General features: G+C 38.7%; 2 protein-coding genes across 2 annotated transcripts; one reads left to right on the top strand and one right to left on the bottom strand.

The window, feature by feature from the left end:
• Positions 1 to 13,168: 13,168 nt before the first annotated feature.
• Positions 13,169 to 20,712, bottom strand: LOC139741932 (NAD-capped RNA hydrolase NUDT12-like). The gene is made up of 4 exons (XM_071652502.1): positions 20,498 to 20,712; positions 18,968 to 19,659; positions 18,019 to 18,180; positions 13,169 to 13,570 (listed from the first exon to the last, which is right to left on the bottom strand). Exons 1-4 carry the CDS (start codon positions 20,710 to 20,712, stop codon positions 13,248 to 13,250), a joined length of 1,392 nt encoding a protein of 463 aa, XP_071508603.1. The 3' UTR covers positions 13,169 to 13,247.
• Positions 20,713 to 22,202: 1,490 nt separating this feature from the next.
• Positions 22,203 to 50,003, top strand: LOC139741930 (elongation factor-like GTPase 1). The gene is made up of 19 exons (XM_071652501.1): positions 22,203 to 22,226; positions 25,183 to 25,347; positions 26,216 to 26,374; positions 29,625 to 29,755; positions 30,150 to 30,344; positions 31,832 to 32,025; positions 32,839 to 32,962; positions 33,783 to 33,862; positions 34,457 to 34,593; positions 35,383 to 35,505; positions 35,884 to 35,983; positions 36,503 to 36,643; positions 43,279 to 43,426; positions 44,207 to 44,345; positions 44,983 to 45,114; positions 45,967 to 46,114; positions 46,927 to 48,170; positions 48,997 to 49,181; positions 49,705 to 50,003. The coding sequence occupies exons 2-19, from the start codon at positions 25,257 to 25,259 to the stop codon at positions 49,891 to 49,893; spliced, it is 3,660 nt and encodes a 1,219-aa protein (XP_071508602.1). The 5' UTR covers positions 22,203 to 22,226; positions 25,183 to 25,256; the 3' UTR covers positions 49,894 to 50,003.
• Positions 50,004 to 72,089: the final 22,086 nt, after the last annotated feature.

Below are 72,089 nucleotides of genomic sequence, written 5' to 3'. Positions count from 1 at the left end.
GAGTCAGTGAGTTGACGACTGGCCCCTACAGGCCTCATTATTCATATTCTTTTCTTTGAAGCGAAGATGTTATTAAGCCGTCAGTGCATAATTATGGTCACACTGTTCCCGTGTTACCACACGTGCCTTCCGTGAAACTTATTATCTTCAGGACACATCGGATATTCACTATTGTCATTGGTCTATACATTTCATTTGGATTCGAGATTTAACTTTTTAATGATTACTTATCTGTTTCTTCTTTTTTTTTTTTGTCTTTTCAAGATAGTCTTCCTTTTTTTTCTGATCAATCCGAGAAAAATTTGGCGTCCGTGAGGATACACACAAACACACACACGTATATATATATATATATATATATATATATATATATATATATATATATTGTAGTTGCTCCGCGTATTGGCAGTACTAGAAATAGCAATAATAGTGTCACAACAGTGGAATGCATTAAATGCCAATCTTGATTTTAATGGATAATCCGAATTTTCGAGGATCCTTCTTCTTCATCAGGGATGACAGTGCGAATTTTCACAGAGATATCACTGTGAAAATATCACTGAAAATTCGCACTGTCATCCCTGATGAAGAGGAAGGATCCTCGAAAATTCGGAATATTCATTAAATTCAAGATTGGCATTTAATGCATTCCACTGTGGTGACATTATTATTGCTATATATATATATATATATATATATATATATATATATATATATACATATATATATATATATATATATATATACATATATATATATATATACATACATATATCTCAGAAAAAACGAAAACAGTCATTATTACAGGTTGAGATATGCCACAAGCAGGCAACCATTTCCGATATATGCGATATAGCCTTGTTCATGTATCTCCGTTTCCTTCCAGACTGTTATTGAAATATATTATTCACGATTTATGTAAGCTGGCAAGGACAATACTTTGGAAAGACTTCTTCTCTTCCGCCTCACCCCTCCTCCTTTTTCTTGTTCTAGTCATTGTCATTAATATCACTAGTATGATTATCATCGTCATCATCATTCTTATCGTCATTACTTGTATGTTTTTATTACTTTCTATTGAATTATCATTTTAAACTTGTTGTGGGTTAACCAGTAAATCATCAATTCAAATTCGTAAAAAATGGAAAGGGAAATTAAAAGACAAGGTGTTACAGACCTCCCTGGTACGCAATATTCATCATGATTTATTTTGTTCCATCACAAAGATTATCATTTTAAACGTGCTGTGGGTTCAGAAATCTTCAATTCATGTTCGACAGGAACAGAAAAGGAAATTAAAATGACAAGGGATTGCAGACTTTCTTCAAAATTCATCATATTTGTTTCATCACAAAATCTTTGCTAGGCAATTTCACGATTATCATGGGACTTACCCAGCATTGCAATAACGAATGAGGACGGAACAAATTTCAGTCTTCGGGGGAAATTGGATGGTGGAATGAGTAAACGATTTTGAAATTAGTGAATCACTTCATGATTACTGAATGCAAACAGTCACTATATAGTTACAATTTGTTTGCAATCACTGCTGGTGCCTTGGGGTTGGTGCTACTGACACTATCATCGATATTATCACTACCATCGTTATAGTTACCATCCACCTTACTGGTATACAAAACTCGTGGGAATGGAAAAGGGCCAGCGTCGTGCCGCCCGTACGACGTTTTATATACCAGTGGCGGATCCACATATTTTGTTGACTATTTCATTCTTTAAAAATATTTCCTGCATCAATTGGTATGCCTAGGATGTGAATTTGTTTTCAAACGATTAATGGTCGTACTGAAAGTGTCAATTGCTTATTTTTAATATGCACATTCAAGTGAATGTTTATGATTGGTACAATAGCTATGTGTTGAACGAAATGAAAAAAAAAGACTATTGAAAAAAAATACATGTACCCGTTTTCACATCAGAACAACCTATTTTGATGTATTTGCCATATGAACTTTGCAAAGAAACACAATTTCAAACTGGTACATGTATGAAGTTTGCAAATAAGCCAAGTCTGCTGTAGGTATACTCTACAAACATTATTATTGGCTTGTCAGTTCAAAAAGGTATACATAGGCGAATATCTATAGAACAATAAAGGGCACCTGTTCTAAGTATTTCAGGTAGTAGGAGTGTATTTCAATGAGGTATGAACTGGAAGTCATTGTTGGGCTTGCAGTTGTCCCAAACAAACTTAGGAAAATCTGGAAGCACCATATTACTATCTGCCCACGGCATGTGACTTCTTTGGCAAAATGTAAATCAAAAGCAACAGATTTACCGAGCGTTCAAGGTCGACAAGACGCACAGCGATTGCGGTAAACTCTCGCCAAACACGCAGGCTCGTACGTCGTGCGTGAGTCCAGTCGACAAGCACCTGTGATTGCGGAGAAATCGGCGCCCACAAAATGCCTTGTTGACCTTTTCCGAAGAAACAGCAGCGAGCGGGTATTTTCGATCGTGCAGGGCGTCTCAAATGTCAAAACAGCGCGGTATCCCCGGGGGCAATTACTTCGTGTCTGTCTTCATTTGGCAACTTGTCTTCTCCGGTCTCCGTCGAAGGAAGGCAATAATAACAAAATTTCCTCCATTTCATTTGCAACCGGACACCGAAACCCCGTGATAAAAGCAGGTCTTCTTCAGTATTGATGGTACACCGTTATAAGCGAGCTGACAAGCATATCATATCATCCCATAATCAAGTGCATAATTATGTGCATAAGGAACATCTCACAAAAGTCGTCGAAGGAAGGCAATAATAACAAAATTTCCTCCATTTCATTTGCAACCGGACACCGAAACCCCGTGATAAAAGGGCAATTCCGCGGTTAGTAACGTTACATTTAAAGAAATTTAGATATTTATTTTAACTACTAAATCACCATTTATTCATTTCAAGTCAAAATCATTTTAAAACATGTTCATCCTTCCTAGGTCTATGATATCCCTTACAAAAAATAACCATGAAATTTAAGGTATTACCATGGTAAAACCTCAATTACCATAGTAAAACCATGGTATCGATGGTATTACTACGAGTACCACAGAAAAACCATGGTGATGCATGGTGATACCACAGAAAAACCATGGTAAAACCTCAATTGCCATAGTAAAACCATGGTATCGATGGTATTACTATGAGTACCACAGAAAAACCATGGTGATGCATGGTGATACCACAGAAAAACCATGGTAAACTATCATTACCATGACACAACCATGGTACTGATACGTATACCATAGAATAACCGTGAAGTCTATGGTATTTCCATGGTCTTACCATAGGCGCCACAAAATAACCATAGTAATAGTATGTTATAATTTTTATACCATAGCACTACCATGGTATTACTACCAGTACCATGAAAAAATCATGCCATCTACTGTATTTGCCTGGTATAACTATACAGGTACAATAAAATAACTATGGTGATGCCGGGTTATGGCCATCATACCATGGCGTCACCATAGTATTACCACTTGTACCATAAAATAACCATGGTATATAGGGCATTTCCTCAGTATCTCTGCACTAATTAACCATGGATACACCATGTAATAACCATCATACCATAGCACGGTTATGGCACTACTAGGCCTACTTGTACCATAGAATAACCATGGAGATACCATATAATAACCATCATACCATGTACTACAACCACAGGGTCTTTAATTGTACCGCAGCATATATAGTCTTTATGTTATCTTCTGTATTTCTAAAGGTACACAAAAATACCCATGGTGATACCGTGGTTCAACAACAAAATATCAATTATGATATTCTTATAGCTGAAAGGGATTGTACAGTAGGTACTGGTTGAGATGAGGATTCAGATTTATAACTTTTTTTTTTCATTCAGATGATAAACCTCTTATGAAATATGAAAGAGCATGTACAGCTGTAATTTCAAGAAGGATTCAACGTTTTGAAGAAAATTCGTCTTGAAATGGCTGAGATTACCAATCCCTTCCCCCCCCCCCAAAAAAAAAAATCAAAATGAAATTGACAGGCCCCATCTTTCACTAGGAGCTCTTTGTTTTAATTTGTTTTTAGATATCTCAGTCATTTCTCAGCCTGTTTTCATTAAATAAACGTTTGAGTCCTCTTCTGCTCTTTACCATTTCAAAGAGTGGTTTCTAAATATCTCGCAAAACGTTACAAGCTGAATCCTCATCTCGTCCAGTATTGTATACTCCCTTTAAATGTCAAATAATGACAAAAAAGGTACATTCTCTACTGGTATCACAAGAAAAAAATGGTCCCATTATAGCTATCCGTTTGACCCAACTTGTTCAAATAGTTGCAAACTGGAAGTAGGCCGATACTCGTTCACATTACCATGGTGTGAATTACCATACAGTTAAAGATGAAAATTAATACCAACTCACACCATTCCAGCTGACACTAAATTGAATGAGCTGGCACACTCTGAAAAACACCAATCAATTCCAGCTGAATATATGGCCTGGCTCTAAATCATTGATTATGAAGTTTTATTTGTACCAACTGGAAAACCTGCCGCTCAACTGGCAGATTCACTAGTTGACTCCACTTAGACAAGTTGACTCCAAACTAACATTTCATTCCAACTGACAGACTGAAACAAATGAAATAAACTGCGCAATTGTCTACCAATTAGAATTTAATGACATAACCTACAGATTCACCACTGGATTCCAATTGCAAGAAACGGAATAAAGTGTCATACTGAAATATCAACTACCCGATTCCTGTATAGATACAGCTGGACATAAACGGGCCCTTAATAATTGTATTGATATTGACTATAAGACACAACTGGCAGATTTACCAGTTGATTCCACTTGAAAGCGATGGAATGGACTGGTACACTGAGAAAACATAGCTGACTCCAGTTTGAACAAATGGATCAAACTGTGATGAGTGAGTTAATAATAACACACGTAATAGTAGTAGCATAGTAGTACTGGTGATAATAATAATGATGATGATGATGATAATAATAATAATAATAATAATAATAATAATAACAATAAGGTCTTATCCAGGAGAGCCTCTCCACTGTTGCCACTGCTCTATACCACAGGGCCCTGCCGTACCACTAACAGTTGAACTGTTCTAATGAAAATGACAGATTAAAAAAATTAGATCTATTGTGTGAACTGGAATATTAAAGCCTATTGGTTGATTCCAGTAGGAAGAGATAGACCAAAGTATGCCCTTTGACAAAGTGGGATCAACTGGACACAACAAGCAGATTTTTCAGTAGATGATCCACTTGAAAGAAATTGTGTGAAATGGCATACAACAACCAGTTGATTCCAGTAGAAACAATGAGTGCACATTCGAGTTCAACACCCACAAATCATACAGCCAACAAATCAAACAACCCATAAATTTGACGCCTAGCGAACAAGGCCCATATGACTGCGACACTAGGTAAATAAGGCCCACGACACTTTTACAATAACGTAAGCCCCATGATGCAATGTCGATCTTGTGGGCCTTATGACTTGTGGGATGACCCCGAAAAATTGGACCAATTTGGTGCAGGTTGATTCGACTGGACACAACTGGCAGATTTACCAGTAAAAACTGGCATACTAAAACATCAACTCCATGATTCCAGCAGATTCAGCTTTTTTGAACAAGGCTCTTGTATACCTGTTGCAAATGACTTGACACAACTGATAGATTTATTCAACTTGAAAGCAATGCAGATTTAACCTACATGCACTTTGATAAAGTTCAGGCCGTAACAGTTAGTAGAACCAAGCCGGGATAAATGGACCAAACTGGCATGACTGGGGAAGTTCATACCAGTTCATCAAATCTGGCAGTTTTACCAGTTGATTCCACTTTTTAAACGATTATAAACGTACCAATACATTACAGTCAAAACTATTGGACCATTATGAGTATACTTGCAACAAATGGGAAAAATCAAAATATATATCAACTGATTCTAAAGGTAAACCCCTTAAACTCTAAGGGACGTGGCAGGAGAGGGAAGGGCGGAATCCACCCTCGAAGTTTCGAGTCTGCGATGGAAGAGACCCTGTCATGAGACATTTTGACTTTTTTTCAAGTTCAACTTCAAATTCATTGTTGTTTTTTCCACAGCAAAATAATATATTTGGTGAACATAAATCTCGCTTTCTTCAATGAAAGTATAATGCATGTAAATTGTACAGAGAAAGCAATAATTGAAAACCTAAAGTAGGGGTACAATGCAATGGTTGCTGAGGTAACAAAAGTGAAATAAATGAAATATGCATTGTATGAAAAAAGGAGGGACCCACTAAAAAGACAAAGCTTGTGAAGTGCGGTCCCTTCTCCGATTGAAAAAAAAATCGATGCAAAGATTGATTGAAAACAGCAACAATGAAACTCTTGAAAAATCTGACTATTCTTTAGCGGAGCAGATCCAGGAATTCCGTAAATGGGGGGGGGGGGGGGGAGGGATCTGTCATGGTGCCACTTCCGGAATTAAAGGGGGCAGACACGCCTATTTTCATTTTGTTTTCTTGTTATTTATTTATTTTTATCTTATCAAAAATTAAAGGACAAGTTCACCTTCATAAACATAAGGATTGAGAGAATGTAGCAATATTAGTAGAACACATCATTGAAAGTTTGAGGAAAATCAGACAATCCGTTCAAAAGTTATGAATTTTTGAAGTTTTTGTGCAGTACCCGCTGGATGAGAAGACTACTGCAGTGTATGAATAACTTAGATGTCACATGCGTACAACAATATAAGGAAAATATAAAGAGAATTTCACAAAATTCCATCTTTTGAAAAAAGTACACATTCCCCTGACTCGTTACCGATAAATGTTATGGGTAATATTATTCCCCCTGCCTTTAGAAAGAGGCAAGTCAATTGCTCTTTTATTATGCGAAAAAAGTGAAAATATGTTGAATTTGCTTTTATATTTTCTTTATACTGTTGTACGCATATGACTCACAAGCTGTAGTAGTCTCCTCATCCAGCGGTTCCAACACAAAAATTAAAAAAATTCATAACTTTTGCATCGATTGTCCAATTTTCCTCAAACTTTCACCGATGTGTTCTACTAATATTGTTGCATTTTCTCAATCCTTATGTTTATGAAGGTGAACTTGTCCTTTAAAGAAGGGGCCCCCGTGGAGCTATCACTGCTGTAACATTAATCACTGCGATTGATTGATCTTATGCTAATTATGGTATAAAAGTGGTCAATGAGAATCTCCAATAAGAAAACAAAGGAAAAAATTAAAAAACAAAGAAATACATTTGAAACTCCAAAAACAATATACATTAAAAAAATGGCTTTTGGAAGTCCTTTAATGTGTGATGCATACAGTCTTTAAACATGTAAAAACAGACTTACAAATAATTAAGAAATAGACTCTTAATGCTTTTAATTGGGCTAAAATAAGATGTTGGGCCTAATTTGCACAAATAATTAATTGATGAATTAAAATTAGAAATTGACAATCAAAAAAAGTTCTTAAGACATATAAGACATAATTTTGTAGATTACAATGTGGTTGTAACACGTGCCAAATTTCGCTATAACGATCGTAATACTAATGGTCAAGATCTTGTGGGGGGGGAGGGGGGGGGTGAGGCAAAATTCCCTCCCAAAATGCAAATTTTAGCATTTATAGCCAAATAAGCCCGGCCCGTTAAAAATAAGCAAACTAATTAATTCTTTATATATAACAGTTCATTTGTTTTGGAACTAATTCACATTGTGTTTTATCTCATACAAATTCCAAGTACGACCCAAAATATTATACCGGTACGTTCATGTAATAAATGTACATCCTGTATTTAGTATATGTGTGAATGTTTGTATGTGTGTATGTGTGTGCTTGTGTGTGTGTGTGGGTGTGGGTGAGTGCAAACACCCGGTTAGTACTAATATATCCACGAACACAACTGACTTCTTCCCATGCAGTTTAAACCTCATCTACCCAACTGGAAAATGTAACACAAGTTGATTCAAGTTGCACGATCCTTGTTTTGACTTGGTTTCTGTATCGCTCATGAATATTCATGAGAGAGCATTTAACATGCAAAAGGAGAGAAAATTGATAAAAGACATAAAAACCCAAAGTATATAGTCTGGGTTTCAACTTTGAAGTATGTTGGGAAATTTCTCTTTTGTTACCAACTATTTTAACTTGTGTTATAACAATGCATATTCATATTTTGATAGGACTAATATTATGTATGACATGTAGTTAGTAACCATGCCTTAAATCTTTTCAGATATCAGCCCATATATAAAGAACTGATACACTAGCAATGTATCTAGGAATAGGAAGTATACTCTAGGTATACAGATAGGTAGACCTGTGTAGAGTAGGTTGTAGGTCTTGTACAATAATGTAGAAACAGGTGTATGCGATGCGAGGCCATGTTAAGTAGGTAACATACTAGTACTGCATGCTGGAAATACACAATCACTAATGTTATTTTTCTTTTCAAATTGTAATATCATGGTAATTTTACCATGGTAATACCATGGTAATACCATGGTAAAACCATGGTCAAATCACCACAGTACATGGTAATTTCACCTCAGAAATACCATGGTATTGTACCATGGTACCGGTACCATGGTATTTGGTAAGCACAGTAATACCATGGTAATATACCATGGTACATGGTAAGAGCAGTAATACCATGGTATTTTGCCATGGTAATACCATGGTAATGTACCATGGTTTTACTAGGGCAAAATTACCAGGTTTCCATGGTTCATTACCATACCATGGTATTACCATGGTAAAACCATGGTACTTTTTTGTAAGGGATAGAAAAGAATGAGTACAATCCAATGAATATTAGAATTGCTATGGCAACTAAAAGGGCTGGTTAGTAACGTTACGAAAAAAGGACATGACAAAAAAATCAATGTCTTGAAACAAAAAGTGCGCAAAATTTCAAGTTACTTAAAACAAAGTGTTGCATTAATTTCAATTATTGCGTCATGACAAATGTTCACACAAATATTTTTAGCAGTTCGACCGATGATTTATTAGCTAGACCCCAAATGCATGGTTAGTAACGTTACGGTTAGTAACGTTACATTTGTCCGGAGTAATTCCGCAGGTCATTTCACCCTTTTGTAATCAACAAAATGTCACATGACTTCTGGAGTATTTAAATGTATTCATCTTTTACCTTTTAGCAAAAATTTGAGGAAAAAATTTCAAAGCAACCCCCTGTAATTTGCATTTAAGTGAATTTCAGTATCCCCAGTCCCACATGTACATTTTAAATGATGGTTTTAGATCTCGCAAAATCAATGAATATGAAATATAAAATCTACTGAATTTGAAAGACCTTAGTGATTGGTGAACATCCATGGCATTAGTTGATACCTAAATTAAAGAGTAAGATAAAGAGGCACATTTCTTTTATCCATGTCATGTCCACCTAACTGCGGAATTGCCCAAAAGCAGGTCTTCTTCAGTATTGATGGTACACCGTTATAAGCGAGCTGACAAGCATATATCATTCCATAATCAAGTGCATAATTATGTGCATAAGGAACATCTCACACAAGTCATTTTTTAGTCTCGATATGTATAAGGTGAGCTACTGTACAAAGAGCTAATGTTAGATATTAAACACACTGGTTGGACTCAATAGGAAAACATTTTAGTTGATTTCAAAATATCAGGGCAGTGTCAGTAGTACGTGTTGTGCAATCTGTTGACAAAAAAAAAAAAACAATTAAAAATGGAAGCAGTTAAATAACATGTTATAATTTCACTAACGTTAGTATTATCAGACCCCCCCCCCCAAAAAAAAAAGTGATTTTGGGCACAATCAATACTGAGACTGAATGAGGTGGTGTCACAATAATACATGTTCCTAACGACTTGTGCTTACCTTTTGATAATCTTAAACCCCTCGTCCTTGACTAATGACAAATCTGTGAGGAATACAGCTCTAGGATAAATGCAAAAATTGGTGTGATGGATACCATAACTTTTTTCAATTTTCAAATGAAATCAAAGAAAATTCATGTGAAGGTAAATTGAAGATGTGATGGAATGACATCATCACCTAATCTCCTTATCTCATTTATGTGAATCCAACAGAGTATTAGTCGCTGAGCAGAAATAAAGTTAATTAACCCAGAAGTACCAATCACTTTCAGCAATATTTCTAATGAATTTTCACAATTCATCTGTTTATTTTGCAATATCAATTTAGTCGACATCATTCAAAAATATTCACAATTCATTAATGTACAAATATGTTTGAAATAAATTATACATAATAAAGCTTTAATCAATACCAATGATATTACATTGTAATAAGGCATATGTATATATCAGAAAGGCAAAAAGGGTCATTCTATATGGCCCACATTCATTCATAGTTTATTCCATGGACTGTCACCAGTGTAAAATAAGTGAATCTTTAACAAGCTTTCACATTTGGATGTCTTTTTGCATATGTGATATATTATGCACATTTTGCAGTCCAATTTGCATAATCCGCAGACTAAATTACACCATCACGTACCATCAAGAATTCCAACCTATGATTCTCAAATGTAACATTGTTCTGTAATGATTCTAAATACAAGTATGTATGTAAAGTTCATGACTTGTTTATCCTGTTTGGATAAAAAAAAAAATAGTTCTCATGTTCAGCATCCCCCCCCCCAAAAAAAATAAAATAAATAAATAAAAAATAAATAAAAAATAAAAAATGAATGGTAAACTAGCTAAAAGCATTGAAATGCAAGCTTAGCTAAAAATATTACTAGAGATGACATAACTCAATCACCATTGGCCCATGGAATTGTCTTCAAAGAGTAATAAGGCCTTTCCCACAGAAAACATGCTTTCATCACTCACTCCCCCCCCCCCAAAAAAAAAAAAATAATAATAACAAAAAAAAAAAAAAATGAATGGCATACTTGCTACAAGCATTGAATACAAGCTGTGCTAAAAATATCAATAGAGATGACATAATTAAATCACCATTGGCCCATGGAATTGTCTTAGAAGAGTAACAAGGCCTTTCCCACAGAAAACATGCTTTCACCACTCTCCCCCCCCCCCAAAAAAAAAAAATAAAATAAAATAAAATAAAATAAAAATCAAATAGAATAAAAGTAAGAATGTCAATACAGAGCTAAACATGTCTTCAAGTTTCAAATGGAAAAGTTAATCCAGTTGATGCAGGTTCTGTTACACCATATTTTAAGTCAAATCTTGAGTCCAGAACAAAATTCAAGCTCAGCCCTGCTCTCAGTCAAGAAAGGACATATTTCACCAGATGAATTACTTTAATCGCGGTGGCATTTCACTGTGAAAACCAGGTAATCACAATGCTGCATGTGCATGACTCACATGTGATACTTAAAGAGTTCATATCTCCCTACACATCAGAAATCATGGCAAGATTAGCCAATCACATCTTTCAGTTGTGGCAAAGATTAAAAGCTGAGTAAAAAGAAGGTACACATATTACTCAGTGTCAGAAACTAAAAAAAAAAACACTATTCAAAATACCACTTCTGTGAAGAATACAACTCTATAATAAATGCAAAGATTGGTGTGACGGATACCATAACTTTTTAAAATTTTCAAATGAAATCAAAGAAAATTGATGTGAAGTTGTGACAAAGATAAAAAGCTGAGTAAAAATAAGGTACTAATATAACTCAGTGTCAGAGATTAAAAAAAGAACACTATTCAAAATACCACTTGAAAGATATTTATCATAATAGAGATATGCTATTATCATAGTACTCACTTCATCTTTGAGTGAAATTCATTCAGGGTGTAAATTGTGAGGTAGATTCATTATACACCAGAGTCATCAATGTCTGTACACAAAATTCCTATTCTGTTACAGCCACTTTTGTAGATATAAAAATCAATTTGATACACGCAAAACACTGAGACGGCGTGAGAACAAACTAGCATATCAATCAGCATAGTCTAAAAAGAGCTTGTAAGAAAATTCTGTTGATGCCATCTTCTGCAAAGAACTGGGATGTTTCTGAAAGATGATGACAATGTGTCCATTTTTTTTTTCAGGAGAGAAAAGAACTCACAAGATAAGATCTCAGAGAAAACTGGTAATGGTAAAGTCTGATTTGTACAGTGAACCTATAACATCTGTTATTAAACTAGCACCTTCATTTCTAACCACAACTTGTGCAACAAAAAACAATCTATGTTCACAAATACTTTGCACTAATTCTAAGTTAACCTCATCTGTGATTTTAGTTGTTATGCAGGATGAGAAAAATTTGACTGAAGTACAGCAAGTGAACCATGCTATGACAAGACACTTGCGGCATATACACGTACCAAGAATATTCATGTTATAATGAAATATCAATAACAAAGTCGCCAGTAGGTTGCCTCTTAAAAGTATGTAGAACTGCAGATGGTCGAGACACATTAAGCCATGCTTGTGTTGAATGCTAAGTACAATACTAAATGCATAAACATGTGGGCATGTGTATTCCTAATCAAGTAATAAAATCACCAAAAAATATAGTATGAATGTTTACTTTATTTGTGGGTCTGTATGAGCAAATGTCCTGCAGGGAGCGAGAAGGGGGAGAGGAAATTATTTTCTTGTTTCCAATGACAAGCTTTCTGTCTCTTACTACCATCCATACCAAAGTGGAAGCATCTGCAGATCGTAGTCAAAGAATCAGTCATCCCCTCTCCTACGACCCCACAAGTGTAACTTGCTGCTGACATGACACTTACATACACTGCACAGTGAGTGTTACCCATCGGCTTCATGTGTGATGAGGTGCAATCTACACCACGTGTTTGTGTGAGTGTGATAAATATAACATTTATGCCCGGTTGTAAATCTTTGAAACCCATATATTGGGAAGTCAAGAGTCAACCCCTCCCTGTTCCCCTTCCCCCTTCCCCCTCCTCACCGCTCCTTTCATTCAATCATGTGGAGAGCAGAGCAAGTAAGGGAATAAGTACAGTTTCTGGTTTCATTACATGGCTGTATACATTCATTACAAAGAGGCTGGCTTACTGCTTCCAGTGTGACAAGAACTGACAAATGACAACTTTAAAAAATAATCTCATCATGATACTTGCTGTAAAAATTATACAAATTTCAAAGAATTAATGTACATAATTTAGTATGAAATTTGGCTCAGCCAAGGAATGATTAAGAATATTTTGTTGAAATCTAATTTCTATCACACTTCATCTCAGCAAAGATGATAATGCAATAAATCTATAGACTGGGAGCCATTCTCGCCCAGTATTTGATCAGCTGGTGGGCAATGGCGTTACCAGGGGGAACGAACATCCCTGACCCCACTCCCAGATTCGAGGTTGCTCCCAGCATCTCGATGACCTCGTGGCGCGTGAACCACCGCGCATCTTCCAGTTCCTCCGTGTCCACGGTGATCTTGGAGGAGACCGCCTGGGCGATGCATCCGATCATGATCTGGGAGGGCATCGGCCATGGCTGGGAGGAGTGGTACTGGACCTTGCCCACAATGATCCCGCTCTCCTCCTTCACCTCTCGTCTCACCGCATCCTCGATCGTCTCTCCTGGATACCAGCCGGGATGGATGGAGCCAAGCATCAGGTGGAAATGTGAATGGGAACATGAATTGAGGAGAAAGTACAATATCAGACGATGGAGGAAAGATATACATGTACAACTATGAATAAGGCGAAAATGATGCAGCAATATTACACCATAATGAAATATATACACCATGTTGTAGAGCTTAATCCATTGAGGACAGGCTAATTTTGCTACAACGTGCATTTCCCATAGACACCTGACCGACTATACTCGGGACTCATACTCAACGGGTTAAAGAACAGTAATATGCAAGTCTTAGTTGGAGATCGTGAAAAATTGCAAAGGCGAGCTAATACAATGTAGTACAATGTTACCATAAGGCCCAATGCCCACTGTATGACCTGAGCTTGCGAGCTGGTGCAAGCTGGAGCAAGCTCCTGCACGCTGCGGTGAGGTCGCACAGTGGCGATCAAAGCTGGCACCAGCTAGCTTGAGCACGCAAGGTTTTGGACAGAAAATCTTGTGACCTGCGGTTAGCTCGCACCAACTCGCAAGCAGGTCGCACAGTGGACAACCCAAGCTCGCAGCAGCTCGCAGCACCTCCCAAGCTGGGCAAGCTCGCAAGCATTCAAAAATATCTGCTCGTCCTTCCAAAAGGATACAAAACTCAGAGAATTCATGGGAAAGTTGAGTTTTAAAGACAAATTCAAGTTCAGTTATCTAGGTTAGTTTCATAAGAAAGACTAAAATCTTACAAGTATGCCTATATAAAAGTGAAAATTTGATAAATATAAAAAGAACAGTGAAATCATGACATTGTGAAGTGTCACTAACTTCTGCAGAACTGTTCTTGTACAGTTGATATCTATATGCAAATGAGTTGATGATGTCATCACTTCTCAATTTTTCATTGCTAGAGTACAAAAGTAATGACAAACATCCAATGTTTCTGTTATCAAAGTGTAAAACATGACGTTATCCTAGTTAGATAACTTGAATAATGATCAGATAGACATGTTATCAGGATTTGAGACCCAGGCTAAATTGTGCTTCAATAATAAGCTGGAAATGTAAAAAACATATGTACAATCTATATGGCAAGTTGTAAAAAAAACAAAAGAAATGCAATCAAGACTTCACTATTTGGTTTTTTGTATTAATTGTTCAAGAACTGTTTCTAGAAAAAATTAATGAAGCTTCAAAATGCCATAACTTCTTTATTTTCATCTAATCTTTTTCCAATTTTAATAGTTTTTGCTAGAAAAATATTCCTTCCTTTCTGATTAAAAGCATAATTTACCATTTGCAGTTGAAACAAAAATCCAGCAATAGTGCTTCAAAATAGTTTAAAAAAAAAGAAATATTCAGATTTTTTTTTTTCATTTCGAAAAATTCAAAATAGTTCTAAAAAAAAAAAATAGGGATAGAAACAACCAATGTAGAAATTTGAATCAATACAATTAATGTTAAGTATTGTTTAATACCGGTATACAAAATGTGAACAATAATTACAATGAAAATGTTTCTAGACTAAACCGTCTACAGTTATGGTTTAGTGAGAAAAATAGTGATACCTCCTTATATTTTAGGCTTTATTGCAAAATTCTTACAAGGTAGGATGTTTTATGATACAACTGATCTACACATATGCATCAAATGTGATATCTCGAACACTTTTTAAATCACTGCTCCCAATGGTAAACTGTACCTTTAACTCTCAGTTGCACTGTAATTCCCCTTTAAAAGTAACATATTCTAACATAAGATGACACTGTGCGTTCCATTTAAAGCCCCATTTAGGCCAGATCCTGAGCAAGAAGAACTAATCGTGCAGTGATACAGGGACCAATTAAAGACTTACTCTACAATGTGGTGGCATTCAGATACCACAATAAGCCCAGTAAGGAGAAGTGGGCTGAAGGGTCCTCCAAGCTGGACCTGCATGGTAGGACCACTGATTATTGGTTGACCTGCAGTGCTGAAACCCTCAATAAAAGAAAAAAGAAAAAAAAAAGCTGATGATAAATGTTACACAAACAAGCAAACAAATGAAATAAAGCATGCCTGACCAATTCCTGTATGCAAATCCATACAAGCAAAGTATGCCTACTGTGCCCCTCCTTGGACACAAGCTCGGCGTGCGAAAGAATATGAAATTTGCTTATTCCTCATCCGTGCATGCATGCGTGGGGATGGATCAAAAGGCTTTTACTAGGGAGCTTGCATGAGCTCGCAAATATGTCGCACAGTGGGCATTGAAGAGGTCGCATCTGCAATGAGATCGCAGTAGCTTGCTGGAGAGCTGGTGTGAGCTCAAGTTCACTTTCAACTCGTACCAGTTCGCAGGATCAGGTCGCACAGTGGGCACTGGGCTATACAGAATATTTCAGACACTAACAGGACTAAAAGGACCCCTTCCCTCCCTGAAATGACTGCCACAAATAACAACAGTGGAAAGCTGGAGGTCACTAACTCCTTATTCTGCAACAATGCCAACATCATTTCACAGCTTTTGGTTGTACCATGACAAAAACTACATGATAATCTCTTTATGCTGCTAAGCAGAGCATCAACACAGAGGTGCTCCCTTTGTAGTTTGCTATAATGTACACATAGTATGAGGATTCATGACATCAATGTCACTATCCTTTCCGTCTCTCCAGTGCAGACTGTTAAAGGTTTTATGACATACAAATGCACATTGATTTGTGTTGATTCATGATACTAGGTGTTTCAAAAAACATTTCCCACTTTTGATTCTTAATAATTCATAAACTATATATCAGATACCATTGTCATTGATGTGAGTGATAGCTGAATACTGTACAATTTGGTTGAAGGTGGTTTGAATATGAAAGCATAAATCAGTTTCATGAAATCCATGATTAATTTCACAGTTAGGTTCCAGATTTTGCTCTATTTTCAACCCTCTGTACAAAATTTTACTTTGCACAGTGGTCAATGGGTGTGTATGGGAGTGTGTGGTTAACACCTGACAATGGTCCTGAACAATGGCCAGGGTTTGAATGCTTCATTATTTATTCATGAGAAATTTCACTGTCACAACTAGTCTTTATTCAGGCTCTGGCAGTATCTGTGTAAAGTCAAACACCTGCCGATACTGTCTTTGAGTCGCGACAGTCCTCTCCCTACTTCTGAAAAACGAAATTACAATGAATACCTTCTGATCTATCCTAAACATGGTGACAGGAAGAAAAGAAAATCAATTAGAGTATACACTCTTGTGTATATGGAGCCTTAAATAAATTTACTGTGAAACAAATCGCCCCAATGATAAATGCTGCTGAACTCTTTACCAAAAATGATCTCTTTTTATCGAAAAAGCGAAAATTTGTCAGACTATTTAATTAGTATACATAGACAGTTGTATAAAAATGAGGAACTTTAGATCATTAAATGCTTGATTATATCCCAAATTTAGTGATATGTGAAGCAAAATTTGAAAATGATTGCCAGCTGGAATGAAATATGGTGTTTGCAAGCACATGGAAACATGTGCTTACTTTTTCCATGTGCATGCATTTTACCCTTTACCGAGCATGAATTCAGACTAGCAGTGCCCAGGGCAATCAACATGAATTATTGATTAAGCATTCATGTGCCAGGGAGCGCGAGACTGACGACCCGTCAACAGGTGGTTCAGGCATGTCTATTGTTCAGGGCCATTGTCAGCACACACTCACATACACATCATTGGTTTCTGTGTAAAGTTTATTTTTGTACAGAGGGTTAAAATTTGACCAAAATCTGAAACCTTACTTCAAAATCAATCTTAGATTTAATGAAACTGATTTATGCTTTCACATTCAAATTACCTTCAACAAAATTGTACACTATTCAGCTATTACTCATATCAATGACAGTTTTATCGAATGAACAGTTTCAGAATTATTAATGATCAAAAGTGGGAAATGTTTTTTGAAACACCTAGTACCATCAACATTACTTTTGCAGTGAAACGAATATCTAGAAACAATCCATATATTTTTAAATGCACCCTCCCCGAGACCGAGCATAACTTGCATGTTCCCTCGCCATGTCTTGTGTTAGTTACATTAATATCACAGAAACATGCAAGTTATGCTGAGTTGAGGGGAAGGTGCATTCCAATGTCTTTTGGTAAACATATCAGTACTTTAGCAATGATAGACAGATCGCAACCAGAATATTGGTTTGGAAGGTTTTTTTGTGGGTGTATCTAAGAAATCTGAAGAAAAATACAAGAAAGATTATTGTAATTCTGTATGGAAAGTTTCTAGATATTCATTTCACCACAAAATGATGCTGAGGGTATCTTGAATCAACACAAATCAATGTGCATTTGCATGTCATAAAACCTTTAAATGGATATTACTGTACAGAGACAAAAATACATTTACATGTACCTATAAATAGAGAGTTACATGAGGAATGAACAACACTCAGCTAAGAATTTCACAAATTGTACCTGGTTCCATGAAACCAGCAAGACAGGAATACATCTTTCCAGGAAAGCCCTTCTTTCTGCCAAGGAGAACACTCTTGCCGTCTTCGGACACTACAAGCATGATCGCCACAGGATCCAGTCTTGGGTGGCAAGTGTTATGTACTCCTTTGAGGCTTCGACACCCTGGGGATTTCAGAAAATGACAGCAAATCAAGATATATGACACTGTGCTATCTACAATATTGTATGATGCAAGAAGTTTGGGGATGTTTTGCAATTGATAAATAGATGATTGAGTTCAGCACCAATACAATTCACTTCTGCAGGGCTTTTTTTTTTTTTAAAGTTTCAGGAATGGAAGTGAAAGAATTCAAAATTTTCAGCATCTGATAATCTAAACATGATGCAAATTCATTGGCCATTCACTACTTTAAAGGGTGTGTACAGTTCTGGTCGAGGTGAAGATTTAGCTTTTAACGTTTTGCGAGATAGACCTTCAGAAACCACTCTATAAGATGTCAAAGAGCATGCAGTTCTAAGGGGTATCGAAAGTTTATTCGATGAAAATCAGTTTTGAAATGGCTGAGATATCCAAAAACAAGGTGAAACAAAGAGATCCTAATAAAGTTGTGGCATGTCGCCTTTTATTATTAGCACTTTTTTGGATATCTCAGCCATTTGAAAACCAATTTTCATCAAATAAACATTGAATCTTTCTTAAAATTACATGCTCTTTCATATTTCATAAGAGGCTTTCCATTATCTCACTCACGAATGTTCAAAACATGAATCCCTACCTCAACCAGTACTGTACAGTCCCTTTAAACATTCTTGAATAAATTCTTAAATCCATTTACATTCTTTGGTAATTATATGTCTTATGTATCTCTCTATCAGTTAATATTCTTCAATTACAGATCACCTCAATGCATGTCTATTCAAAATAGCATTGATACGAATAATAGTTCACCCTCTATGGTGCATATCCTCTTGTATCCTGCATCTGCCATCGTTGTCTTGGCCCCACAGGTTGGGCAGAACTTGTAACGGTCGTGCCAGGCCAGCATGGACCTCCCCTGAGCGATGATACCAGCATCCTCCTCTCTTAACGTCATGAGCGCCAATCTGTTCCTCCTAGATAAGGCCTCAGCCTCCGGCTTCACTTCCTGCATCTTCTCCTCCGGTATACTTGTCACATCCAGGGCAAACCACGCCCCTTCTTCCTGCTGGCCCTCTCCTGCATTTTGCTCCTGCTTTGGAGAGGCCTTCAGACTCTGGTGCACTGGTCCCACACCTAAAAAGACAGTGGAAGATTCCGCCTCATTCAAAGCGAAGGAGATCTCCCCATACGTGTATGCAGCAAGGGCATACTGGAACGATCCATCACTGCTCTCTGAAGGGGTGACGTAAGGGTTCAGGTCTCGGTAGAGCACATAGGTGGTGGTGGGATCTCTCATGGCGTCGTCCAGCCACTGTCGGTCAGTACGTCGGTGGCTCTGCCGATCCAGAGGATTGACACCAAAGAAGTTGACCACATCCTTCTCAGCGGCCTTCTTGGCCTGTGGATCACTCCGCAAGAGACTGACCACTGAAGAGTGGTCCCAGAACTCAGCAATGTCCAGAGAGTTTTGCCCTGATTTGTTGCGGAGAAGTGGATCGCACCTGCATACATTAAGAAATTCATGCACACAAATAATGCAAACACATCAAAACAGAGCAATGTAATACTTGGCTGGAGGGATTATAGCAAATGATCAATTGATACCAGGGATGTGAAGTCAAAAGGGCAGATACTAAAAGCATCATCTATACGAGAAAACACCGAAAGTTTGATAATACTTATTCCTTTCCCCTTTAGGACATTTACATTGATAAAAGATATAAAAGTAGATAGTGCAAATTGCTGCTTTGTTGGATCAACTTCTGCTTTTAATACCTACTCATGCACTGTTGGGGGACACTGTTTATAGTTTTATTGCTCTCTTTCTTTCCTTCAACTTGAAGAATCTATGCTCAACAAAAGAAAACACTGAAGTCCATCTATCGTAAATCTACTATGAAGAGGAGGCCCCAAGATGTAATTTTCAAGTACCCAGTATTACAGTTGGCAATGAAACGGTCAGATTTTCTTGGTATTTTTCTGATTTTTTGCAAGTGCTTCAGATCTGCACATGAAAAGACCACAACTTTTGGCTCATGTCAAATCTTACATGAAAGAATGTCTCATACATATAACTGAAACATTGCCTATTCCTCTTTCCAGAACAAAAACAAAAATGATTCCAATCTTCTGAGTGTATACAAAATTTACACAGTAGTCAAATTCTCATTTGCATTGATTCCATTTGCTCTCCAAAAGTCCTTTGGCTGTATGTCCTTTATAGCATGAAAAAACTCAACTGTGGTCAGTGCGCAGCAAGATAAATGAACAAAACAAACAAACAAAAATAAAAAAAAAGATACTACCTTCCCCGTTCGCAAAACTTGACCATTCACTCACCCACAGTCTAACAGGAGCTTGACCACCTCGGTATGGCCATTGCGGGATGCGAGCATCATGGCCGTCCAGCCCTGCTCGTTGCGCTCGTCGAGACCGGTCTTCAAAGCCTTGAGCATGCGGGCGACCTTGGCACTGTCACCCTGTGCAGCACCGCTCTGGAGCTGGCTGAGGATTTGCTCTCTGGGAGAGGTGGCGTCCCTGACTGTGAGATCCATCTTGGTTTGGTCCCGTAGCTGAATTTATTGAAGGCTCTTTAATCTGATCTTGATCCACCTGGAAACCAGAATGTTATGAATGAGACACAGATCATCATCACTCTTCTAAATTTGGACTATGACTGAGCTGCCATCGTGTGAAAGAACGAAGTTATGATTTCCCTTTGATCTATAACTGTGCATTCGATAAAAATGATCAGGAGCAAATATTTGTAGAGTGCTATTACAGAAGTGTATAAATGAGTTAATGGCATATATTTTTCTCCAAGAATATAAGTTTATAGATTAGTGTTGGGTGTGTGTTATGGCACTATCATCATGTAAATTGATGAGGTATTCCACTGTGGTTCCTTTTCCTACTAATACTATTTCTGGACAGAACTGACTTTTGTTTTATATATATTTCATCATTTAGGTGAAATTAAATGAATAAACATTCAAAACGTACTAACTTTATATTAGTGTTTAAATGAATGTTTTAAGATTGCTCAGAAAGATGGCAGCATCAAACATCAACATCAAAGCCAAGAAGGCACAACACCATGAACATATAGACCACATCTATGTCTACACGGAATTCTTTCGTGCATCCTTCGAAAAACTGACAAGTGCTTGAATAATTTCAGCCAATACAATGAGATAAGCAGTGACACATAACAAGTACAAAACAGTGCAAACTACAAAAACAAAATCCTCGTTCGCATTGTCTTTGCTCGGGGCTATACTAAACCATCACATTTCTTAAAATGCAATAGCTGGGCTAAACAAGAAATGTCTTTTGTTTACAATTAGTAATACTACTAAAACTTGTTGGCTAGTTGTCAGGCACACTTAAAATATCTCTCTAGACTCTACATTCAATGCTGCACAACACTCACAGTTCGCTGTGCAGTGAGCACCTAGCTCACTGTGCTACAAATCAACAGCTGATTTATGCCATGGTCAATAAGACAATATTTACTTTGTAAATTCTGCAAAATCATGCCATGATCACAGCGATGATAATTATAAATACGTCATATAGGCGGACGACAACAGAAGCTTACCTACTAATCAGTAGTAATTGGGGATCGCGTTCATTAGTGATATGTAATATCACAGATTGGAGGGCTTACCTTCAATATTTTGTCTATCTCCCAATATTCCCCAACCTTGATCACACATTCTTGACGAGGGTTTACAACCACCTAGCTACCTACTACTAGTAGTATGTACTGTATTGCGTACGAGTTGCAACGCCGAGACTGATAGCCTTAGCAGAAGGGTGATATTATTTCCCTATGGAGGTGGTAACATTACGGCTGGTATACCTCATTGATTCTTTCGAAAAACAACTAAAAAGAGTCTAGCAAACACGTAAATCTTGCACCACTGGCACTGCATTTCGGCAATTCGGTGCATTTTGCATGTGCACCGGTAAGTGTAGCCCGTACGTAACACATGCACGGATTGAAGGAAAAAGACGCATCTGAGTTCCGTCCTGTCAAGAAGCCAAGGTGTTTGTTCTGGGAAACGTAAGTTTACGCCGATTTGATAGTAATGTCAGGTTAACTTGAGGCATTTCATATTCAATGTCATATTTCTCTGGCAGCTACTACGAACCGAACCGCTTGCACTGACTAACGTTAGTGTGCAGCTAATCACCAGCTGTCTACACTGACATTTAAATCATGATAGTCCCAGAAATGTAACATAATGTTGGATGCATATGCATGTAGTTATTGTAGGTTATAAAATTTACTAGACGTCTATGGTTCACTTTTAAAATACACAATAACCGATATAGACACTATGGACTACACTATAAGGCAATTGTGCACTTTACGGTTGCTCTAATTCTAACGCCCTTCCTAGCCCCAGAGACCGCGCCGCAAGGCGCGGTCCTGGCGGCTACCTCGCAGCTGCGCAGCTGAGCGGGAGCAAAAATTACGAATAACTCCATTGCCACATTCACGGCGACTTCACAAATAAAGCACGACTAAATTTCTATCATAAACACTGTGACAATAGAAAATGAAATATACGTTACCTTTTCGACTTGGTTCTTCTCACCCATTTATCTAGGTTCTGCAAAATTTCCACATTTTTTAGGAGTAATAAGCGGCCTGCCCTAGTGCAACAGTGGAGAGACTTGCTGCTATATCCATTAGTACATATCTACGCATGCGTAAACAATGATGTCAACGTTACGGACACTCAAGGATATGAATGATGCACCATCGCACGGTGCTTATAAGGTGAAATGAATATGCATCATGTAGCCAGCAATACAGCTGTCAATGCACTGCACTGCATGCATGCTGTGCGCATGTGCAAGTGATTGTGAGTTTTAGTGAGCATCGGTGAGCTGAAGATATTCGCCTTTAAGACAACATTTTCTGCATCATAAGCAATGAAATGCATCAAACAGTCACCGAAATTAATCATTTAGGATTAATCGACCCATGTAAGTATTCCTAGTAGTTTTTGTTGAAAAATTAAGGAAATATAGCGCTGAAATGGCACCGTTTTGTACAACTCCTCGATCTGAATGCGAAAACGGCGTAGCCCCAACGCTGCACGTTGGGGCTGGTCGCAGTTAACGCCCTTCCCTGCTCTGTGCTATGTATGACTGAGGCGCAAGCGTGATTGAGAATAACTAGTCTATACACAGCCCAGTCGCTGTAAAATAGTGACAGGGCTGTACCGGCACGACCCACAACACAAAGAGAGCTCAGCGATGGCTTTGCGATGGCTTTGAGTTTTGATACTTGAGATCATTTTTTGTCACCTCAAGCGCTCAAACGTAACTCATCGATCATCTAATGAGTAATGTAGATCTTCATTAATGAGACTGTCATATCTATGCTATCAATATTGACATACCAGGTAGGCCTACACATTTCACAACTTACCGAAAATGAAGAGTATATGCAGCATTTGACTGAAAGATCGGTCTGTATCTGGTCATCGGGGAAATGTTCCGCGGAGACTGCATCTGGCTTCACGGATCCCTCCTTATACAGACCGAAGTCAATGATCCTGGCTCCTGTGTGGATGCGCTGCCAGCGGTCGCGCACAGATCAAACGTTACGATAAACCAAATTTCAGACAGCTTTTTTACATTCAAACAAGTTTGACAGGACATGACACATTATGCAGCAATATTTGGGGTAAATTTCTCACATTGTGCAATCGAAATACTCACAGTAACTAGGTTATAACGCAGAAATTTTATCCATATCGCAACATCGCCGTTCGCTAGCAGTAAGTCGCCATTTTGAATCTGTTAGCCAATCACATGAGAGGTACATGTTTTAATTAAAAAAACACGTAGAAACTACCTCGCATGCGATTGGCTAAGGGATTCATATGTTTCTGCAGTTTGAACGTGACGACGCAACGGGCTGGTTGATGGGTGTTTTACGTTGAAAATTCTACCAAAATGTTGGATTATTCATTAATCTGGTGAGTGTAGTGCATTTTTGAAATGTTGATTTTGATATACAAGCTTAAATTTGCCGACCTAGGGCCGTGAATTAGACGCAATCGAGAAGGGTGAGGTACCTCACCCAATTTTCCATAGAGACAGTGGTTAAGACCATCCACACAGCGATGTGTACTATCAACTTCCGTCTGTCTACGGAGGAGAGCGATAACGTAAAAAAAATAAACGACTCCTCCGGACAGACGGATCTTTCTGTCTAATGCAGCATGTGCGAACGGTACATCTGATGATCGGGAGTTCTCGCGATCTGAATGCACTTTTAAAGTTCACGCTGTCGACCGTGCTGCTACCAAAGAGCGCACGCACGCAGTAGATCGCTGCACTTCCCGCCACGCATACATAATTTGCATTTGCTGAGTGGTCAACACGCCATTTTGAATTCTGCAACGATGAACCCCGATGGTCGGGGATTGTGCTAGAAAGTGCCATTTTTTTGTTAAATGGACTTATCGTGAGGGCTTTCTATGATGGGCTTATGTACCTTCAATGATATAAGCATGCACTTTACGTGAGTAACGTACAAATGTCTGTAAGTAATGTATAAATTGTTGTAAGTTTTGTAGTTGTGTTGTGGTTCCCCACTTTGATGGCGAGGCCCGGTCTGTCTGACGCTGTGCTTCGCACAGCATCTGGTCGGGCTAGATTGAGAAGAGACAAACAGTAGGGTGCTGTGCATTGGCACACAACGCACGGAATGCAACCAGTGGTAAACTTTCGTCCTTCATTCATGATTTTAAATGAATGGACGCTGCATTATTATCTCAAGCAGTGGATCAATAATTAACCTATCGCAGAGGATATTATGTCCGCTGATTGTCAGTGATACCTAGCTTTATGTAGTATGTGAATTCATTGACACTGTGATCCTATCTAGTATCAAGTAAACTTGATACTACATCTGTAGATAAACTTGCAGAAGAATGCATCTTATAGTTAGTGAAATGAGATTCGTCATGTGCTTTGTCTCTGACCATATGACCCAGGTTCCTTATGAGGTCCGGACCTTCCCTATAATATACACACACCACTCACTGGCTGCTGAAGGAATACACCAACCATGAGAACTGTTCCTGTTCAAAAGTTGGCTGAATTGCAGAAGAATGCAGATAGAATCAGGAACATCTGCATATTGGCTCATGTTGACCATGGTAAGAAAGCATTTTTTGCAAATATGTATGGTCAGAAATTTCTTATTTGAATTACAGTCTTTATAGCTTGTATTCCTGTAGAAGTTTCATTTTCACAAATGTTCTATGATGTCTGTACATACATTGATTCAAAAAATATGTATATATATATCAAATAGTGTATGTGCAACCTCACAAAATCCAAGCAAAGTTTTCATCTTTTCTTGAAAGACAACCGGAGAGCATTTTCTACCTCTGAAGTATATGCAGCTATGTCTATGTTTTCTCAGACAATATTTAACAATGCTTCTTTAAATGTAAAGTTTTGACGTCAGCAATTTATTCCTTGTTTGCACAGAGTGAAAATTCTAGTATGCTACTTGTCAGAACATTTATCCAAAAAAGTATACTTTATTTATTACTTGTTATTTCAAGATAGGGGGATAACAGTGATCAAGATTGAAGCCAATAGGACGTGCAGACTTTATCAGGGATCTCAACAACTCTACAGTAACTGAACAATACTCTGTTACAGTTCTCATTTCATAGTTCTGAATGTCAACTGAAACTTTGCGAATGGAATGGTGTTCACTTATAAATCAATGACAGACAATCAACCATGACTGCAATTCACTAGATGTGATAACAATAATATCACTTGTAAGTGTGATATGCTCAAGGGATATGAGGGATTGTTGGGAACCTTTTAGGGCCACCCCTGTCATATAGCTTTGCTTGGGGCTCATGCAGTAACGACTGATTCAACACGACATTATGACTATAACATGTCAATACCAATTTGGGCCTTCTCATAGGTCAGAGATAACCAGCAAGATTTTAAATAGAAGAGAGTCTTTTTCATCTCTGTCATTGTTCACCCTCCATCCAGGCAAGACTACACTGGCTGATGCACTTGTCTCCAGCAATGGCATCATCTCCTCCCGAATGGCGGGCAAACTCCGCTACATGGACAGCAGGGAGGATGAACAGCTGCGGGGCATCACAATGAAGTCTAGCGCCATCTCTCTCCTTTACAGCCACAGGGAGGGTAATTCTACGATACATGTTCTTTTTTCTTCAAAAGAGGTTGTTGTTTTTTTTTGGGGGGGCAGGGTTTTATGGCTAATATAAGATATTTGTGAGCAGTGAAACAAGAGGGTGATGGTCAACAAGCAATGAATTTCTAGCAATTCATTACCAACAAAGAGAATTTACATGCGACTTCACGACATGATGTGTTTATTTTTCAGTGTTTCACTTTGCCATTTGCTAATGTATAGGCAGTAATTAGGGAGGCTGGCTTATCTGTCCAACACTTCATAGTAGCTTAAATATGTACAATATCCCAAATGGGGTTATCACCTGATCATATCACCATGATGAGCTGTTTGGCATCATGATTACCATCCTCAATATCAGTGATTTAACAGAATTGGCTGTGACAGGATACTACTGGAAACCTCTGTCCACCATTATACATGCGTACACACAGAATCACTCATTCCCTGGTACTTTTCTTCTCAAATTTCTGACGTTCCCCAAATACTCCAAGGCATGTTTGATAGAGCTTTTGGCAATATAGTGAAGAATTTTGCGTATTGTCTTGAAATTTTGAAATATGTTATAATGATGTGAACTGACTTCCGAATATTCATATTCCTCATTTTATTGCGTTTGTTAAAATGGAGCCAGTGTATTGACACAATAATGTGGGTCACCATGAACATTTGGCTGCTGATATGAAATTAAGTCATCTTGAAGGGATGGGAATTTTTATGCCTCCGCGACGAAGTGGCCGGAGGCATTATGTTTTCGGGTCGTCCGTCCGTCCGTCCGTCCGTCCGTCCCGTTTTGTTAGCTCACCTGAGCCAAAGGCTCAAGTGAGCTATTGCGATCGCCCTTCGTCCGGCGTCCGTCGTGCGTCGTGCGTCGTGCGTCGTCCGTCGTCCGTCGTCCGTCGTCCGTCGTCCGTCGTGCGTCGTGCGTAAACTTTTTACATTTTCATCTTCTTCTTGAAAACCCCAAGACCGATTTTCATCAAACTTGGCAGGTAGCATCCCTAGGGGGTTAGGAACTCAATTTGTTAAAATGGGCACCATGCCCCGCCCAGGGGGCCCCCAGGGGGGCCCAAACCCCCCAAAATTAAGGAATCTGTAAAAATCTTCTTCTCTAGAACCAGAAGTGATAGAGCTAAGTTAATACTATGAGTTAGTACATTGATGACTGTAGTTTCAAGTTTGTTCATGGCAGAATCAGGGGTGCCCCCCTTGGGACCCAGGGGAGGGGGGTGGGGAAGGGTTCTAATGGGGCCTAAATTGTACATTTTCATCTTCTTCTTGAGAACCCCATGACCCATTTTCACCAAACTTGGCAGGTAGCATCCCTAGGGGGTTAGGAACTCAATTTGTTAAAATGGGCACCATGCCCCACCCAGGGGGCCCTCAGGGGGCCCAAGCCCCCCAAAATTAAGGATTCTGCAAAAATCTTCTTCTCTAGAACCAGAAGTGATAGTGCTTAGTTAATACTATGAGTTAGTACATTGATGACTGTAGTTTCAAGTTTGTTCATGGCAGAATCAGGGGTGCCCCCCTTGGGACCCAGGGGAGGGGGTGAGGAGGGGTCCTAATGGGGCCTAAATTGTACATTTTTATCGTCGTCTTGAGAACCCCATGACCCATTTTCACCAAACTTGGCAGGTAGCATCCCTAGGGGGTTAGGATCTCAATTTGTTAAAATGGGCACCATGCCCCACCCAGGGGGCCCCCAGGGGTCCCAAACTTCCCAAATGAAGGAATCTTTATAAATCTTCTCTAGAATCAGAAGTTATAGAGCTGAGATAATACTATGAGTGAGTACATTAATGACTGTAGTTTCAAGTTTGTTCATAGGAGATCCAGGGGTGCCCCTCTTGGGTGGGGGGGGGGGGGGGGGGGATGGTTGGAAGGGTCCAAATGGGGGCCTGAATTGTACATTTTCATCTTCTTCCTGAAAACCTCATGATGGATTTTTGTCAAACTTGGCACGTAGCATCCCTAGGGGGTCAGGATCTCAATTTATCAAAATGGGCACCATGCCCCACCCAGAGGGCCCCAGGGGGCCCCAATCCCCCCAAATTAAGGAATCTTAAAAAAATTGGGCCTTTATTGTACATTTTCATCTTCTACTTGAGAATGCCTGGTCAAATTTTGGTGGAGCTGTAAATAATTTAGATTAGTGACTGCGTGAAAGGTGAACTTGCGATACTCAGGTGAGCGCTAGACCCGCGGGTCTCTTGTTTTTGTCAATATCTCAAGAACCGTGTGGTGGTTTTACATCAAACTTTGTATGAGGGTATATCCTTGGGGGATAATACTTTGTGTGGATTTTAGGGTCACAGGGTCAAAGGTCAAAGGTCACAGGTTATTTTGTGAAAAAAATTGAAATTTCATGTTTTTCTCCATATCTCGCAAATGGTTCAAGGTATCTTCATGGAACTTAGTATATATGCTTGTACCGATGGGCAGTGATTATCTAGGGAAGTTGGGGGTCATGGGTCAAAGGTCAGGGGGTCAAAGGTCAAGGTCAACTCCTCAAAATATCACTACTTTCCTTAAAATGCAATATGCCTGAAGGTTTTTTTTTTTAAACTTGATGTAGGGCATGTATTACCCAATGTATATTTTTGGGGAAGTTTCTTGCCAAAAGGTCAAAGGTCAAAAGGTCAAAGGTCAAGTGAAAGTGCTAAATTGCACTTTTTCCTCCATATCTTGAAAGTAACTCGAGGTATCATCATGAAACTTACATATTCATGCATGTTCAACCTAACAGTGATTCTCTTTGGAACTGTGAGGTCAAAGGTGAAAGGCCAGGTTTAGATAATGCTATTTTCCCATTTGATACTGAAATTATACTTTTTCTCAATACCTTGAAAATTACTCAATGCATAAACTCATAAAAGGGTCAAAAGTCAAGTAAAAATCATCAGTTCCCCAAATACCTGCACTCTGACATTTTAATCATTCATCCAATTGAACCTAGTTCTAGGAAAGTGAACATTCAGCACATTTGTGTCAAACCTGTCATTTTAATATTTTGCCAATTGTGTGAAACTGTCATCACACATTGTCAAGACATTGTACTATAGGCCAGAACCATGCATTATGGCGGAGGCATATCAGTAGCCGTAGCGATATATCTAGTTTTGTAATCATACTAAATTGTGCATTTGACCTTGTGTCTGTGTCCTCACCCTGTTGCCTCTTGGTAGTAGAAGTTTATGATGAGAAAGATTACTAATTTCTGTCTGTTACAATTTTCAGGTGAGGACTATCTCGTCAACGTCATCGACTCCCCTGGCCATGTAGACTTCTCCAGCGAAGTGTCCACAGCCGTAAGACTCTGTGAGGGCGCTCTTGTGGTTGTAGATGTCGTAGAAGGAGTTTCTCCTCAGGTAAGAATATGTTGGGTGTATTGTGTGGATGTGAAGTGACAGAGCTTCTGGAAACTATCTCCTGTAATCGTATATGTCTATGGGACTGCTCTATTACACTTTAAAATTCTGAAGGTGTATTGGTAATGTTTATGTTTGTACATACTGATTTATGTTATAGAAACCCTTTATTCAAACAAATATTCGTAAGTATGTCGATGACTGAAATAATTTAAACTGAAAATTTGTTTTACATGGGGTTAGTTCAAAATTTGTCTTTTGTGTTAATATAAATTGAAAATTTCCCATTGACAATAACTGTGATTACTTGTAAATGTGTGGCACTGTACATGTGAAAATTAAGTCCACTTAAAGCTTCATCTATGGCTTAATTTTCTGTACCACACACTTTCAGACTCATGTAGTCTTGCGTCAAGCCTGGCTGGAGCATATCAAACCCTGTCTGGTGCTGAACAAGATTGACCGCCTCATCACCGAGTTGAAGTACACACCCATGGAGGCCCACCTCCACCTCCAGCAGGTCTTGGAACAGGTCAATGCCGTGGTGGGAAACCTCTATGCCACTGAAGTCCTCGAGAAAACCTCTGCAGTAAGTGTATTTATTTCCTTCCTTTGTATAGTACTGCCACAGTTTTAGCCAACCCAATGAAGCGAGGCCTAGTCAAATTACTGCATTTGCTCATTGTTTGGCATTGTGTATAATTTTGTCTCTTCTGTAGAAGTAGATTTTTATCAATACAGGGATTGAATCGTCTCTTGGTGATGGGAATCTTAACTAATTTTTTTATGGAAGCCATGGTCTGAATGTAGATAAAAGAGAGAAAGAAAAAAAAAAGAAAAAAAGAAAGCAGCAGTAGCACAGATACAGATTTCTCCTTTTCTAGCTCCAGTAGTAAGAGAGATTATTTTCTGTTGCATCAAAAAAAGGTGCCATAGAACATTGCTTTTCAACTGGTGGGCTGGGATGTCAGCCAAAAATAAGATGAAATAAGATTTGTATTCAGCTTAACTTGGCCTCAAAATAATTTGGAGGAACCCAAGTGGGTCTCAGGTTAAAAAATGTTGAGAAGCACAGCCATGGAAGATGGAGAATATATCATTTCACTTGGTTTGGTTTAAGGTCACCATTTTGATACAGTAAAATCTGCCTTAGCGGCCACCTGTCTATAGCGGCCACTGAAAAATCCCCCCGAGAGAAAAGCCCCGTTAAAGACCCTGTGTATATAGTGGCCACCTGTCTAACGAGGCCAGCGGCCACAAATTTTGTTTCCCACTGTAGATTTTAACCTGTCTATAGCGGCCACAGACCCGGTAATTCAGCGTGTTTTTCTGGATTGTGGCCGTGCCAGTCATTCATGGGCAACGTTCAGTGATCGCCACTCATTAGTCATAATACTGCACTAGTGTTAAGCTTTCTTCACGACTGTACACATGCTACTGTGCAACAATTTCATAAACACCGGCATTGTTCAATGCATGAAACACACGTGTGCATACATACACACATACATGTACATGTAAGTACTTATAGATGTATACAACAATGATACATGTACATATAGGCAATGCACACAAAGTTGGATAACCTGTCTATAGCGGCCACCTATCTATAACAGCCACTTTTTTCGTCTCCCTTGGGTGGCTGCTATAGACAGGTTTTACAGTATCTCTGAAAATGGGAAGGTGCTTCACAAGTAATTAAGTTTTAAGAAGGGAATGGACAGGTCCAAATGATGAGAGGAATTGGTGCAAAGAAAGAAACTCTATAGCAGGAGGGAAACTGCTAGAAATGTTTTCATGAAAGATTGAAAACTTGTTGGAGATTGAAAGCTTGGTGGAGGAAGTCATGCAAGGGAAAAGCAGACACATACACAATCACTTGCACAGACACTTGCACAACTTTGATGTAGTTATACACAAACACAGACACCATGCAAACACGAAAATGAACACTAACACAAACGTAAACACAGATAGATGCAAACAAGAAGGTGAGACAAACACTGACACAAGCACTCAAGTTACAAACATATGCACTCTCACTAATTACTGTCTTGTGTGTTATCTGATGCACAGAAAACCAATGACAACGCAACAAGTGAAGATGGACAGAAAGAAGCTCAAGGAGGAGGAGGAGGAGGAGGAGGAGAAGGAGAACAGGTGTATGACTGGAGTGATGGACTGGAAGACACCGATGACTCCCACATCTACTTCTCACCAGACCAGGACAACGTCATCTTCGCGAGTGCCTATGATGGATGGGGATTCAGGTACCTTTAATATAGACAGAATTATTTGGAAACATGCGATGCACCAGCATCTCCCAACTCGATGTATATTTTGCTGATGGTGTTTGCTGAGAAAACATGCATGCAGACAAATGATTTAACACATGTTTTGATGTGATGTGATACAAAGTGTGTAGCTGGTGTGATCCAATCTTATACACAATTTGATGTGTCATTGGATAATGCTTTAAAGGGACTGTACAGTACTGGTTGAGGTGAGGATTCCGGTTTGTAACATTTTTTGGTGAGATAATGAGAAAGCGCAAATGAAATATGAAAGAGCATAACTTTTATTTGATGAAAATTGGCCTTGAATTGGCTGAGATATCAACAACAAAAAAGCGATCCTGATGAAATTGACAGACCACAACTTTATTAGGATCTCTTTGTTTTTCCTTGTTTTTAGATATCTCAGTCATTTCAAAATCGATTTTCATCAAATAAACTTTTGATTCCCCTTAGAATTGTATGCTCTTTAACATTTCATAAAATGGTTTCTAAATATCCTGCAAAACGTTACAAGCGGAATGTCCACCTCAACCAGTACTGTACAGTCCCTTTAAGATGATAAAAGCTTAGAGGTGATTATAAATAATAATTGAACAGACAGAAAGGAAAAGTGAGTACTGTATGTGATGTTTGGAATCGATGAAATATCATGTAGGAGTGGAGCACATGGTAGAGGAAAGCAGTGATTGAATTGAATGCATTGCTTGTAGTCATGTGCAAATTCAGCTTTATGTGTTGGCAGTGCTCTGATTTATTTTGAATGACATTTAATTTCTTGTTCCACAGCATCAACCACTTTGCTGAGCTCTATGCCAGTAAGTTAGGAGTGAGGGCAGACATTCTTCGTAAGACGCTATGGGGGGATTTCTACCTCCATACCAAATCAAAAAGGATCATGAAAGGAGCTCAGGTATGCTTGTATATATATTCTAATCTTCATTTTTGTTTTTTGTTTTTTAATGCAGATCATGGCTAAGTCTTTAGTATGAAATCATTTCCAAACTGAGAATTTAAAGAGATTTAATTTGCGCCGCTGTTAAGGAGCATACAACCAAAGAATGTTATATCTATTTCTTAATCACTGTCTCGTCAAATTTGATATACGTGTATATGCAATATAATGCATTGTAGAAGAGCACTTAAAACATTAAAAAAAAAATGGGACAAAGTTTTAGTGAAGTCAATATGATTACAACTTAAGACAGGGATGATTAATATTGGAGAAAATAATATGATTTGTCTGCTTCAGCATATTGGTCAACATCTCAATGTCACCATATTAAATTTCTGTTTTTTCCATGCAGCATAATGTAGTCTGTATCCACCGTAGTCTCAACTGTTGCCTATTCATCCATTTCTTTGTTACTATGGTGCTGTAAGTTTTAATGGCTTCATGGCCTGCAAAGTAAAAGGATATCAATATGCACCCATGTCTTGGTGATTGCATTTTCTACAGAAGATAATAAGTTTATGTGCTTTTCAGTCTCAAGTATCTTGATGAATTTTATCCTTCGTGAACCACCGTGTTGTAACAGTTCCCTATGTTTATAAACCACTTTGGTTTTTTCTTGTCTTTGTATAATTGTTAGTACCAGGAAAATGAAAAGATGAAAATACTCCCATAAACTGAAGTCTAAAGTTGCTAGTTTTCCCAGTTGGAAACTTGGTTCTGCATGGAAGTTATTCTTTGTTGTTTATGGGTGCATTCCCCTCCCCCTTTTTTTTTCCAGGCAAAGGCCAAGAAGCCTCTATTTGTACAGTTTGTTTTGGAGAACATATGGTCCCTGTACGACACAGTTTTCGTCAGAAAGTGAGTTGTTGGTTTTTTTTAATTATTATTATTACATGCTTTTTATTTAAGTATCCACATTTTTAACAGTTTTTATTTAAAGATTTCTAGCTTGAGGGCAAGACAGACATCTGAAGTGGCACAAGTTCACAGACATTGTGATGTAATGTCGCAAAATTTTCATTTCTTTTTTTAATGTCACACATATTTGAAAGCATAGAGAAGTATTTCACTTATTGTTGATCACTTGATGTTCACAACATGTATTCAAAGCTCACCTCCTGTTTGTCTAGAGATCTGGGCCCTTTTGCATAAAATAAACCAATCAAACATGAGTCAGAAAATCAAAATTAAGCCAGGCTTAGGCCAATTTGAATTGAGTATTCAGAGAATTGTGTTCAATTTTCTGACTCATGTTTGATCTCAACTGTTATGCAACAGAGCCCTGATGCCATTCTTGGAGGAAGTTTGATTCAATGTAGGAGGGCTAACAGAATCACTAAGTCCAGTAATCTGAATGAATATATATTATTATGGAATGATTTTTTTTTAACGTGCTAGACTGCAGTGGTTCATTCAGTTGATTTTCTCACCCCCCCCCCCCATTTCATCCAGAGACAAAGAGAAGATGGAGAAGATTGTGAAGTCACTGGGGTTAAAGGTCGCCAGCCGTGACCTACGACACAACGACCCCAAGATCCACCTGCAGGCCATCTGCCACCAGTGGCTGCCTGTCTCCAGTGCTGTCCTCTGTATCCTCTTGAAGTTATCTTCTTTTTACAAAGTGCAGAAACATCAATCTCAATTGTTTGTTTAACCCTTTTTGTCCCAGGGAGTTTGCGCAGTGTATACAGAGTTTTCTATATCAGTCAGCACTCAGACCACACAAAGGGTTAAATACAGCAACCCACAAGAGATTGATGATTGTGGGCAAATCTGCATAGTGTATGAGAATACCACCCACTGGCCTTTATCTCTTTGAAATTTATATATCAGTCTCATGTCAACTCTATGCCACTGTGCTTGAACGGCCAAACCTAAATATTTTCTTTCTATTTGTATCAAGAGTGAGATAACTTTTTGGGACCTTATCAGTTAAAAAGTATGAGAATGCACACTTGTGCTAGTCTTTGTAGAGTTCACTTGCCAAAAGCCAGTGCATTAGAACATTGACTTACACCCAATGCTGACAACCTCTCACTGAGAAACTTGCAATATGAACTACCATATCTTTATAAAGGGTTGTGTGTAGCCAACTTTGACAGATCAGGATCAGTCAGTAAAAAGCTGGGTACAAGAGTTTGACCATCATGGTGTACTGATGTGTGCTATTGCCTCCCAGTACATGAGATAATGTCCTAATCATAAACGTAACAACTGATACCATCAAACCATTTACTTTTCTTGAACCTCACAGGACAGAGTAGGGATGGGGGGGGGGGGGGGCACATAAATGACTACAAATGTAAGCTGTCTTTAGGCCAGCATTTGATAATGAGATATCTATTGACTTGACTGAAGTTATCCACCACTTTTGCCAGCTATGGTGTGCGAGAAGCTCCCAAGCCCAACCAGTGTCGGCGAGGAGCGGATTGAGAAGCTGATGTGTAGCAGTGGTCAGAGGTTTGACTCACTCCACCCCGAGTCACAGAGGCTGAAAGAAGGTTTGTTTAGCACCCCTATCCATGCGCTCTCACAGTGGCTGTACAGTATATTCTCAAGTTCCTTTATACAAGGAATGCTGTAGACAAGAAAGATGTTGTTTGCTGAAGAGTTCTAGCATTGATTTGAAACAAGCTCTTGATGTAATTGCAAATGGCCAGAATGACATTAAATAACTGCAGTGACCATAGTGTTCTGCAGTGTTAATTTGGCTTCCTCTATTGTGATACACGATGGAAAATAAGTCTTGGTGTTTTTTCATTTGTTTGTTTGTTTGTTGTTTGTTTTTTTACAGTTAGGATTCACCTTAGTATGAAGGTACATAATGATCAGATGCAATAGCCATGATTATCTTTTTCTCTTTACCTTGTTACATGCAGCATTTCAAAAATCTGACTCTGATCCAGAGGCACCTGTGATCGTCTATGTTTCCAAGATGGTGGCCGTTGAGAACCGGTTGCTGCCTCAAAACAGACCAAGGTAATGGCTTCCACATTTCTGCATGGATTGAACACCTTTACCCAGTGCTCACATCTCAAGCATATAGATGCACCAAGAGTGTTTTCATGTATATACTGTTCATTGTGACCCCCACCCCCTTAAAAAAAAAATAAAAATGTTACCTACATAAGAATGTTTTTCGTTCATGCTTCAGAAGTTCCATTTGCAAAGAATTTTCATTAACTAGGTCAAATGTTTGAAGACACTGAATAAGTTGTTGCAATGTGTGGTGATAACAAAATTCTGTAAAACTGGAAACAACTCAAAATCCTTTTTGATTTTATCAGATAACCTGCAGCTCCAATTAGCGGAAGGTCTTGGCTTGGATAACCCACTTGCTGAAAAAACTCAGAATGATGAAGCTAGGTTGATAATTAAAACAAAAATGTTAGGATGTACTGGTTTACCAAACTGTATAAACTGGTGGACAACTTCACACAGTTTGATAGATTTTCCTAAGCTTTTACCTTGAAGATGTCAAATCGTTTCTGATTACAGGCCACTTACTGATGCAGAAATTCAACGTAGAAGGGAGGAGGCGAGGAGAAGACATGCAGAGAGAAGAGCAGCTGCAGAGGAAGGAGGAGGAGTAGGAGGAGAGAAGGGAAATGTTACCAGCTCCACATCAACTCCAAGTACGTGCAATTTGTATGTATCCATATCATGAGTGTGGCAGGCATAACATTGCAACATTGTCCATATGCGTCCCACCACCGGCTGAGCCGAGAAAATCGAGTTTGAAGTCAGATCATCAGAATCAGTCATGACCATCAAATTTCTATTGTTGGCATAATGTTGTGGCCTAATGTTTCGTCTATCATCTGCCGAAATGTTGAAGCGAAATGATTCAAGGAAAGGCAAGAAAATAGCGTTTATCAACGGAACAGAAATGTGTCTGGAGATATGGATTTTGCTCCACAGATAGACTCTGCCCTTAGCATTGAGGGAGTGATCTTATTGGTCAGTATGTGGATTCTAGTTACTGATTGGTCGTGCGTACACCGCTGGTGCTTAGTTTGAATGAACATCACAGAGGTTGCTATGAGTGGACCTTCTATTGTCAAAAGGTAAAAACTGTCTTACCTCCCCTTGATCACGATTGCGTTCAAAAGAAGCTTTGAAGGCGGTTCTCTCGAAACAGTGATTTCCTGGACAACTCAACATGCTCTCATAAAATCATCAATACCTCCACAACAGAGTACTTTTATGAGTTGTATTATCTATGAAGCAAATGAGTTGGGGAATGATGTCATGTCATTTTCAGAAAATCAACCTCCCTCGACTTTCGGATCCTTTTGTTGTAGTTGGTCACATATACACAGTAACTTCAAAAGTATTCACAAAAGTCTGTCAAAATTATGTATGTATGAGAGTGATAAAGTCCCAGGTTTCTCGGTGTATGCAACAATGCACAAACTATTTCACTTGTAATTTCAGCGATCATGGTATGATGGTGAAAAAAGGGGTTCTAGGAACACTACCCCCTGGAAAACCACCCTCCGGATAACTACCACCCGGATAATTACCCCCCAGGGCAATTCCCCCCTAGGGCAACTACCCCCTGGACAACTACCCTCCAATGGCAATTACCCTCCAGGGTAATTACCCCCTAGGACAACTACCCCCCGGACAACTACCCTCCTAGGGCAATCACCCCCTAGGGCAATTCCCCCTTAGGAAAACTACCCCCTGGATAACTACCCCTCGGATAACTACCCCTCGGATAACTACCCCTGGATAACTACCCCCTCGGATAACTACCCCCTGGATAACTACCCCCCGGAAAACTACCCCCTGGGTAACTACCCCCCCGGAGAACTACCCCCTGGATAACTACCCCCGGAGAACTACCCCCCGGAGAACTACCCCCTGGATAACTACCCCCCGGAGAACTACCCCCTGGGTAACTACCCCCCGGAGAACTACCCCCTGGGTAACTACCCCCCGGAGAACTACCCCCTGGATAACTACCCCCCGGATAACTACCCCCCGGATAATTACCCCTCGGATAATTACCCCCCGGATAATCACCCCCCAGATAACTACCCCCCCCCCCCCTCAGATAATTACCACCAGGATAATTATCCCCAGGTTAATTACCCCCTCCTCCGAAAACTAGACCCCAGATAACTTCCACCCGATAACTACCCCCTCCGATAACTTCCCATGGATGATTACCCTGGATAAGTAGGCCTACAACTCCCCCTCCCCTATAACTATCAAGAGGAAAATTACCCCCAGGACAGTGCACCACGCCAATTACCCCCTGGGTAACTACCTCCCGGGTCATTGCCCTCACCCCCACCCCCAATCTTACTTTTAATAAAAAGAATATCATTACTACAGGAAACGAAGTTCTTTGTATTATTTGCCAGGAATCACGAAGATGCCATACTGATACATCATCTTATGAAAACAACATCTTAAGGATTTACGATTTGTATCGTTTGCATTTGGGACGATTTATGTACAAGCTTAATTTCTCCCTCTGTATTTTGACTCTATGTTCATAAAAAACGAAGCTGTCCCTTCATATCCTACCCGGTAATCCAGTAAATGTCAATGCCTTTGACCCAAACTATTTTCGCTAAATCTGTATTTTCTTTTACTGTTCCGAAATTTTGGATTTCTCTTGATAGTATAGTATAAAAAAAAGTTTTAAGTTTGAATGCCTTTACCATTGAACTAAAGACATTTTGAAGAAATGTTACACTTCAGAATGAGTTAAACTTTTTGCAATATTTTTTTAACCACAATCGTCTATCGTTTACCACAACTCCATGTAACACTTCTTTATTTTGAGGCGCTTATATCTCATGCTTCACGTGCCCTGGTTTTGACCCATCATCTTCCTCTTCCCTCTCGCTTTTCTCTGTCCACCATGAAGGTAGTCTATTCCTGTCATTCATAACTCACCTTTCCTCTTTCTCTCATTACAAGGGATTTGTCTAGTGTGTGTTCATGTGCAGTGCACTCCCGTTAAAACGAAATGCTCAGGACCGGCAGTTGTTGTTTTTTTTCTTCGTTTTAACGAAAAGAAGGAAACCACGCATAAAAATTCTGTTTGTTGAATCCTCATCATACGCTGGAAAGCTATGTGAAATGGGAGATTACCTTTTTAATTTCGTTTAAATATTACATTTTAAAAAGAGCATAAAGTTGTTTGTGTTGTTTCGCCATCCCCGGGATTCCGATGGTTTGTTTATGTGAAGGTTCGCATTTCCGCAGAATCATTATTCCGAGAGTTCATAATTTAGATCAAAATAATATATTGTTCATTTTCCGAAGGTTCGTTGATCTGAAAATGAAATGAGGTTCGTCATTCTGAAGGTTTATAAATCAAAAAAAAGAGAAAGGTTCACTATTCAGAAAGTCCGTTGTTCCGAAGGCTTTTTCATCCGAAAATGAAATAAGGTTCGTTATTCCGAAGAAATTTTGTTAATGAAAAAAAATGAGAAAGGTTCGTTATTTCGAAGATTTATTTATCTTAAGACGATTATAAGAATTGCAATTCTTAAGCTTTGTTAGTGTACTCTCCTTTTTCCACCATGGATTAACGATACTTTTTGTAATGTTCCGATTAACGAACGTTTTGAATTCCTGTCATTTTCGGACTAACGAACCGTATAAGAATAAGAATAAGGACCATATTTTATTATCGAATTAACGAACCTTTGGAATAACGCCAAAATGTGCTTAATAACAAACCCTCTTTCATTTCCGAACTAACGGACGTTTAGTTGTATCAGAATCTGTGTGTTTTGTATTAAAGGACTTCGGAACAATGAAACAAACCTTATCTGAATTCAGATTATTGTATTACAATAACGCAAGTTCCCCTCGGAAACTGTGCGAGATACACGGGAGTGAACATTCAATGATGCGTTCGCTCATGCAGAGACGCTTTAAAAATGCTTGTTCCGCTATGCATTTTCGAATGCGATCCGCATTTCGTTATAATGGAGCACATTTCTTTTGTTTTTCTTTGTCAGTGGCGCTCAGAAAAGACTTCGTGATAACGAAAATTTTGTTATAACCGTCTTCGTTATAAGCGAATTTTGTACATAGACTTTAATGGCGATAATTTTGGGACCAGAAGTTTTGCTTCGTTATGACGAAATTTCGTTACAACCGTGTTCGTTGTAACGGGAGTGCACTGTATCTTTATTTGTGTACTTCGTCTCTGTTTTAATGTGCTTTCTTTGTATTGTTTCATCAATTTTGTAACTATTTTACTGTTATACCGTTAACGCTCATTTCAGAATTGCCCTACTGCATTATTGGGCATTAACAACTAGTATATCAAGGATGTGGGAAGAGATTGTCACCTCCTTGGTATGATCACCGCAGAGCATTACCTCCCTTGACAATTACTCCTTATTAAAATTAGGCTCCAAACAATCACCCCTCTTACAATAACTCTCCCCCAGAAAAGTATGTCTCTCATTGTTATTTTCGAACAACGTTTGCTATTTGAATTGAAAAAAAAAAATTCATATCATCTGATTTTGGTTGAGACCTAACTTCAGGTTTTAAACATCTTTTGGGTGAGATAATTAGAAACCCCTTACGAAATATTAAAGAGCATGTTATTCCAAGAAGGATTCAAGTTTTTGTGAAAGAAAAATACTCTTGAAATGGCCGGGATAAAACAGAGCAGCCCTATAATGTAAAAAGGATTCTGTCAACTACAACTCTCTATAGATCTATTCAGAAAGAGGGTGCAGGACAAAAGACTTTGTTAGCAACTAGGGGTGTTTTGTAAAAAAAAAAAAAAATGCCGTTAAACTCGTAATATTCTACTCTTTCTAATGAGACTAACTTATATTTGAACTGGATTTCCTCTTAAAGTGTCGAGAACATTTAATTTGAAAACTAGCACAATTCTACTTGTATGTAAAACAAGCTGTAATTTTACTCTTATGACAGATTAGGGCACCGTTTGATAAAAGTTGCCAGTTATGACATCTTGTTAGTCTCTAATAATTTCAATAAAACCATGGGTTCTACTTGATTGATAAGCTCGAGTCACTGACTTGTTACCATGGACCTGCTTTGATCGACCTCCAACGATTGGTAATTGTGTGGAACTGACAGCTTGTCAGGACTGATAACTTTCATAAAACCGTGCCCGGATCCTATCAGAAATTATGGCTTTATATCGAAGGGTCCCTCGCTAATGTTAACGGAATATGAATTGCAGTGAAATCAACTCTCCTTTTCTTATGTTTATCGTCAATGTGTTATAACGGTAGAAAATGACAAGCCAAAAGAGTAAATGTGACCGTGCACCTCAAAACGAACATAAAGTCGCACACACTGATTTTGCGTGAGGACTGAAAATAAGTGAAATGGGTCAACCTAGCCGAACTTGACTTTTTCATATTTTCTGAAAGAGCGGGTCTTCTTTTACATTATTCTAAAATTTGGTATCATTAAACGGGCAGGAAAGTGTGTTTTCTTAGCAGTTTATCTCGAACATTTTTGGTAGAATAGTGTGATTAGGCGTGTCTTTAGAATCCCTTTTTCATTTCTGAAAAACCTTGTCCACACTCTTCACTTTCAACTCTAAAAACTTTTGAAAGGATAGTGCTACACTGCTTTGAAAATTGGCATTAATTATGGACAGAATGTGTTAATGAGGCATGCTTAATTTCAGTTTAATCTGATAATCCCTTCATTGTTGTAAATCTGGTGGTTTACTTCCTGTTTTTTGTCCCATTCATTGCACAGCCAGCACGGTTTGGTAAAGATTAAGCGCTTGAATAGACACTGTACTTCAGAGCCTCTTTTCTCAGTTCCCACTTTTTCTGAGTTTGTGCTTTCTTTCCAATATTTAGATAGGTTAGGAGAGTCCATTTGATTTGAGTTATACATCATTTTAAAGCTTAAAGTCTGCTCTTTTAGAATATGGTCTTAACTATAAAAATTCATATCTGGCGACTTTTTGTTTGTTTTGAGGTGCAGGGTCACAAATGATGACAGTGTAAGAGAAAGGTGCATCTTCTGATATGGTGTTATGAACTTATGGAAAAATTACAACGGGTGGTAACTTTCGGGGGGCGGGAAGGGAGGGTTGTCCAGTAGGTAAGTATCAGGAGGGGGCGGGGGGGGGGGGGGGGGGGGGGTTCGGGATATGGTTATGGGGGGGGGGGGGTAGTAATCCGGGTGGTAGTTATCCTGGGGGTAGTTATGCGGGGAGTAATTATCCGGGTGGTAGTTATCCTGGGGGTAGTTATCCGGGGGTAGTTATCCGGGGGGTAGTTATCCGGGTCGTAGTTATCCTGGGGGTAGTTATCCGGGGGGTAGTTACCCAGGGGGTAGTTCTCCGGGGGGTAATTGTCCAGGGGGTAGTTATCCGGGGGGTAGTTATCCAGGGGGTAGTTATCCGGGTGGTAGTTATCTGGGGGGTAGTTATCCGGGGGGTAGTCATCCAAGGGGTAGTTACCCAGGGGGTAGATATCCAGGGGGTAGATGTCCTAGGGGTAATTGCCCTTGGGGGTAGTTGCCCTAGGAGGGTAGATGACCGGGTGGTAGTTGTCCTAGGGGGTTATGGCCCTGGAGGGTGATTACCCTAGGAGGGTAATTGTCCGGGGGGTAGTTGCCCTAAGGGGGAATAGACCTGGGGGGTAATTATCCGTGTGGTAGTTATCCGGAGGGTAGTTGCCCAGGGGGTAAGTGCCCGGATACGGAAAAAAGGATACTGCAGTTAACTGATTTAATGATGGAAAGAAATGTGTAAAAGGGATATAGGAGATTGGTCTTAATCTCAATTTCAGTTGCTCATGATTTGAGTTGAAAGGTATAATGAGCAATTGTCTTTTTCAGTATCTGGATGAGATACTCCATAGCTGTTAACATAATTTGCTCAGTGAGTTTTGATGATGGTCACTATTAACATATGTCTTCAAACTATGTCAGCTTGATACAGTATTGTGAAATTTGTGTGAAGTCATGTCAGCTAAAATTGGTATCACATTTTAATTTGTTTACTTGATTTTTTTTTTTTTTACTGGAAATGAAAGCATTGTTTGCCTTGTCAAGCATAACTGAGAAGTTCTGCATTTAAAGCTCTTTGTGCTTCATGTATTGTAACCTTCACAGATATATTATAAGGTATATCAGCATCACTTTTCATAAATTTTGGAGTAAGTGCTTAAAGTCATTGGAAAATGTGCATAATGTGGTAAAATATATAGTCACAATGATTTCTCTGTCGTTTTTGTTGAAGAAGATACACCTGAATCAGCAGAGGACACAGTGATCCTCGGCAGAGACTCGGGATCAGACACCAAGTCACCGGCCAGCGAGTCCGAGGAGACATTCCTGGCATTTGCCCGGGTCTTCAGTGGGACAATCCGTAAGGGACAGAAGCTGTATGTTCTAGGGCCCAGGCATGATCCCCAGAAGGCTCTGACTGAGGTATGTGTCCGTTGCATATTTGGTTGTATCCCTCTATGTTGTTGTTGTTGTTGCAAAGGGAGGTTTGCTGTTGAAGTTGGCATTCCAATGCTCTTACACATCGAGCGATTGCATTACTACATGTTCATGCCATCCTTGGGATTTTGTTCGAAATGAATTACAGTATGAGGAAGTTGGATGTGATGAAATTCAATCCAGCGAGGCATTTTGCTTCATCTTTTTGACTGTGACAAAGCCACAGTCAAAAAGATTTCGGTTGAGATGGGGCTTTGGGTACAGTTTTGGTCGAGATGGGGCTTTGAGTTTCGAACAATCGTGATGAGGATTTTTTTTTTTAGATAATGAGAAACCTCTTCTGAAATATGAAAGAGCATATAATTCTATGAGGAATTCAAAGTTCATTTGATGAAGTTTGGCTTTGAAAAGATTGAAATATCCAAAACAAAGCAATCTTAATGAAAGGTTTGACCCACCTTTCATTAGGATCGCTTTGTTTTAATTCATTTTTGGATATCTCAGCCATTTCAAAACCGATTGTCATCAAATAAACTTTGAATTATCCTACAGTTGAATGCTCTATAACATTTCATAAAGTGGTTGTCTAAGTATCTTGCAAAAAGTTAAAAAGCTGAATCCTCACCTCAACCAATACTGTACCATCCCTTTAATGGGAACTACAACCCACTGATAAAAGGGACATATTTGGGCTGAAACATTACTGTTGTCCCTCATCATTGTCCCCAAATCATAACTGAATTTCTCTCATTTTGGCACTACCAGATGTCAGAGAATGGGGGTCAGCTTCCGGAAAACTCAGAGTGCCGTAAGCACATTGCAGAGTTCACTGTCGACAGTCTCTTCCTCTTGATGGGCAGAGAGCTGGAACTTTTGGAGGAAATCCCAGCAGGAAGTATTCTAGGTGGGCATCTGTGTGTGTCTGTGTCTGTGTCTGTTTGTCTAACTGTCTTTTTGTTTCTCCATAAATTTGTTCGTTAAGTTTTTACGCCGGTCTATAAACTATACTTTGTAGCGACTTACAGGAATACATTTAGTTAAATTTAGTATATTTTTCGCTAATTATCATCTATTAATTATCATTTGACAGCAAGATTTATATTCAGTTAGGATTACATGAAGAGATATGCATGTGTTGAAATATGAAATTTGTTGTTACTACAGCAACAAATGGTGCTCACTACTGATAAGATGTTGCCTAGCGAAGGCCATCATTACTGCCAGTGAGTAAAGTATGTTGCATGTGCAATGAAGTGCTTTGTGGAACAAAGCTCTGATCCATACCACCTACATACATAATACTTTACAAGTGAAAATTACTTTATTTTACAAAGTATGTCTCTTGTAGGAATTAGACAATGAACTACTTTCATTAATTTGTAATGATGATGATGATTATGATCATTAGGACTAGTAGTAGTAGTATTGGTCATCGTCATCATTGTAGTAATAGAAATAGTAGTGGCAGTATCATCATCGTCGTCATCATTGTCATTTTCGGTATTATTATCAAATTTATCATTATTCTTTTACACGAAAAGGCATTGGAGGACTTGAAGATATTGTACTGAAGTCAGCCACCATTTCCAGCACCATTGCCTGCCCAGCCTTCACAGACATGACCTTTGCAGCCCCTCCTATTGTCAGGGTGGCTGTGGAACCGAGGCATTTAGGTAAGTGACGAGACTGTGAGAACTGCTGTTTGGAGGTGGGAATTTAAACTAGGTACACAACTGTACAAAACCCCTAGAGCAATCTCCTTGGCATTTTGTGATTGGTTTTTAATACAGAAGACATCAAATATGTTTTACACAAGAAAATTGAACAGAAGAAATTATCCCTATAAGGAAAAAGACTTGAAAGCTGAATATCTTGGTCTGATATTTCTTCATCACACAAACAATTATTACCCCCAATCAAGTATGCTATGAATTGATTTCAGTTACATTATGTGTGTTTCCATGGTACTGTAGCATGTTTGCTGATCAATTAAACTACAAGCTGTTAGAAATGTTCAATTTGATTATGAGCAATATACCTTGGGGATTCGAAGATACAGATTTTGATGCACTATTTTCCCTTTGTCATTTTTTGTCTATTTTCAAATGTCTCTCTGTATCTTTTCATAGGCCTTCCCTCATTTCTAGAACTTTGAAACAGTGCAAAAATGTAGATGACTTGTTTTTATGTTCCATTTTTGTATTCTGTACATGATAGATTGATGATTTTATCTGTTTCGTGAGGTGATAAATGAAATCTTTTTGATCCATCAAAATGTGGCAAAAATGCCATGTTAGTGACTCGATTTGCCATTTTGACTGTTATTCAGGCATTCCAGATGGGAAAGATGCAAATCCAATTTCTGTTCATGTTTGAGGTCAACAGCTTGGAGGAGTGAAGAGTTTATCTAGGTGCTGATATATCTAGATTGTTGAAAGTGGAAATTGTATTTTTTTTATCACCCTCCCTGTAGCATATGTAGTGAATAATTATATTTTTCCTTTCTGTGTGTTTATGTTTTGTAGCTGACATGCAGGCCCTGATTCAAGGCATGAAGCTGTTGAACCAAGCAGATCCCTGTGTAGAAGTCTTCCTACAGGAGACTGGTGAACATGTTATCGTCGCAGCTGGAGAGGTCCATCTAGAACGATGTCTGGATGACTTGAGAAAGAGGTGGGTACTCGCCAGTCTCTCACAACTTGAATGTGTGTATACTGTAACAAAATACAATATGGTAGATGGAATCCAAGCCTAATCAAAATACAGCTCAATCAAAATATTCAGATCAATGATAACTACTAGAATTGAGACAGATAATTGTGCTTGTCCATGAACTTTTGATCATAAACCTTTATCTTTTTTTTTTCCTCTCCAAAATTGTTCTTTTTAATGTACTCCATCATATACTACAAAATAAATGACATAGAGTAAACAACCCTGTTTGCGGCAGGCCTTGTACAGGGTGCCTATTTGTGGCAGGGGCCGTTTCATTCATTGATGAAAAGACCAAATCAGGTGTCACTTCCCATAACACTTGCGAGTAACTCCTGCTTGTGTTCTAAAGTGGGACTAGGCACACATGAAGTTCATTAGCTTTTTTATCGATGAATGAAAGTGCCTCTGCCAGAAAAAGTCACCCTGCTGCAAACAGGGTTGTTTACTCTACGTCTACTTGTGAATGAGTTTGCTGTTTCCACCCATTTCTTTGTAGGTGGTTCATAGAGTTTATTCATCCTATTCCATGACTCCATGTAGGTTCCTTTGCATATTCTTTTGATTTCAAATGTAAATATGTCATACTCCAGACTCATTTAAGTGCATTCTGCAACTTTGATTATGATGGAAAGTTCGTTATGTATACATGAGATTTTAAAATCCTTTGTACTACTGCTTCATCTGTAGATGTGTGTTACAAATGTAAAAGTTAGAAAACCTATAAAATAGGTAAATAAAGATTAAAAACTTTATTTTGCTTCTCCTCAAAGGTTTGCCAAGATCGAGATAACGGTATCTCCTCCCATCATTCCGTTTCGAGAGACCATCATTCCCCGTCCCAAAGTGGACATGGTCAATGAGGTCATCGACGATGTCAACCAGATTCATCGGAAAATATCCTCACTGGACATCGACGACGAGGGCTTCCAAATCTTCAAGAACGGTCTCCTGGAGATTAAGACGGCAGACAAGGCGTGTCTCTTCCACATCAGGGCAGTGCCTCTGCCGGAGGCGGTGACGGCCATTCTGGAGGAGAACCCTGAACTCCTCCGGATTCTGGATCACCACGTGGCATCCACTCTCTCCAGGAAGCAGGGCGACCAGACCAAGGATACGTCCCTCGCCGAGACGACTGTGTCAAGTCTGCAGGAGCTGAAGTCAAAGCTGGAAGCTGCCTTCCAGGAGGCGGGGAAGAAGTGGAAGGGTTGCCTGGAGAGGATATGGGCGTTTGGTCCTCGCAGATGCGGTCCCAACATCCTGGTGAACAAGACGGAGGACTACTGCCGAATGTCCATGTGGAGCTGCCTGGATGAAGGCAACGTTCCAGAGGACTGCACCCTCCGCGAGTTTGACAACAGCATCGTGAGTGGCTTCCAACTGGCCACCCTGGCAGGTCCAATCTCTGAGGAACCGATGATGGGCGTGTGCTTCGTGATTGAAAAGTGGGAAATGGACCCAAGTATAGCCAGGAGTGGGTGGTCGGAAACCAAAGCTCCTAAGAGAACTAGAAATGCAGAAAGCAATGTCAATTCAGTGGGTGATAGGACCTCAGAATTACGGGGTGCAGGAAACACAGACTCCAAAATGGGTGGCTCTAAAGATAGCACACAATCCAATAATGACAGAAATTCTTGTGACATTCAGAACAACTCCTTGGTAGGCGGAGATGATACAAGTCTATCCAGAAGTGATGAGAGGATTGAGTCTCGTGGAATTGAGATTTCGGAGAGGCAGCCTGCATCTCCTCTTACAAGCCTCGCCCTCTGCTCAGCAACCGTCGGGTCACCACTTATTGGGTCTCCGCCCATCGGTTCCCCGCCCTTCGGCTGCCCCATCCCCCTGAGCCCGGGGATCCAGGATCAGCAGCAGACCAGTTCCTGGGTGTATGGCCCCCTTTCAGGTCAGGTCATCTCCACAGCAAAGGAGGGCTGCCGTATTGCCTTCCAGACCCAGCCGCAGAGGCTCATGGCTGCCATGTACAAGTGTGATATCCAAGCCACTGCTGAGGTTCTTGGTAAGCAGAACTACTGTAAAAGTGGAAATTTTTGCGGTGTGGAAATTTCGATGCATTTCATGTGATGCGAAACTAGGGCAATAATAAAAGCAAGCAAATATTTTTGCTTGTTATATGAGCCACTATTTCATGTTTTGTTTCTGCATAATTAATAACACAAAACTCATCTGTACCTGGCCAAAGGAGAAAATACTCGAGCACAAAGATTTCCACTTGTACAGTACTTCTCAATGATGTTACCCCTGTATACGACCACAGAAGCCACTACAATTAGCCATTGAAAGGAGATCTGTTTAGACTTTTCGTTAATATGCCATTACAAGGTACATTTCACATTGTTACATAGAAGAGATGTCATATGATTCGATTGGTCTCACTCACAGACTGTTCTTATATTCTGAGTGGTCCTTTCTGTGACACATTTAATGCTGCAATTTTGATCGAGAAGGGTTAAGCAAAATGTTGTATCATTATGCAGCATAATGGTGTCCTTAATCTGTTTCTCTTTTTAGTTTTATCTTTGATTCATCCGATATTGTTATTCAGCATGGGTATGCAATCAGATGATGTCCATAAAATGCCTTTTCTTTGATTCATGTGAATATTGCTTCATACTGTGATCTGTGCCTACATGTAAGAAAGAAAGGAACCACAGATCAGTGCATGCTCATGCATTGGTGGATCGTCTGGGGATATTGTTGGTTTTCATAAATGCAATCAAATGTGCTGTAAGATAAAGGTTTGCCCCTGTTGCATAGAGATATAAATGTGAACCCATTTCTACATGGTGCGCTGACATTGCAATTCATGGTTCAACTCTTGGCAGGGCGCATGTATGGAGTGGTCTCCAAGCGCAACGGCCGCATCCTCCGCGAGGAAATGAGGGAAGGGTCGGACGTCTTCGAGATCACGGCTGTGCTGCCGGTGGCAGAGAGCTTCGGATTCGCCGAGGAGATCAGGAAGCGGACCAGTGGTTTGGCCAGTCCCCAGCTATTCTTCAGCCATTGGGAGGTAAAATAGCTTTTTACAAAAATCAATGCACTGTTTGCATATTTTGCCATTCCTCAGCTCCTGGGAAGTATTATCAAAGTTGTCCATTCTTGTAACACGATACATCTGGATCCCCCCCCCCCAAAAAAAAAAAAAACAAAAACACTTTATACTGGAATGCCGGGATAATCTCTTATAAGATATCTCTGTGTATCCACATTTACATTTCCCATCTTACAGGGTTATTTAAACATATCAAACCAAGTGTTGCCCTTACCAGTTATGCCTGTTGCAGCTTTCGTATTTATCTTAGATATTCCAGGTAGTGAGATTATGCACCAAACTTGAAACATTGCTGAAGATCCAGCTGCGTGAATATTCAAACATTCTGAAGTTCTCTAGTTGCTGTGTAGGTGGGAGCCTTTTCTATGTGCCTAGTCCACCTGTAATAGGAGTGAGGATACAGATAGATGTGGTGCTTGTTACATATCACGGTAATAAATGTGTTGTCATCTTGTCCTTTTATCCCCCTGACTGCTACCAGGTGGTCCCAAGCGACCCCTACTGGGAGCCGTCCACCGAGGAGGAGCTCCTACACTTTGGAGAGAAGGCTGACTACGAGAACCAGGCCAGGAAGTACATGAACGGCGTGCGCCGCCGAAAGGGGCTGCACGTGGAGGAGAAGATCGTGGAGCACGCGGAGAAGCAGCGAACTCTCAGCAAGAACAAATAGCGACCTCTATTGTTGTCTTACATACAACATGTGCAAGTGCAATTACTGATAAATGTTTGTCAGGTAGCCTACAACATGTGGAATCAGGTGGCCTACAACATGTGGATGCAGGCATGGGAAGACTACAATGTACTTAGAAAAGGAATTGGACAAGAGAGACTAAATGTCATAGTCAACCTTGCGTATAAGTGGAAGGTTCCTCCGAGGCAAAGCTCTGTGAAAGTCATGACTATATCCTGAATGATGGTTTGGGTGGAATACAAGTCACATGGCAACATCACATCAGTAGAAGTCTTTATTTCTCATTCCAACAAATTTTGCTAATGTAAGGTTAACTGAAAGTTTTTGTTCCATAAATTGGTTTAAGCTTCAAGCAACCTAACATTTGTCAATATGGGTACTTAAACTTTGAAGCTGTGATTTATTATTAAAAAATGCATTCTCAGAATATATGTTTGGGGATAGAACATGAGAGTTTTAAGCAGTGATGTAAGTAGCAGACATACAGTATATGCATATTATGTCAACCACTTGAGTTAGGGCAAGTGCATATGAATAGCACAAATTACTCCCATGTTTTTTATCAGATTAACTTATGAAGCACATGTTTGTACCAGGCAGTACATCATGTTAGTTGGAGTGGTTATTGGAATAGGGTTTCCATAAGGTTAGAGGTATCATGAAAATCAGACCTATGAGAGCAAAGTTTCAGATATTTACCCCCTCAGAAATAGTGTAGAACAAAAAAGTATAGGTGATTATAGGAGCAACCACATGATGTCATCAACTCACTAAACTCCTAGTAACCTGTACCAAAATATTGTTGTTGTTTTTTTCACATGAAATCAATAAGCATAAGTTGCATCCTTTACATCAAGTTATTGCAGTCTTGTAGTAACCCTGCAAAGATGAATATTAGGGGGGAACATGCTTGTAGATGCTATATTACTGTCCAAGCACATAATCATTTAGTTTTGGGCTTGAAACAAGGGACAAATTTTGAGGTGATAGCATCATTCCCTCTGCCAATATATGTGTATGGTTGTGACCAATAGCACTGTTTGGTCTAGATAACTATGTAAAATTTAAATTCCCTTAACTATTTTTTCTTTTGGTCAGATTTCACTGAATCTTATGAGATTCTGTTCATATGATTGTACTCTTATTCATTATAATCACTGTGAACTTGATGCAGACTTTGCATTTGAAAGCACAGGGTAACCTATATGGGTATAACAGAGATTTTGCAAGATGAGAAACTTTTCCAAAGAAAGATATTGGTTGAGCCTCATTCTCACAGAGCATTGTTCAACAAGAACTTGATGTGCTCATTGTGAGCCATATTAAAGTTGAAATATGGTCACAATAAGCATATTCTGAGGATGAATCCATGTTGTGGTAGAGTTGATGAACTGAAAGTTACCAGTAACAGCACAATCTTTGATGCCTTTCCACATCCTGGATTTCAGACATGTGTGCAAACTAGACACTTGCACCAGGGCAAACATAACTTTGGGGCAAGTAACAACTCTGTTTTGTGGTGAAAGCCTGGTGTATGAACATGAACATTTTGTGTGTGTTTGTAATGCCATGTAAAATAAATACACACCATCCCTCCTGTCAACCCCTTGCACTACTCTGTTTTATTAAAGGGGCATAGTCCCGGTAGTGTAGAGGGCGCTGTTGATGATACTGCTGATCAGGCGCGCCGGAAGCAGTTTTGGATTGGGGGGGCAAACATTGGAGGGGGCTCAAGATTAGACCATGCATATGTTACACAATATACACATGCACACACACACACACACACACACACACACACACACACACAAACACATACACACACACGCACACGCACACACATCTATTATATATATATATATATATATATATATATATATATATATGTGTGTGTGTAAAGTGGCGTACGGTGGGTCGAAACATGACGTAATTTTGACGATCTGTATGCTTGTGCGTGTGTGCGTGAGCAATAATGGGACTACAATACATTACGGAATGTGATACATTCAACAACGCAGTCATTGAGGAACATTGTAAGTTTTCCTTATATGGATTATGGAATGACGGTGTGAAACGATCGACAAATTATATACTGTCAGCAACATAAGGTGAATGGCATAACAATAAAATGCGAGCGAGCGAAGCGAGCGAGCTTGAAATTTTGATATTCTACAGTTCCAAAACTGGGGTTTGTAGCTATATCTTTCACTTTGGAAATTAATGGGGCGGCGCATCGGGCGCAACTGCTGGCAATTACTGGCAGCAACATTAGGAGAATGGCATAACGATTCAATGCGAGCGAGCGAAGCGAGCGAGCTTGAAAATTTTGACATGTTACAGTCCCCAAACTCCCGTTTGTAGCTATATCTTTCGCTTTGGAAATTAAGGGGGGGCATCGGGCGCAACTGCTGGCAATTACTGGCAGCAACGTTAGGAGAGTGGCATAACGATTCAATGCGAGCGAGCGAAGCGAGCGAGCTTGAAAATTTTGACATGTTACAGTCCCAAAACTCCCGTTTGTAGCTATATCTTTCGCTTTGGAAATTAAGGGGGGGGGGGGCATCGGGCGCAACTGCTGGCAATCACTGGCAGCAACGTTAGGATAGTGGCATAACGATTCAATGCGAGCGAGCGAAGCGAGCGAGCTTGAAAATTTTGACATTCTAGAGTCCAACAACTGCCGTCGTAGCTATGTTTTTCGCTTTGGAAATTAAGGGGGAGGCGCACCGGGCTCAACTGCTGGATGCGAGCGAGCGAAGCGAGCGAGCTTGAAAATTTTGACATTTTACAGTCCAAAATCTGCCGTTTGTAGCCATATTTTTTCCCTTTTAGTCATAATATATACATGTTTATTTTATTTTCTTTGTTTATTCATTTATTTTTATCATTATTATTATTATTTTTTTTTTTGGGGGGGGGGCTTTTTGGGGGGGGCAAAAATGCGTTTTGCCCCCCCCACTTTTTGGATTGGGGGGGCGGCCGCCCCCCCTGCCCCCCCACTTCCGGCGCCTATGCTGCTGATCACCGTTAGCATTGATACAAAGATTACCATATTTGAGCTGTCATCAAGAGCAAAGTGCGTAGGTGTTGCTAAGTAACGTTGCCTTCGTTGTCTTCTCTGCGCATCGCGCAGTCTGTAGTAATGCCAGGGTGCGTGCATACAGATTTGTATGTGCTTCTTATTATGACATCACAAAAGAAGTTTGCTGAAGCTGTCTTCCCCCTCAGCCGAATCATGAGCCGAACTGTGATCGGACCACTGACTACAGTGAATCGGACTTCTTCGGACTCGGGGAAGTGGGCCAAAGCGTAAGCGCCAAAGAGGAGTCGATAGCATAGGTCTCTATAGGAAACTTGCGCCGTGCGCCCACGTATGCATTTGACGAAAACACCAGGACCATGCACCTTTAACCCTAACCAGGCCGGGCTTTTTTGGGTGTTCTGTGGCTGGGAGGGGTTGATTCAACCCCCCCCCCCCCTTGAGATCTCGGCCGTCGATCGCGCAATCGCCTTGAAATTTGGCACATTCATTACCTGTGGCATAATCTACCAAGCTATACAAAAAGAAATGGAAATTTTCGTCAAAATAATTAATTATGCTAATATATGCATAAAATCATACATTTTGCTCTAAATCAGAAATTAAAGCTCCTAGAATCCTAATTTTTGGTGAAAACATTCTTTGTAGCATTCCTAACAAAGTACTTGAAAAAAAATTTGGTATCAAAATCATTTTCTTATGTATTTTATTGTTTTATGAATTTCTTATGTATTTCTCTGTTTTTTCGACCTTTTGTTTTATCATTTTTTTCCGGCAAAATTTATGACAGAACCTATTTCAAGCATAATTATGCAAAAAAATTAATTAGTTTCAGCCTATGAAAGTGAAAATAATCATATCTTTATGAGTAAGAAGAGAAAACTCCATTTGCATAGACTTTATACACATAATCACATTTTTGAGCCATTTTCGGTCGGACAGGCATGTATAAAACGTTATGCAGCGTCGTAACGGTATGCGAAAATGGTGTCAAAAGATGTGCGAGACTTGAAAGTAAAAAGTCAGCAAACGGCGCGGTCAAAAAATTTCGCGCGGCGGAGTAGTCGTGAAAAATGTCGAGGGGGGGTTGATTCAACCCCCCGGCCTTTTTAGAGTTAACAGCGAGCTTTACATCTACGACACGAACGCTAAGACGACACCTCCTCCCAGGTTGGACAGTGGAAGCAGCTGCTTCGTGCATGTGCAGAATACCATTTTTTACCAAACCGTGTCATCTTAGTGTTTGCGTCGCAGTTCAAAAGCTTGCTGAGGATTATGTTGGGACGTCATTAGCTTGTGACATGTGTTAGTAATATGTGTGCGTATGTATACATTGCATATGTCTGGATGCGTGTGTGTGGGTGTGTATAATCATATCTACTGTAAACCTCACATACTGCTGACTGTTTTAATACTATTTCAGTGCCAAACTGATGAGGAGAAACAAAGTTGAATCACAGAAAAAAAAAGGTGTAATTTCTAAAATGATCAAGATTTTCTTGACTTTTGTGTTTAGCTCTATCGGATGCCACTTTAGCTCTGATCCAAATCATGCATTGCCAGATTGATGTTTCCCTTGGCTCCCTGATTTTCACACAGAAACGGAAACGCATTGCCTCAACACATTGATGTTATTATGGTATTAGGAAAGGATGTCTATGCAGCTGAACATACATTTCTTATTGTTGAAACATCAATATTTTCCTCCAAGACTGGTTTGCTGAATTTGTCTTCTCTCTTCCAGAGTGAAGGATGAGAAGTTCAAAGGACATTAAACACAACAAAGAGTTAGCAACATCAGCATTATCAATGTCTTATTATCCTAGAACCATCAAGTTTTGATTAACAAACTAAAGATCACTGGCATAAAGACAGATTTTTCTCCTGCCCATTTTATGTCAACTTATATGAGGTGTACATTAAATACATGTGTGCGTATGTATATATATATATATATATATATATATATATATATATATATATATACATATATATATATATATATATATATATATATATATATTGGCAGCAAACCTTGCATGAGAGACGTGGCTGTTATGTTGAGTAGCACCCCTTTAATTAAGCTTTTGAGCTAATTGCCCTTCTTCAGAATCTACAATGACAATAACAGCATATAAACAAAATCAACCTCGGTGTAGAATCATACTAAACTTAACTAACCTTCAATATATTAATTTCATACATTCAAAGTTGGCTGACAATATATTTAACTGTCCTTGCACCACCCCGCCATGTTCTGGTTTAGTCCATTGCTGTCGCTATATATATAATATATATATATATATATATATATATATATATATATGACCATTGTTTATTAATATATATTTATATGATCAATTTGGCAATTTGATTTTTTTCCGTTCTTTGCAGACTAAGCTCTATTTGTATAATCTTTCCATTTTCTGAGCACATAGGGACATATGTACTATGTGTTATGTGCTATATAAGAACTGTTTATTATCATTATTATTATTATTATTATAAGTGTTATTATTGTTATTATTATTGTTATTATTATTATTATTATTATCATTATTATTATTATCATTATCTCCTCATTGGTTTTCAAATCCGCAGCCTGCTTGATCATTTACATTTAGTTCTCACGAAGAACAAGATGTATGGTTACAGGTAATCTTCCTGTGTATTGTGCATGTTTAAAAAAATATATATAATATGAAATATTGACATAATGGATGCAGTTGCCTTCCTCTTTCATGCGTAATTTGTGCAGGGGTGGATCCAGGAATTCCATAAAGGGGAGGCGCATTTACAAAATTAATTTCTTTCTTTTTATTTCTTTTGCTTTAACAAAAGAGGGGGTGCGTGCCTGGTGCGTCCCCTCTGGATCCGCCACTGATATTGTGCAATGGAATTTGACTTTGATCCTGGTAAAAGTTTGATAGCATCAGCTTAGAGCAGGTGTAAACTGAACTCCCTTACACAACTTTCAAGGACTGGGACATGCATTATACAGATAATGACTGGTGTGAGAGGAAATATACAAACTGATTCATCCAAAGAATTTGAAATTCTATTGGGGAAGACTGTCAACCCTTTCTATGCCTGAAATTTGAATACAGTGTACTCCGGTGATAACAAACACAGTTACAACGAAATTCCGGTTACAACAAAGTAAAAATTCGGGCCGCAACGTTACCCACTCTGTGCTTTTTTATTGTTTATTTGTTCGGTTATAACACAAAATTTCGATATAACGAAAGAAAACTGCCGGTCCCGAGGACTTCGTTAAAACGGGAGTCCACTGTAGTCTGTATAAAACATTTATTCCCTGATACAAGAGTCGTCAGTATCATTAGTCTTATCTATCATATGGCGCCAACAGCCAGAGAAGAGTACTGCATACCTTCAAAGGTCTTGAATTTGCTGTGGTAGCCTTTTTTTTTTTTGACAATTCATCAAATGCCATTTCCTACAACGAGATAACATCCCCACGAATGTTCTACCCACGGAACAACATTACAAATAAACTGTCTACTGCCATGTAATCATGTTTATCAGTCCGCTGGCTGGTATTTGATGAACCCAGATAATACTTGATAAAAACATCTATACTTTGTTTCTACATGCCTGCTTTAAAGGAAACCAAAACCCAAACAGAAATGTGGACTGAGTGAAAGCAGCAACACACGTAGAACACATTAGTGAAAGTTTGAGGAAAATCGGACAATCGATGCAAAAGTTATGAATTTTGAAAGTTTTGGTGTTGGAACCGCTGGATTAGGAGACTAGTAGAGGTTATGACGTCATGTATGGACAACCATATAAAGAAAATGTAAAGGGAATTCCACAAAAATTTACTTTTCTAGCGTAATGAAAGAGCACTTGACTAACCGCTTTCAGAAAGCAGGGGGAATAAAATGCTACCCATAATATATGTCAGTATCCAGTTGATGGAATGTGTAATTTTCATGAAAAAAAATGAATTTTTGTGGAATTCCCTTAATATTGTTGGGTTTTGGTTTCCTTTAAAAATCAGCGGACGCATCTCCGGTACCTTTAAATCCCTGATGCCAAATCGTCAGCCTTCACCAAAGGCCTATAGCCTATCATACAAATCCTCTCGGATATCACAGTGTCTCCCACTTCCCTTTCCACACTGATTTTAAAGGTAGGGGATACCTTTTACAGACCTCCCAAAATGCAGCAAAACATTAAATATGAACCTCAGGGGACTTGCTTAGGCCACTGCTTAGAAATTTGGAAGTCAACAGTTATCTAAAATTTGAATAATGCACAAAACTCAACTACTCAGTAGTTCTGTGTGTCAGCCACACTTACGCCTTTTTGTTGCATTCTTCTGTATTTGTGATCTATAAACACAAATCTAAAAGTACAAGAGCTGATGTAATAACATATAGAGTGTGTGGTAAATAGAAATGTTTGTAAGTGTTGATGAACTTTCTTCACAAAATATACATGATGGACACACATGCAGTACATGGGTCTGCAAAGGTAGCCTAGTAATGTACTGGAATTTACGGTGAGCCCCGAAAACAATTCAATTCAAATTCTAACCGTCAAAAAATGTACTAAATGTTACCTTCCACTTTCAATACTTTATGGGAGTTTCTAAAATGATATTCTCTTCAACATACCACTGTATTTATACAACTCTTCATTTAAGGCGTGCAAATGGGATTCCCTACCTTTAAGGTGGAGCCTACGTTCAGCGAGTCTGCGGTTGTAGAGATTATAGGTGTAAAATCAAACACGTAATATTGACTTCCCGATTTGCTAAATACTGTATACATGAGTCAAATATAATGTGTTTTAATATATTTTGCTGAGCAAGTAAAAAAAGGGAAAATAATCCGAGAAGAAATTGTTTCTGTAATATTCAAGATTACAGAGAAGCAAAGACTCAAAGATAAAAAGAGCACTGGAGTTTCGCGTATTTTCTGATAACATGAAGCTTTATTTTTAGGTCCAATGTGCCTGGAAAAGGTAGACCATCGTCCAAAATACGACTTACAGTGTTGCGTCAAGTACGTATGACTTGCAGTGTTGTACGTATGACTTGTCGTGCATACATTAATGTTAATTAAGTGAAGCGGTCCTAGCAACGCACACCAGATATTGTCATCGATAATAATTATTCAAAAGTAAAAAAAGAATGAGGAGAAGAACAAGAAGAAGAAGAAGAAGAGGAGGAGGAGGAGGAGGAGGAGGAGGAAGAAGAAGAAGAAGAAGAAGAAGAAGAAGAAGAAGAAGAGGAGGAGGAGGAAGAAGGGGAGGAGGAGGAGGAGGAGGGTGAAGAAGAAGAAGAAGAAGAAGAAGAAGAAGAAGAAGAAGAAGAAGAAGAAGAAGAAGAAAGAAAGAAAGAAAGAAAAGAGGGAAGGGAGTGGAAGAAGAGGAGGCGGAGGGGAGGGAGGAGAAGAAGCGGAAAGCATGGACGACTAGTCGTGTTGACATCAATTCTTGCAAGAGGGAAATTTGATTCACAATTTCCATGTACCTCACGAATTGTATATAATGGTGTTGCTATATGCAGAGACCCAAACCCTGTGTTCAATATTCGAGTAAAGTATTCAAATATTCGTCAGCCCTATATGCCTACGTATAAGGAGGAGGCACGTCACTGGTAAAAGATGAAAATAAACGCATTACTAGGTGCGTGCCTAATAGCTTGACGTATGTGAATCGTATTCTGTCCATTTAAAACATCCTTTGATAAGAAACATAGTTCAAACTTCGCACTTCAGAAAAATAACATACCTACATCATTTATGAGAGTGTTTACTTAAATCACTTGCGCAAATGAAGCACAAATTATGTCCACCGTAGTGTCATATTTTAGATTGTTGATCTGTTATTTTGATTTTAAAAGAAGAAAAAAAAACTTGGTGATATAGCCTGCCTGATTTGTTTACGAGACCCACAATCCTAAAAAATGATGCGTATGGTGTGGGTCTGTCGCACAATTCTTCAGATACATATATGTTTGGATATCGTGTTGAGCAAGATGCGATTCTTTTAATTCAAAGTTTGATACTCTTGTGACAGTCGCACGATTTTTACGACGATCTTACCACAACTGTCGGCCCAAAATGGACCGTCGGTGGGGAATAGAATCAAAGGGGCGTGGCATACCAATAACTGTATGGAGATATTGCGATAACTTACATTTGCAATATCATTATCATCATGAGGAGCAGTGCGTGACGTCGCCCGTGTGCTAATGTCTGGGCCAAGGACAGGGTCATTATACGTGTACGGATCACGTGATTGGGGCTCGCACGAGCTGGCTACGAGCCCCAGACGAGGATCTGATCATGGCATGCAGCAGCATCAGCAACAATTAACAACATGACAGGAAACATATCACCTACCATTACAGTTCATATGGCCAAGGTTTATGGCAGTTTTATTTGTCAGTGTCATCTTAGTTTTGGTTAACATTTCCTTTTCTTAATTTTCCTGTCTCGGTTGCCCTTACTCTTCGCTAAATTGCAATACTTTACTATTATCATAACAGTATAGATTATACAAATCGGGTTATACATTCAAGCCTAACGTGTTCGCGCCTCTGTTTTTTTTTTCTCTCTCTCTCTCTTTCTCTTTCTCTTTCCGGATGTGTACACGTGTCCCTCCAGGGGTGTAGACAATTTCAGGACGTGCCCCCCCCCCCCCCCACTTTCCCTAGGGGTAATTAATGCACAATACCGCGCTTTAGCTAACACCGTACCCGTAGAGACCAGGGGGCTGAAGGAGTTAACTTGAGAAAGTATAGGGCAGCGGGTACTAATGTGTTTAGGATCGTATACACCTCCACTCGTCACTGTTGGGATTGTATATTAATACAAAAACCTACAAATTTCAACTCCATCTTTTTTAACAGATTGACTACACATAATCTAAAATCACTTCCCGTCCTGCCCCCTCCTCACCTACCCCCCTTCCCACCATCCACTCACACCTGTCTTCCTACAAGGTATGTCATATCTCTAGGTCAGATTTCAGTCAGTGGCTTGACTTGAAACTGCTCAGGAAACAAGCGCTTAATCTCAAAATCCGCCAGCTGCCACATTCAGATGCACGCCAAAACTCTCGATCCATCCTTTCTCCTCCCAGCCATTTTTTTTTTTTATCCGTGCTCACAGCTTTGATGATAATCATTAAAATTAGATACCAATTATACACTCAGCAAAAGAAAGAAGAAATAAAGTTAATACTTTTTTGAGTTCAAATTTTTCATTGATGATTTTTATAAAAATCAATGCATTAATTTTATTTGATTTAAATTGGTCATCAATCTGGTTTGTCGATACAAAGGGAAAAGTTACACATTAGTGAACACAGTAAAATTCGTATTTGTCCTCCATGGCACAAAAGTGATAAATTGCAAAAATTGACACGTTGTCACTCATTTGCAAATGCTCTTCAACATAATAATGATAGCGAAAGACCAACAAGTCTAACACAATGAGAGACATAAATAAAATAGCATATATAAGTTTTCATTCTCTTGTATCTCTTTATAGCCTCAAACAAAACAAAAACAAAAACAAAGTGAAAAACTAAAGTGGAAATTAGAGATTTTCTTTAGACTCCAACTTCAAATGTCACAGTGAATAAAGCCACAAAAACAAATTCAAGAGCCAAACAAATATTGTTTTTCAATTTTCTTCACTTGAAATAACAATTCAAATTTCTACTTATTTTGTTGATATTGATTCTTCTCTAATGTCATTTAAATCCGGATTTTACATAAGATATATTCACATTTTCATATCTTGTTATGGTGACGTTGTATTGTGAGAATTGATTTAATTTGGGGGAAATTTTACCACTTGATTCACTCATCCGTCTTGCGTACTACATTTTGTATATGCTCGGCCCATTATGGAGAATGTGAGATGACGATGATGATGAAGAAGGGAAAAAAAAGACAAGGATGATATTTCTCCTTACATTAGGGGTCTCCTTCAAAACACCATGTCGGTGATCAAACACCGATCTCAAGTTTGCCGCGACCGCTTGGAACATGAAATGTGATTTACTGGTGATAGTGCACCCACGCGCAAAATTTTCTTTTGCTTTTGTAGTCTCATTGTAGTTTTCCTGATCTCTTTCAACAGCTTCCATCATCGTCAGATGATATCGAAGATACTGTACCAGAATATTTTTGATGAAAAGGGCATAACAGCTCTTTCCCCAGCTTTTCCTTTTTTTGTGATATACATACATGGTTCAGCTCGCTCCCAAGTGCATCACACTTATTCCTAAAACGCCGCTGATGCATTTACGGTGTCGGGCTCTTCAAAGGGCCCCATCACAACGCCAGGGCGAAGGAAGATCGTTACAGGTAATGCAGTGAATAAATTGGTCGAGTTTATGGGAAGTACCAGGCTGCTTAAAGGTAGGGGATACCTTTTACAGACCTCCCAAAATGCAGCAAAACATTAAATATGAACCTCAGGGGACTTGCTTAGGCCACTGCTTAGAAATTTGGAAGTCAACAGTTATCTAAAATTTGAATAATGCACAAAACTCAACTACTCAGTAGTTCTGTGTGTCAGCCACACTTACGCCTTTTTGTTGCATTCTTCTGTATTTGTGATCTATAAACACAAATCTAAAAGTACAAGAGCTGATGTAATAACATATAGAGTGTGTGGTAAATAGAAATGTTTGTAAGTGTTGATGAACTTTCTTCACAAAATATACATGATGGACACACATGCAGTACATGGGTCTGCAAAGGTAGCCTAGTAATGTACTGGAATTTACGGTGAGCCCCGAAAACAATTCAATTCAAATTCTAACCGTCAAAAAATGTACTAAATGTTACCTTCCACTTTCAATACTTTATGGGAGTTTCTAAAATGATATTCTCTTCAACATACCACTGTATTTATACAACTCTTCATTTAAGGCGTGCAAATGGGATTCCCTACCTTTAATGCATTTCACCAAATAGGTGCCGTGTTTACACTTGAATAAATTCCCAGTTGTCAATATTGTATATTTCTTCTTCTTCTTTTTGAACGAAACTACTACACACTTCTTGCAGCAAATGCTAGTGAGCCTACTACATTATTTCTAATACACGTACCATAACTACACGATCACTGTAATGGTACACCTCTCTCTGCATGTCATAGCTGCTAGAATGTCATTTTCATTTCATCTTGTTCTCCTCCTTCTCTTCCTATTTCTCCTGCTCCTCTCTTCTTCTTTTTCTCCTTTTTCTTCTTCTCTTCTTCATGCTGTCCTCCACTACCTATTCCTCCATCTCTCTCTCCTTCATCCTTAAATTCTGTCTTCCTATTCGGCTCCCACTTGCCACATTTCCTTTTATTTTTTCCTTCTCCTTCTCCTTCTCCTCCTTCTCCTCCTCCTCCTCCTCCTCCTCCTCCTTCTCCTCCCCTCCTCCCTCTCCTCCTCCAGCTTTCCCTTCTCTTCTTCATCCTCATCCTCCTCTTCCTCTCAATTTATTCAATTTCCATTCAATTTATTGTTCTTTTCAATTTTCTTCCACCAAAAAATAAGAAAAAAGATGCAAATAATCGTGCTCACACATTGATTGTCTGTCAGATGAAAATTAGAGGTAAATTAACGAATTAGAATCATGTGCATCGAATACAGTTCCAAACCAAACTTGTTACATTATCTTTACTATGTTCTGAGATATAATTAAGGGTCTACTAACAAGCAGTGCCTGTGGTCAAACGCAATCGACACCTCGCACATAGACGTTATTGATTACAAAAGTAAAACAAAGAATAACGGAGATACATTGCAAAACAGACAGCACAGAAAAAAAAAAATCTCGCAGGAAAAAAAAAATAGCAACATGGCGTGGCTACAAATGTAAAGGAAATGTAAATGCCTACAAGCTGCTAATGAGGAATCGGAACAAGGATGATCAAAAAGGTGGCTCGGACTAGCCTGGTGATTCAGTGCAGCTGGAAAGCTACGCTGATAAAATAAAATTTGCATTATTTTCATTATGTGGGGATGATGATATACTCTCCTCAACCCTCCTCTTCTCTTTCCTCCACCACCTCCTCCTCCTCCCCAACAGTTCCTGAAAACAATGATGACGAGAATGACATGTATGATTTCTATTGTCCACCTTGTCTCGACTCACGAATATGAATAATCTGTCATAGATGAATTACTTTAACAAAAACCTTTCCCTGGTCGATTAACGATGAGTCGGGGGCACGTTCAATTTCCTATCTAGATCGTCACGCCTCGTGCGTACGTGTCAATATAATGTCGGCTTAACAACAACTGTCATAATTTCGCTTCACCGTTTTATGACGAGAACGGAGATGAGAGTATCGCCTAATCCCCCCCCCCCCCCAAAAAAATGAGAGCAACGATTGCTGACATGGTGAGGATAACGGTGATTACAATGGCTCCTTGAATGTCAGATAGTATTCACGGAAGACGACTTTCAAGACGAACGACGACGTGAAAGTCGCCTGGGCCCTGTTTCATAAAGCTGTTCGTAAAGTTACGCATGACTTTACGAACGACTGGACTACGAAGTGCCAATTTATGTGCCCATTTTTCCCCTTACGTGTTAACAAAGTTCGACTGTATGTCAATATTTTAGCTACATTGGGGCAAAATTACACTTTCAACTAAAAATGTGTGTTAACATGTAAAAATAATCATCATCTGCAAATTTCAACTCTAGCTATTGAAATGAACAATGATTAGAAGGCCACTTAGCTAGCCATATCTAAGTCGTTCGTAAAAGTCGTGCGTAACTTCACGAACAGCTTTATGAAACAGGGCCCTGGTCTTTTAACTGTTACGTCATATTGCCACGATTCTTTTTGGACAAAATCTCAGCCAGGGTAGTATTGTACACACGCCATAACTATACACACAAATGGTGCCCTCAACCGAAGAACTCACGGGAAGTGTTACAACACTATGGATTTGTGCCAGAAATTCGCGACTCTCTCCTCAAATCCAGAAAAGGGCAAGAATATTCGAACCCTTAAAAAATCGCTAATACACGTACTTCTCAATGAGCCTGTTGTGTGATTCTATCCACACTTTACGAAATGAAATGTTCAGGATTTATATTCCGAGGATTTCGGATCGGACAAAATTTACAGCGCGTCAGTTATAGGCTGAAATTATTGTACTCCTATGGGGGGGGGGGGGGGGGGTGAAGACTTTAACGAGTATTTTCAAGCTTGGAACTATTTCTGCTCTCTCAGGCCAGGTGACATTTAACTGATATAACAGCATGATTGCAGCAATGTTCCGGCGAATTTCCTGTTGTGTATTTATAAGTGACGGAACAGTCAGATATTATTAGATTTCAGTGTCGCAATATGAAACATTTCCAGTATTTGTTGGAGCTATTTCTAAAAATCTTTATTTCTTCACCAGACGTGTTCTCATAACACGCACAGATAATATCAATTTTGAAACATAAAATGAAAGAAAACAACGGACAAACAAACAAATCAAACATCATGTCGAGAGCTATGACGAGTTAAACCGCGAAATCTCATTTACGCACAAATTTCACCTTGTATCAAATAGACGGAAGTAGTTTTGGTCTCGATCATATTGCGTGCACGACTCTACGAACCGTGCCAACAAAAATGATCGAAGTAAATACCATAATGCTCCAAAACGGAATCCTTCGTTTGGGTCGCAGGCTGCTAGACTGTTACACAAACAAATGTAGACACTCACGTCTTTTCCCTCCTGGTAACACGCTGTATAATTTAATATCCAGGTAGGTAATTCAGAAAAATGAAAAAATGGCGTTTGATAACAGAGGCATGAATGCGGTGGTGGCCCAGTACGAAAACAAGAATCGAGAGTCAATTTCTGTCATTGAGAAATGATTTACGTGTTGCATGAACTTTGTCTAAACCTATGTAGCTGCTTATGAGTCCATTTCGATCAGTGTAGATCTAATGATACACATACACCACCACCTGCACACATGAGATAATGAACTATTATATATTCATAACATTTCGTTCTTCTGATATTGATCGTAGGCCTTGTAGAATGCTGGTATGCTTATCGTTCAACCTGGGGTCAAGTCTGTGAGATAAACCACAGTGCTCTCAAACAACAAAAAACACTCACAGAACGAAAATGTTTAGATCCATAAAATATTCACATTAGCACATGCTTATATAATCCTAAAAGTATTAAGGTTTGTTTAAACTCTTTGTATTTGCTTGGCTCATGACAAGTGTGTGTGTGTGTGTGTGTGTGTGTGTGTGTGTGTGTGTGTGTGTGTTCTGTCCAATATGATATTCTTAATCTAGAAATCAATATCACGGAAAAGAATGGCTAATGTGATTATTACTGTACACGATGAGGGCGTATTTAATTGATATTGCATAAATCTGTATACAATCATCTAGTTTCACTGAAGAGCACTAGGCAACAACCAACCACTATGCGTAATATCACCCCACTTGAAAGCTCACATCCTCGCCAACCCCATCGAAAGAAAGAAGATGGACATATGTGACTTAAACTCCAATTTCCATATCTATACCGGTATCGTGTTTATCAACCTAATTTATTTTCCACGATATTCCACTATAATTAGTCCGCTTGCATTTTTGTTGTTAGTTGTAGTCGTCGTCGTTTGCAAACGCAACGTGTTTTATAACGACTGTGTATAGGCCTACATAGTCCTGCATGACTTATCATTATTATCTCAGCTTGAATAAGTAGGTCAAATGCTTTTTATGGGCAGTGGGAAAGGCTATTACCGATCTAGGATTATCTCTCTTTTTCACATTGGAGTAGTACGTGTCTGGAAAGAATATAACTTTTTTTTTACTATGATAATCTGCAGTTTTAATGGGTCGCTATTTTACTGAGACTTTGATGCAAATGGTTAGAAGTACAGAAGAAAATATAAATCGTTATTCGCTTTCAGTCGTAATTTACAAAGAGGTCAGGGTCATAACTTAGAGTATCATTGCTTTTTAATCTAAAGGAGGGTGGTATTTACACTTGTGACGTATACATTCTGAAATTCTAGCTACCCCTAATAATGATTTCCTCTCCACTGTTCAATTCGCCTGGTCTTCCCTTAATTCGTTACGGTCAAGTTGAATATGGAGCGGAATTGCACTTTTGATTAACGCCGGCCGCGCTTTCACTACTCATTACTGGCTTCAGTGATTCATGAACCCTGCCCTGGATAATTAGTTGCACTTCGATAAAGATTACATTGCGTCGAGAACAGGATCTGAGGACTATCTTCAGCAAACTCGACTAAATGCAAGACGAACAAGTTAGTGAACAAACGAAACCTCGATGATAAACACACCAGTAATCTTTGATGCTGTCAGAAATCAATTTCCTGCTTTTTTCTCTTGTCTTGTTCTTTCTTCCTGTTTGTTTGTCCTTTTTTCTACCTTTATCACATTCTTTATTTCCTTTCTCCCCAACTATTTTCTCTTTGTGTCTCTTCTTTCTCTCTGTCTGTCTTTCCTTTTCTGTCTGTCTGCCTGTCTGTCTCCCTCTCATTTTCAGCTGGTTTCGTATTGCGCTTGTTTTGTTGTGTCTTTTGTTTCGTTTTCTTTTTTAATTTGTTTGGCCCACATTTTTGCAGGGGAAATTTACGCTGTAATAGCATCACAAAGACTGATCTCCGATTTCAAATCATTCCCAGTTTTTCAACAATACGTTATTGTTTGCGCCAGTTCTGTGTTGAGCATGTTTTGGGTATGATACTTTCTTTTTTTTTCTTCTTCTTCTTCTTCCTTTCCTCCATTATCTTACCTGTCTGTCCGTCTATCCGTCAGTCTCTCTAGTTCTTTGTCTGTCTGTCTATCTGTTTGTGTGTTTCGATACCTCGTTTCATGCTGTTTTTCTTGTGCTTTGCAGTTTCTTTGCGCGTGCTTAGGACTACATTAATGATGTGCATCAACGCAACGTGAAAACACCATTGTTTGTACCAGTTTACGGATTTTCCCCTCTTTTGTTCCATTTTTCCACATCTTCCTTTTTCTTTACATTTTAATGTTCTTTTTTTTAACAATGTAATACCGTTGGTCGCACAGAATGTTATTATTCAAGTTCACGAGCAGTTTGGCATTGATTTCAGTGGTTTAAGAGTTAGTGGATTGCTAATACGGGTATCACATTCTCATCGTAAGCTTTGACGGGACGACGGTGTGTATAATGCTCCTTGCTTCGTTGAACAAAACATTTTTTTTTTTTATCTTCCAGACGAATTAAACATGTCAAAGGGGTGGTAAAGTTTTGGTTGAGATGGGGGATTCAGATTTTAATTTTTACGAGATGACCACTTATGAAATATTAAAGAGCTACAATTTCAAGAATATTTTTTTTTTAAATTGATATTGAAATGGCTAAGATGTCCAAGACAAAGTAAAACAGAGTGGTCCCAATAGAAGGTGGGTCCCAACTTTTAGTAGAACCTCTTTGTTTTTTGATGTCTCAGCCATTTCTAATCCAATTTTCATTAAATAAACTTTGAATTGTAATGTTGTATGGGGAACTTGCGGCTCTACCAAAATGAATTCTATTTTCAAATTACAAAAGAAAGTTATACGTATTTGTACTGGATCGCATTTCCTGGCTGATACTGATTCTTTATTTCATGAGCTTAAAACATTGAAGGTTTTTTATTTGAATATTATTCAAGTAGCAGTAATTATGATTAGATATATTCATGATCAACTTCCATCATTGTTTAATAACATGTTTAGGTTTAATACTTCGGCCCATTCGTACCCTACTCGTATATGTAGAAATTTCCATCTTTTGAATCCCAAATTATTAGTGACACATAAATCTATCAGACATTCGGGTCCGGACATTTGGAATAATCTCCCGGACAATATAAAGTCTTGTTCAAGTATTTATTCTTTGAAAGCTTCACCAAACGATATTTGATGCAATCATATTTTCCCCACTCATCAAGATTAACAAATATTTATGGTAAATGATTATTTTTTTTCCATCTCTATTTTCTTCCTTCAACTGCATCTTGCACTCACACCTGCAACTGCACTGCACCCACCTGATCACTTTCCTCCAAGAGAGTTGTGTTGTTGGATAGTCCTTTTATGAGGCCTCCATCCATTTCAAGCTTAATCGCTTAAGATGTTGGTCTCCTGCATTCAATGATCTCTGTTATTTACTGAAAAATACTGTATATTTTATTTTATGTTTTTGTGTATGTACACTGCTCAATGCAATCACCTATGTGTATCTATTTGTGTACTGTTATCAATTTATTTCACTGCACTTGCTATTCTTTGTCTTTGTTCTTTTTGAAATTTGTATTTAAATTATATCTGATTGAATGCAAATCAAATCAAATATTTCATAAGAGGTTTCTCATTATCTCACAAAAATATTGGAGATCTGAAGATCCATGTGAACCAAAACTATACCATCCGATTAATCTACCTGTTTGGGAGGGGGCTGCAGTTTCTTGGTATGATGTTCATAAAACTTACTCTTCTTTTTTCTGCTTCATCTTCTTCTATTACGGTGATGTACTTGTATCTTCAGTCTGTTTGCTTTGATGTACAATTGTAAAGCGCCTTGAGCATTTAATCAAAGTGGAGAACGGCGCTATAGAAATTGTATGTATTATTATTATTATTATTATTATTATTAAGTTACTTAACTTAAGTTGTGGAATTTTAGGGTTTCGCGTGTTTTTAATCGAATACATACAGCTTGGAAAGAGGCGATGATGCCATCACCTTACAATTAACTCCCTATTGGTGCGCACGCAGAAATAGTGTTAGAAATCATGTGTTTGATCGTAGATTTTGCAACTTCACCCACTTCCCCCGAAAGTCCTAGTTGCAGTCTTATTACGAATATATTATGATAGTTTTTATACGAAGAAAAGATTTCATTTTCACTAGTATCATGTCAAAAATTAACTAACAGGATAGTACACCATCAACTCTGGCAATATGAGTATAGGGCCTGTACATAGTTGTAACGTTGATCTCGCATGCATTGTGAAACCGTGGAAAACCTTGATATAACATTCATTTCTATTCTACGTCCGATTATAATAAAACCCTCTACCAGTCCGTTTGCTGCTCATTAAATCCAACTTTAACAGGGTGTAGACATGCACTTTAACGGAGGTTGAAGTGGAGGCGGGGGGGGGGGGGGGGGAGGGAATCCATCGCTATTATTTGTTCATGAAATGGCAATCGTGTCATGCCTCTTATTATGTCTGATTGAGTGAGTCGAGCGAATTAAAATGAAGCGTTGGTTGCTGTTCACGTTCAGTAGAAGTCCCCCACCCTCAGAAAAAAGAATAGACAAGAATTTCATTTCTTAGAAAAAGAAAAAAAAAAGGACTGTAATCATACTCTGGCCAAATCACGCCTGTTTACTATTTTATTATTTTTTTCTGACATGTTTTTGTTTTTGTTACATTTTAAATCGAATACATTTTGTAACAAAAGAAATAATATGCAAAATGATAATATTCACCATCGCGGATGCATTTTGCAGTTTTGAATAGTTCAAAGTGAAAGCAGCTTGTTTACTCAACTACTCAGTGTCACAAATATGACCTATTTCTCTCGGACTGTACACCAATCGTGTGCTATCGATTCAGTGCGAGCAGGCATCGCATTTTTATCGAGCGATTCCCTTTGCCGCGCTCGTAGTCGTCATTGGCATTATCGTCTGACCGTGATCACCAAACATCTCCTTCTATTTTTCTCTGTATCAATTTATCTGTGTTTCCTTCCCCTCCTCTTCCTTCTCTTCTTCTTCCCCTTATCCAATATGATTACTACGTGTACCACCGCAATTGGTGAACCATATAGTTATCAAAATGTATCTTGTTTTCCCCTCTATATATCCACACTCCTTCTCCTTTATTCCATTCTTTATTAACCTTTCCGACAAATAAAGTGAAATGTGCAGGAACTTGAAATTGTCGCAATAAGGCTAAAACAAAATCTGAGGCAAAATTATTATAGTAGCAACATAGGGCCAACAACGACAAAGCAAGCCTCTATGATAGGACGACCTGGGGGTGTTTCATTAACGTTTGTCAGCGCTGATACTTTCAGCAAAATCCTTTGTTTTGATTGGCTGAGATGCTCTGGTCACTGACTGTTACTATGGTGATTCAAGTTGACAGCGCTGACAAACTTTGATGAAACACCCCCCTGTATTTTTCATGTGAATGTATTGTCCATTTTATCGACTCCACTTTATTCTCCCGCTCTTCCTCCACTTCCTATTCATCTTCTCCTTACGTATTCTTACCTATCTGTCTATTCCTATCATTTTGTAATGTAAGTAGATGAAATGTTACATCATTGCTGTTGTCGTGTAAGCATATGATACCACTTTTCAACCTATACATGAGCATGGGTAACGAAATATACACAATTCCCACCGTTTGTACACGGCATTTTTTGTTTGAACACGATATCGCAAATGCATGAGAAAGAGGGAAGATGAAAATGAGCGCGAAAAGAGAAAGACTGAGGGGCAGAGTAGACAAATTGAGTGGATGTATAACTCATATCTCAATGGGAACCGTTATTGGTTGTCAGATGGAAGAGCGGTATTATTGAGACCTTTGGTCATAATATGAGAGTGGTCATCACAAGAAGTGAATATTGAAGCAGGGCAAATCATTAGACGTTATTTCTTTTTCACTCAGTTGTTAGGGCAATCAAGGTCTTCTTCTCCGTGGAGAATTTTCCATTCATAATTGTAAATGCTGTCGCCTTGCTCGCCTGGCGAGTCTGATTGGGACAGGTTTTGCTTTCAAATTTGAAACTCGTTGTATTTGCAATTACCCTAGCAACGTTCCACTTTGTGCTGTTGTTATTGTGTGATGTTTCTGGTCTGCACGCTAACGACTCTTTTCTTGAAAAGCAGGGCGAAAATCCGGACATCAGCTATTATGCAAATAGAAAACACGCAGAAATTGATTATCCCTATACATTAAGTTTGATATTGACTTGTATGACTTTTGCTTCGTAATGTTTCTATGGCAACGGGAACAAACATGATACACGCAGGGATGCATGAAGCAGAGGACACGCTCTCGTTCGTAAAGGATTTTTATTTGCTGTTTTCATTCTGTGCTTTTAATAATGAATTGTTTCGTTATTGATCTTGCTAATCAACATTTTGGAAGTACATTTGTATTTATGAATTAGCAAATTAGTTGCAGAATATTACTGTATTAGTTGTAGCATTCAAATTACATGTATCAATAGCGTATAGGCCGATTTTTTTTTTCAATCTCTGCTGAGGATCATTATTTTGTTCAGATGAATCGCTCAAAAAATATCTGATTAAAAAGTGGGTTATAAGTAATATTTAATACATGAACCAAATGGTTCAATATTGATAGTCCACTAATACATGCATAATATGCCGTTTACTAAATGTTAAAGAAACAAGTTCACCTCCTTTCATTTTCATTTCATTTCATTTATTTTCCATATCCAAATATTACCGAATCATTACAAAACAAAAATAACAATTTGTATGTAAAGGAGAAAATGCATGCTCAGATAATACAATAAAGTAAATACGAAAGTGTATATGAAGTAAATGTCAAATAACCAAATAATACATATATATATATATATATATATATATATATATATATATATATATATCATACATACACACACACATACACATAATATGTAAATATTTTCATCTTCGTGGAATCGAGGAAAATTGAAGTAGCACTGAAATCCAATGATTACTGAAGGAATGGCAAAAAAAGACAGAAAGAATAAAAAAAAACTTGTAAAATTACCAATGTCCCGGAATAAAAAAAAAAGAGGAAATTACTACTTTTGATTTGTAGAGAAAAGTATAGAATAGAACAGTATTCACATGAGTGTTCCTTCATTTCATTATATGTAATTTTCGTTACGAAAGGTTCTGCTGGATTGCTAACTTGAACAAAGATTATTACAGTGAAACAGATCCAAAAATAAACTTTAATCTACGGCGGTGTTCGTCAATTCATTTCACAAATTTTCATCTAGGACAAATTAGGAAATGATATAGGAGAAGTTATAGACACGAATTTGCATTCTATTCTCGTTGTGATGGTCACCACTGCGTTGCCATG

This window comes from Diadema antillarum, unplaced genomic scaffold (assembly GCF_040938485.1).
Source record: "Diadema antillarum isolate AM-2024a unplaced genomic scaffold, OU_Dant_1.0 seq00000962_RagTag, whole genome shotgun sequence".
Taxonomy (NCBI): Eukaryota; Metazoa; Echinodermata; class Echinoidea; order Diadematoida; family Diadematidae; genus Diadema; species Diadema antillarum.
The sequence above is the reverse complement of the archived record's forward strand: the minus strand, read 5'-3'. Positions and strand labels throughout refer to the sequence as shown.

Coding starts and splice junctions, on each gene's coding strand:
- LOC139741932 (XM_071652502.1), bottom strand. CDS start 20,712: ATGGATCTCACAGTCAGGGACGCCACCTCTCCCAGAGAGCAAATCCTC. Junction 19,660..20,497: donor AAGCTCCTGTTAGACTGTGG/GTGAGTGAATGG, acceptor TAATGTATGCAG/GTGCGATCCACTTCTCCGCA. Junction 18,181..18,967: donor GAGGATATGCACCATAGAGG/GTGAACTATTAT, acceptor TGAAATCCCCAG/GGTGTCGAAGCCTCAAAGGA.
- LOC139741930 (XM_071652501.1), top strand. CDS start 25,257: ATGAGAACTGTTCCTGTTCAAAAGTTGGCTGAATTGCAGAAGAATGCA. Junction 25,348..26,215: donor ATTGGCTCATGTTGACCATG/GTAAGAAAGCAT, acceptor CCCTCCATCCAG/GCAAGACTACACTGGCTGAT. Junction 43,427..44,206: donor CCCAGAAGGCTCTGACTGAG/GTATGTGTCCGT, acceptor TGGCACTACCAG/ATGTCAGAGAATGGGGGTCA.